Here is a 72,089-nt window from a genome sequence, read left to right on the forward strand (position 1 = left end):
TCTATTTTGTCACAAAGTTTGTTGATTTTTTCTTTTAAAATAACAAGGTTACGTAAATTTAGTCAAACTTTATCTAAATTATTTCTCAAAATAAAATATTTACGTAAAGTTCAAATGTTTTATGTAAAACTCTATTTTTCACAAGGTTTCTGGATTTGTTTCTCCTAAAATAACAAGGTTACGTATATTTAGTCTAAATTTACATAAATTATGTCTAAAGTTCAATTATTTACGTAAAGTTCAAAGGTTTTACGTAAAATTCTATTTTTTACAAGGTTTCTGGAGTTTTTCTTATAAAATAACAAGGTTACGTAAATTTAGTCCAATTTTACATAAATTATATCTAAAAATAAAACATTTGCGTAAAGTTCAAAGGTTTTATGTTAAACTCTTTTTTCCCAAGGTTTATGGATTTTTAGTCCTAAAATAACAAGGTTACATAAATTTTGTCCAATTTTACGTAAATTATGTCTGAAAATAAAAGATTTGCATAAAACTCGTTTTTTCATAAGTTTTGTGGATTTTTTCTCCTAAAATAATAATATTGCATAAATTTAGTCAAACTTTACATAAATTATGTCTAAAAATAAAAGATTTACATAAAATTTAAAAGTTTTATGTAAAACATATTTTTCATAGGTTTCTGGATTTTTTCTTTTAAATAACAAGATTACGTAAATTTAGTCAAACTTTTCGTAAATTATGTCTAAAAATAAAAGATTAACGTAAAGTTCAAAGGTTTTACATAAAACTCTATTTTTCACAAGGTTTCTTGATTTTTTTATCCTAAAATAATAATATTGCATATATTTAGTCAAACTTTACATAAATTATGTCTAAAAATAAAAGATTTACGTAAAATTTAAAAGTTTTATGTAAAACATATTTTTCATAGGTTTCTGGATTTTTTCTTTTAAATAACAAGATTACGTGAATTTAGTCAAACTTTTTGTAAATTATGTCTAAAAATAAAAGATTAACGTAAAGTTCAAAGGTTTTACATAAAACTCTATTTTTCACAAGGTTTCTTGATTTTTTATCCTAAAATAACAAAGTTACGTAAATTTAGTCCAATTTTACGTAAATTATGTCTAATACTAAAATAATTACGTAAAATTCAAAGGTTTTACGTAAAACATTATTTTTCACAAGGTTTGTGGATTTTTTCTTATAAAACAAGAAGGTTACATAAATTAAGTCAAACTTTACGTAAATTATATCTAAAATTACAAGATTTACAAAAAAGTTCAAAGGTTTTATGTAAAACTCTAGTTTTCACAAGGTTTCTTGATTTTTTCTCCTAAAATAACAAGGTTATGTAAATTTGGTCTAAATTTACACAAACTATGTTTAAAGTTTAAAGATTTACGTAAAATTCAAAGGTTTTACGTAAAACTCTATTTTTCATAAGGTTTATGATTTTTTTCTCCTAAAATAACAAAGTTATGTAGATTTACTCAAACTTTACATAAATAATGCCTAAAACTAAAAGATTGACGTAAAATTCAAAGGTTTTACGTAAAACTCTATTTTTCATAAGGTATGTAGATTTTTCTCCTAAAATAACAAAGTTACATAAATTTAGTCCAACTTTACGTAAATTATGTCTAAAACTAAAAGATTCACGTAAAATTCAAAGGTTTTACATAAAACTCTATTTTTCATAAGGTTTGTGGATTTTTTTATTATAAAATAACAAGGTTACGTAAATTTAGTCAAACTTTATGTAAATTATGTCTAAAAATAAAAGATTTACGTAAAGTTCGAAGGTAGTAAAACTCTATTTTTCACAAGGATTCTGGATTTTTTCTTATAAAATGACAATATTCCGTAAATTTAGTCAAACTTTACGTAAAATATATGATGCAGAGCATTTTTCCCTAGGATCGAGTCCGAGCAAGGGAAGCCGGAGGAAGAACCAAGTGCGAGCAACAAGCGATTAAAGAGGCCAAAACAATACAACATATCTGCTCAGACACGCCCCGCGTGTAGATGAACACGCTCCGCGTACTTGAGAACTTGAGCCAAAGAAAAGCCCAGGAGGTCATACACGCGAGGCGTGGGTTAAGCACGCCCCGCGTATAGAGAAAACACGCTCCGCGTGTAAAACAAGGAAGATCTGGAGAAGAGTCATCAGCCAAGACACGCGGGGCGTACTGTTGGACACGTCCTGCGTATTGGAGTGTCTGATCCTGAGAAGAATTCATCAGCCAAGACACGCAGGACGTACTGTTGGACACGCAGGGCGTACTGATGGACACGCAGGGCGTACTGTTGGACACGTCCTACGTATTGGAGTGTCTGATCCTGAGAAGAGTTCATCAGCCGAGACACGCAGGGCGTACTGATGGACACGCAGGGCGTACTGATGGACACGCAGGGCGTACTTCCACTTTTCAGCAACTTGCTCCTTACTTCAGCTTCCTGGTTATTTACACTTTTGGTCCCTCAGCTCCTTTCCCCATCTATAAATCAACCCCCTCCACTTACCTTTACCCCATTTACCCCTTCTCTTATCATTTTAATTAGTTATTTGATTTACCCTTTTATGTAATTTGTTTTAGGGTTTTTGAGATGATATAAATTCATCTCTTTCTCTTGTAATAGGTTAACTTTTTATCAATCAAAATTATATCTTCTTCAAGAAGCTTTTGTTAAGGTTTTCACCTTCAACAATGGGGGATCTTTGATTTCCTATGGATTTAGTCCATAAATTAGGATCCACTCCTTCTAGTTTAGCTAGATAAGTTGTTAGCCTTTGTGAGTTTATGGTTTAAAACTCTCAGTGGATTCCGCGCTGCATCAGTTGGTATCAGAGCCGATCGTTTTCCTTGAACGGAGACTTCTTTCGACAATGATTCAACCGAGTTATTTACAAGCTTTAAAGGAACGTCTTGAAGCCAAGACAATGGAGATGAGGCTCCAATATGCCGAAATGTTAAGAAAGACAAGGGAGAACTTGGAGCAAGAAGAAATGGAAAAACTCCAAAGGGGAACCCGAAATAGCCGGAGACGACAACATCGAGCCCAATGGAAAAAGGATGAAGAAACCTCTCTTTTGCATCCTCAAGGTCCATCCCAAACCTTTCCTCCATTATACAAGAAAGAGGTAAACCCAACATTTTCAAATTCTCATTTGGAAGTTATGGATGAATTTATTTCTAGTGAGGGGTTGGATGTTGGTGATGTTATTTGTGAACTAGATTCTCATTTTGGATTATTTGATAATGATGTTGTGAATGAGAATGTGGATTTATGTATGGATGAGGAGGAAGGAGTGTTGTTAAGGGAGGATGTTGGGGAAAACAATGTAGCAAGTGATGTTCCCCAAGTGTTTGATGAAATGCCTCTTAAGCATAGCTATATATGTATGCTTAGGGACATTGAGGATATTTGTATTGAAGAAGGGGAGAAGGAGTTTGGGCTTAATTATCTCTTTGAGGAGAGTGCTGAAATTGCATTGTGTGTAGAGATTGATGGCTATGGTGATGGGAGAGATGTTGGTGGTTCAACTATAGTTGGGTGTAACATGTCGTTTGGGTCGGGTAGCTATTCAAATGGTGTAGCCGGCTTAAACTATAGGGAGAAGTGGAAGGAAACGAGAGGTCGTGGGAAAAGGCGGATCGTTGATGAAGATGGAAATGAATTTGAATACAACCATGAAGAAGAGGATTTAGAAGAGGAGATTGATGAAGGGGAGAACCAATCCGAGAATGAGCTAGTAAGACATAAGGAGCATGATTATTGTGAAGGCGAATTCGAGGATGAGGTTGAAGAGAGAGAGAGCGCTTCCGTGGCTGAGATATGTGAAGATGGTGAACTTTGTCATAGTGCATATGAGTTTGATTATGATGAAGATGGTAGAGTTTACCATGAGGAGGATGAATGTCAACGGATTGAGTGGAACCAATATGGGACCGCTTATGAAGAAGACGAAGATGGGATCTACTATGATGAGAGTGGGCTTCGGTGTGTTGAGTGGGATCGACACGGGGCTCCTTATGAAGATAATGAAGGTAGATTCTATTGTGATGATGAGTTGGAGGATGTTGACCAGTCCTATAACGAAGATATTTATGAGCATGATGGAGGTAGGGTCCATTATGGCGATGAGTCGAGAAATGAAGAGTGGAGCCGAAATAGAGATGTTTGTGATGATGAAGAAAATCGGTTCCTAGTTGAGGATGAGTTGAGAAGTGTTGAGTGGAGCCAAGATGAAGACACTTATGAAGTTGATGATGATGGCAATGAGCACAATGTGTATTTGGTGACCAGGGTGCCAATGCCTAGTGAGGAGGAGCCTAGCCAACGTCATCGATTATTTAGAACTCGATGCTTAGTTCTTGGGAAGAAGTGTGAGATGGTGATCGACGGAGGAAGCCAAGTGAATATCATTAGTCGGTTCTCCATGAGAAAGTTTGGGTTGGTTCCCGAGCCACATCCTAGACCTTACCGCCTTGGTTGGGTCAACGAGGTGGAGAAGCTTCAAGTTAGTCATTGGTGTAAGGTTCCTTTCACTATTGGAGCTTATGGGGATGAAGCTATGTGTGATGTTGTAGAGATGGGTGCTTGTGATGTGCTACTTGGTAGACCATGGCAATTTGATTGTGATGCCTCACATGCGGGAAGAAGCAACACCTACACCATACGCAAAGGCGGAGTCCGATATGTTCTTATACCTTTGAAGAGTTCTCCTAGTAAGAAAACGGAGACCACTTTGGAAGAATGTCCAACTCGGGAGTTGAATGTGAATGGGTGCATTGGTGGAACGGGTGAGACATTGAGTCACCTTGATTTGGGTTCCATAGGTGAGATAGCTAGTCACTCTCCTAATGAAGTCGAATCCCAAGAGGGGAATGAAGTTGAGAAGGGGAGTAGCAAAGTGGGAAGTGAGGAAGTTGAGCCGATGTCCGAGGGTGACAAGCACATGCCTACCAATGAGCCACTTAGAGGGCTTCCTAACGGACTTCCACCTTTGAGGAAGCTACCACATGACATAGCATGGGATCCGGGAGATAGTGCACCTAGCTCTACATGTAGTGAGCTGATCTCTAGAGAGGAGGAGGAAGGTTGCTCTATGAAGCCTATTGATAGCATCGAGATGCCTAGCACAAGCCACATGCAAAAGAATCGAGTCACTCATTGGGTAAAATCTGAACTTATTCTTTGGTGCTTTGTTGAGATATTTGTGTTGGAGTCTTGGGTGTGTATGTTGAGGGAGAACCTTCCCTATGATGATCCCATGAGAGGGGATATTGTTGTGAGGAATGTGAGCTTTATGTTGAGGGAGAACCTTCCCTATGATGGAACCATGAAGGGTGATCTTGTTGGGGGCTTTGGTGATGGTTTATTGAAGGGGAATGGCTTCCCGTGGAATATAGAAAGGATGGAAGGAGATCAAGACTTGGTAAACTCAGAACTCATTATTTTGCGCTTTATTGCTATATATATGTGGGGGTACATGTGGTGCTTGTTGAAGAAGCATCAACCCTATGAGGAGTCAATGAGAAGCGATCTTGTGATGAAGAGAGTTGGGTTTGTGAAGTCTTTGATGAATGGGGATAGCCGCCCGAGAGATGTTGAGTATGTAGAAGAAGTTCAAGACTTGGGGATTGATGGCCAAGTTAGTAATGTGGCAAGTCTTGAAGTTCCGGGATGGTTGACCCAAGGTGAGGGAGGAGCTACTTTGTGTGAGCTTGGGTTCACTATGATGTGGGTTGACAAGTGTCGCCGGGATATTCCGTTTGATGTGGGCCATAGGCAAGGAGAGATTGAGCATGGTAGCCGGGTTAGTGGAATGAATGAAAGTGAGGGTCGGGCCTATTCAAGTCAAAATCATGTTTGGGTTGTGAAGATTACTCAAGGGATCTCTCCAATTTGGGTTGATTTATGGCGCCGAGGCATGTCATTTGAGGTTGGCTATGTGCGAGTGGAGGTTGAGCCTAGCATCCGGGTTGATGGCATGAGGTACATTAAGGTCCGGGCATATTCGACTCAAGATCATGTTGGAGTTTTGAAGAATACTTGTGAGATGGATTCTAGTTGGGTTGATATGTGTCGTCGGGATATTCCATTCGAGGTAGGCCATGAGCGGAAGAAGGTCGTGTTGATTCCTTAAGTTCGTGATGGGGAGATCAAGAGGGTCCATGGGTGGTCCGTTCAGCGAAACAAGGGGTGTGGGCAGACCATCCAAGCAGTTATGGGGAAGTGGTTTGACAAGCTTCGCCAAGACATACCATTCGATGTTGGTAGAGCATCCGAGATTGGTGGAGATTGGGAGATGAGTGCCATGGAAGATGGATGCCGGGGTGAAGTACTCGTTGAGATATCGGGAAAAGCTCGTGAGGAGAAGGTGAGTCCGACCATATGTGGAGTGGACTCCTTGAATTCATCTCGAACAACACCTTGGTTCGATTTGAGGACTTGGGTTCATTCACAAAAAACTCGTCTCTTCAATGCGTGGCAAGCAACTTGGGGTCAAGTTCTTTTTAAGAGAGAGTGAATGATGCGGAGCATCTTTCCCTAGGATCGAGTCCGAGCAAGGGAAGCCGGAGGAAGAACCAAGTGCGAGCAACAAGCGATTAAAGAGGCCAAAACAATACAACATATCTGCTCAGACACGCCCCGCGTGTAGATGAACACGCTCCGCGTACTTGAGAACTTGAGCCAAAGAAAGGCCCAGGAGGTCATACACGCGAGGCGTGGGTCAAGCACGCCCTGCGTATAGAGAAAACACGCTCCGCGTGTAAAACAAGGAAGATCTGGAGAAGAGTCATCAGCCAAGACACGCGGGGCGTACTGTTGGACACGTCCTGCGTATTGGAGTGTCTGATCCTGAGAAGAATTCATCAGCCAAGACACGCAGGGCGTACTGTTGGACACGCAGGGCGTACTGATGGACACGCAGGGCGTACTGTTGGACACGTCCTGCGTATTGGAGTGTCTGATCCTGAGAAGAGTTCATCAGCCAAGACACGCAGGGCGTACTGATGGACACGCAGGGCGTACTGATGGACACGCAGGGCGTACTTCCACTTTTCAGCAACTTGCTCCTTACTTCAGCTTCATGGTTATTTACACTTTTGGTCCCTCAGCTCCGTTCCCCATCTATAAATCAACCCCCTCCACTTACCTTTACCCCATTTACCCCTTCTCTTATCATTTTAATTAGTTATTTGATTTACCCTTTTATGTAATTTGTTTTAGGGTTTTTGAGATGATATAAATTCATCTCTTTCTCTTGTAATAGGTTAACTTTTTATCAATCAAAATTATATCTTCTTCAAGAAGCTTTTGTTAAGGTTTTCACCTTCAACAATGGGGGATCTTTGATTTCCTATGGATTTAGTCCATAAATTAGGATCCACTCCTTCTAGTTTAGCTAGATAAGTTGTTAGCCTTTGTGAGTTTATGGTTTAAAACTCTCAGTGGATTCCGCGCTGCATCAATATATTTAAAAATAAAAGATTTACGTAAAGTTCAAAGATTTTACATAAAACTCTATTTTTGACAAGGTTTCTAGATTTTTTCTCCTAAAATAACAAGGTTACATAAATTTAGTTATCTTTAAAGTCTAAGATTTATGTAAAATTCAAAACTTTTACGTAAAACTCTATTTTTCAGAAGGTTTATGAATTTTTTTCTCCTAAAATAATAAAGTTTGTAAACTTAGTGCAACTTTATATAAATTATGTCTAAAAATAAAAGATTTACGTAAAGTTCAAAGGTTTTACATAAAACTCTATTTTTCACAGGGTTTATGGATTTTTTTCTGCTAAAATAACAAGGTTACGTAAATTTTTTGCAACTTTACATAAATCGTGTTTAAAAATAAAAGATTTCCGTAAAACTCATTTTTTCTCCTAAAATAACAATATTACGTAAATTTAGTCAAATTTTACGTAAATTATGTCTAAAAATAAAAGATTTACGTAAAGTTTAAAAGTTTTACGTAAAAATCTATTTTTCGGATTTTGCCTCCTAAAATAACAAGATTACGTAAATTTTGTCCAACTTTAAGTAAATTACTAGCATAAACCCCATGCATTGCACGGGATGCCTTATAATATTCCGGTGAACAAAAATTTCAAACAACTTAACATTTGACGCAGATGAAACATGTAGTTTTTTTTTTTTGGAAAATGCTAATGTGTTTTTTTAGTAATTAATTTAAGAAATATTTGGATCAATATCAAAGTTGTAATAAATAAGGCTAAGATCTCATTAAAGCAGTATAGTTGAAGACAAAGCTAAATTACGAATATAAGGACTTTGATGAATCTCCACGGTATGATTTTAATTTGTTTAGATCTAACTGTGGCGTGGTCGTCTGGATCCATATGAACGCAACTGGAATGAATTCCATAAAAAGAGTAATGGCATGTTTTTATTCATAAAATTGATTGATTTATATAATAAATTTCGGATGCTTATATATAACACTAACAAACTCTTTAGTTTAATGAGTCATATTTTTTTCATCAACCTTTAAGATAAAAACAAAACTCATTTTGGGTAATTAGGCTGTTATAAAATAAAGTGTAAGGATATTAGAAAAAGTATTCAAAATGTACCAAATTAAATTCGGAATATAAGTAAATTAAGAAAAATGAAAAAATTGAAGTGAGATCAAAATGTTCAAATCTAAATGACTTGGTGAGCATGCACTTTCGTACTTCTTTGATCATTTTGTCAATTTGTATTTCTTTAGAGATCCAAACCATAGAAAAAAAAAGTGAAATCAACACTCTTATTGTCTTGTAAAATAAATATAAACTAATAGTAAGAAAATACAAAAGGCTTAAGAACATTTAAAACAAAAATTAGGTTTTTATTGGATTCATTATTCTTGCCAAGGATACAATTGTTTTTAATGTCAGTTGTCCAATTCCTCAACCAATTAGAAGGATATAAAAAATTTAGATCATAAAGCCTGTAATTAGAGAACTAATTTGAACTACTTTTGAACTGCAATAATTAACAGCAATGAATCATGAGAATTTTTAAAATGTACATCTGAACTAAAGCCTGTGTTTTAGAAATAAGTTTCACCAGATAATTAAAAAATAAGTAACCAACAAAAAATAATATACCAGACCCCAAATGTTAAAAAAAATCAAAAGATAATCCCTAACCCGAAAACTAAGTCCAATTACCTTATCACACATTCTAAAAGTAAGCTATAAAGTTTACCAAATCAATTCATTACTTTGAAAAGTGATTAGAAAAATCTTCAATACAAACCTGCATATTGATATCAATCTGCAATCCCTTAGCTTGCTCCACAACATCACACACCTTGTTTAGATAAGCATAAAATACATATAAAAAATGTGAAATTGGAAGAATTAAAACATCTAAATATAATGATGTACAGAAATATACTGAATTGCATTAACTTAAATTCATCATAACATTATAATGAATTGCATTAAATCATATGAATATAAGGAATCAAAATTCCCCATATGAAAGAGAACGTGCAGAAAAAAGGACTGGAAATATAGTTACCCTGTCAGAATTAGATTTACATCAGGAAAATTTCAATCAACACTATGAAAATCAGCATAATGAGATTTATCAACCTGCTAGGTTATAACAAAAAAGAATGGAAAAATAAAATAAAATGTCGGAATCAATGCCAAATATAAGAAAAGAGAAGTAGTAGATTTAATCTAATTACAAAATGTCGAAAAGAAAGCACAAAAACAACCAGGAAAAACCAACTTCACATGCAGTGATAATGACAATATGCACTAAAAGATGCAGGAAAACCAAGAGATCAAATAGATTTTTACCTTTTTATCCTTTCAATCAAATGTGAAAAATAATAGGATTTAAATACCCAGTAGAAACAGAAAAATTCCACCAAATGAGATAATTAGCCAAAGTGTAAACTCAAAAAAAACAAATACAACCAAAGAGTGTTAACTGTATACCATCGCCAATAATCACAAGTTTGAAACTGGGATATTGGTAGAGCCTGAAACCCCAAAAGAAAGGGAGAAAAAAAACATTAAGCACAATAAAATCCACAGTTAACCGTAATCTATCAAAACCAAATAAAAGTACCACAAAATTAGGGATATCATATTCAAAATGATATTCCATAAACATGTATTTCAATAGAAAAGAAGCAATGAAGAAAACAGACGAAGAAAAACCTGAAATCCATAATAATAATTATATGAAAAACCAAGATATACTAATTGAGATAAGAGAATTTAGTGAATATATAGCTTACAAAATATAAATTTGATGAAGTGCGACAATCAACAGACATAATAGAAAAACTGCAGATAAAGAGAGAAAAGACAGTATAGATTGAGTGGAGAGGGAGAGGGAAGTTAGGATCGTGATGGAGAAGGACATTTGTAATTTAACCAACCTGAAGCCTACATATTGTATCAGTCGCGGAATTGTTTCTAAAGGCTGAAATAAATCAAGAAAAGTTATTCTTCCAATAGCCAAAACACCCCAAATAGCATAATGGTTACAAAGTTATGAAAGAAGTGTTTTTTCTTCACCTGGAATCTAATTAGTCAATAATTAAATTTAAAAAATGTGATCAATGCCAAGATTAATATGCATTAATCAATTAATAATTAAAAAGTACTTACCCATCTTGGAATAGATAATGGATGGAAGGAGGTATATGAAATAAAATCCCTTCCTCAAATCTCCAGATATGAGAACTTTTCCCCTTGCTCACTACCAGTACAATAATTCCACTGATTAACCTCTAAGAGAGAGGATAGTGGTTCAAGAGAAATGAGGGAACAACGTACATAGTTGGATTCTTTAACAAAAATATAATAATAAATCAATTTTAATCTATTAAAATTAAAGAAATACTGTAAAAAAAAGACACATCAGTAAAAGCTTTATAATGCAGCCAAGTCAGCAGTTTTAATATCCTGCTTTTAATATATATATAAATGTCTAAAAATAAAAGATTTACGTAAAGTTCAAAGGTTTTACGTAAAACTGTATTTTTTATAAGATTTCTGGATTTTTCTCCTAAAATAACAAGATTACGTAAGTACGTAATTATGTCTAAAAATAAAAGATTTATGTAAAGTTCAAAGGTTTTATGTAAAACTGTATTTTTCACAAGGTTTCTGTATTTGTTCTCCTAAAATAACAAGGTTATGTAAATTTAGTCTAAATTTTCATAAATCATGTTTAAAGTTCAAATATTTACGTAAAATTCAAAGGTTTTACGTAAAACTCTATTTTTCATAAGGTTTTATAAATGTAGTAAATAACACTAAATGATTTTCGTAAAAGGTAAATATTTTATGTGAAATACAATTTTTGGGAAATTCAGTAATATTTTAATGAAAATAACAATTTTACGTAAATTCAGTCTTACTTTACATAAACTATGTCTATCAGTACAAGATTTGCAGAAAGTTGAAACACATTACGTAAACCTCATATATTTTTTGAAATTAGATATTTTTTTGTCAAATAACAACTTTACATATATTAAATCTCACTTTACATAAATTGAGACTATTATACGTAAAATGTATAAAACCTTCACAAAATTTCGTAATATTTGTATAATTTTACGCAAAGTAATGATTTTTTTAAAATATTAATAAAAAATAATTTTATTTATTAATTATTTATATTTTATTTGTAAATTAAGTAAATAACACTAAATATGATTTTTATAAAATGTAAATATTTTACGTAAAACTCAATTTTTGGGGAATTCAATAATATTTTAACGAAAAATAACAACTTTACGTAAATTCATTCTTACTTTACATAGACTATATCTATCAATACAAGATTGACTTGAAGTTGAAACAAGTTACGTAAACCACATATTTTTCGTGTAATTAGAGATTTTTATTTTAAATTAACAACTTTATATTATGTCTCATTTTACGTAAATTTAGTCAAACTTTACGTAATTTATGTCTAAAAATAAAAGATTTATGTAAAGTTTAGTAAAGTTATTGATTTTTAGTAAATTTAGTCCAACTTTACGTAAATTATATCTAAAATTAAATGATTTATATAATGTTCAAAGGTTTTATGTAAAACTCAATTTTTGCACAAAGTTTGTGGATTTTTTTCTTATAAAATAACATATTTACGTAAATTTAGTACGATTTTATGTAAATTATATTTAAAAATAAAAAAATTATGTAAACTTCAATGGTTTTATGTAAAACTCGGTTTTTTCAAAGTCATTGATTTTTATTATAAAAATACAACTTTATGTAAATTTAGTCTAACTTTACGTAAATTTAGTCAAACTTTATGCAATTTATATGTAAAATTGAATGATTTACGTAAAGTTCAAAAGTTTTATGTAAAACCCTATTTTTGCATAAAGTTTGTTGATTTTGTCTTATAAAATAACAAGTTAAAGTAAATTTAGTCTAACTTTACGTAAATTATGTCTAAAAATAAAAGATTTACATAAACTTCATAAGGTTTATGTAAAACTCATATTTTTTTGCACTTATTGATTTTTTTATTGTAAAAATACAGCTTTACGTTAATTATGTCTAAAAATAAAAGGGTTTACGTAAAGTTCAAAGGTTTTATGTAAAAATCATTTTTTTTTTGCAAAGTTATTGTTTTTTTTTGTAAAAATACATATTTACGTAAATTAAGTCCTATATTACGTAAATATGTCTAAAAATAGAAGATTTAGGTAAAGTTCAATGATTTTACGTAAAATTCGATTTTTCGCAAAGTAATTATTTTTTTAAGAAAAATATTACTTTATGTAAATTAAGTCTAACTTTACATAAAATATGCCTAAAAATAGAAGATTTACGTAAAGTTTAAAAGTTTTACGTAAAACTCGATTCTTTGCAAAGTTAATGATTTTTTGTAAAAATATAACTTTAGGTAAATTAAGTCCACCTGTACATAAATAATGTCTAAGAACAAAATTTTTTTATGTAAAGTTCAAAGAGTTTTACGTAAGTATTCGCAAAGTTAATATTTTTTTTATAAAAATATAGCTTTACGTAAATTAAGTCTAACTTTACATAGAATTAAGTCTAACTTTACGTAAATTATGTCTAAGAATAGAAAATTTACGTAAAGTTTAAAGGTTTTACGTAAATTTGAATTTTCACTGAATTTACGTAAAACTTATTTTTTTGGGAAGTTACTGATTTTTTTCCTAAAATTACAACTTCATGTAAATCATGTCTAAAAATAGAAGATTTATGTAAAGTTCAAAAGTTTCATGTAAAACTAGATTTTTCGCCAAGTTAAAATAAAACTTTACGTAAATTAAGTCAAACTTTACGTAAATTATGTAAAAAATTTAAGATTTGCATAAAGATCAAAAGTTTTATGTAAAACTCAATTTTTCGCAATGTTAATGATTTAAAAAAGTACAATTTTAAATAAATTAAGTTAAAATTTACGTTAATTTTGTCTAAAAATAAAAAATTTATGTAAAGTTTAAAGATTTTACGTAAATTTGAATTTTCAAAAAATTACTAATTTTTTATTTAAAAGATAGAACTTTATGTAACTCAAATTCAATTTTATATAAAAAAATTGTCAAAACTGAGAAACAAGAAATTTTGGGAGATTAGAAGAAGAAAAAAAGGTTATAAAATGGTGATTAGAAAAAAATAATAATGAAAGAGAGTAAGGTCGAGTTTCAAAAAAAAAAAAGGAGAGTAAGGTGGAAAGAATTTCTAGAAAGAATAAAAAAGTAGGCCTAATACACAAATAACCCCTGAACTTGTTTAAATGTTGCAACTGCCCCCTCCAACTTTCAATTGTAACAACTTACCCCTCAAACTTGTCCAATTGTAACAACTTACCCCTTAAACTTGTCCAATTGTAAAACACAATCTCAAATTGCTGACATGGACTGCAATTGAAGAAACACGTGAAATACAAAATCTGCAATGCTCGTGGAGTATGATAATCAGATCTTTGGCGTGATACGAGTCCGGAGAAACTTTTTTTACGGTTGCTTCAAATACGGGGTAAAAAAATTCCCAATTTGGAGTTATGTTTTACAATTGGACAAGTTTAAGGGCTAAGTTGTTACAATTGAAAGTTGATGGGGGGCAGTTGCAACATTTAAACAAGTTTATTTGTGTATTAGGCCAAAAAAGTATAGCAGATGTTAATTACAAATCAATTTCTAACAGGGAGTTTAAGTACCCGGTTAAAATGAATTAATAACTCAATGATAAGATTTTAATATTTTTTAGATCAAACGGTGTAAAACACAAAGTAACTTTATTTTATTTTCTGACCAAGTAACAGTAGCCAGCACCATAACTTATAATTGGTTTTTCAAAATAGTGAAACTAAATAATATGTTGTTAGGTAAAAAAAGGAAGGACTAGATAGAAATACGACAATATGATATATTAGTCCATGAATAAAGTATCACCCAAAGATAGGCTTCTAGTTGCTTCTCTCTAAAATTTTTCATAATCTTCTGCTTTCCTTTCTTTTCTAAATATCTTATTCTCAGCAGTTTTCCACCATTATCATTGCCATTCAACGTTTTTGATCTTGCTTCTTATCAGGTTTACTTTTTGAGGAGGAAAAGGTAAGCTTGTCTTCCTTCTTCCTCCTCCCATTTAGGTTTAGATTTAGTTTTTAGGTTTAGATCTATTTTTTCTTCTTACTTTGAAATCCATACTCCTTATTGTACTTATTTTTTCGTTAGATCTACACTTGTGAGCTATATTTCTTTCATTTATTCTTTTTTCGGTCTCAGCAAGAGCGGAAAAGGTTCATCTTGTCCATAGATCTATAGTCTACGTGGTTGCAAAAAAAAAAAGAAAGGACTCAGATTCGAACGGCCGAAAGAGCCTAAATGATGAAGTATGGGTTACAACGTTTTTTCAATGGGAATCGACTTATGAGAAGGATATGATTTCTAATTTTATTGTATTTGTACTTTTTGTTGTATTGCTCTTTGTAGTCTTGTATTGCTCTTTGTTCTTTGTAGTCTTCCTTTTGCTCTTTGTAGTCTTCTTTCTTCCCTTTGTGGATCTTGTACTGGCTATAGCTTATATGGGTAGGAAGTCTTATTTGTTGTATCTGTACTTTTTAATCTAATGGAATGAATATGGGATTTTATCCAAAAAAAAAAAAAAAAAAAAAAATTAAATAATTAGTCCCATGCTGCAGATATATTAGTCCATAACATTTTATCTTTTTAAGTTTGTAGTTTCTTTTAGCATCCCTCTCTCTGAAACTGTAAACAAAATGGAGTGGAGCTTTTGTGATTTTCTTGCTTGCTTTGTTTTTCTTTGTTTAATAACTCTGATTCTGAACCGGAGACATTCAAGAACTGCTGCCAAGCACCGACCACCAGGACCACCGGCGTGGCCAATCATCGGCAACATCTTCAATCTCGGAAACCTCCCACACCGGAGTTTATACGAACTTAGGTTCAAGTACGGTCCATTGATTTGGTTGAGACTTGGGTTCACTAACACCCTTGTAATTCAATCCGCCAAAGCAGCTGAACATCTTTTCAAAAATCACGACGTTCCATTTTCCGACAGAAAAGTTCCCGACGCTTTAACTACTCGTAACTACAACAAAGGATCTCTTTCTCTCTGCCGGTACGGCTCCCATTGGCGGATGCTTCGCCGTTTAGTCACACTTGAACTCACCGCCAGCAAGAAAGTCATCGAATCTGTTAATATTCGCAGAAAATGCATCGACAAGATGATAAGATTCATCGAGGAAGATGCAGCAGAAGCTCGTTCTAGAGGAGAATCAGGAGAAATAGTGTTATCTAGGTATGTTTTTGTTATGACATTTAACTTGTTTGGGAATCTTGTTTTTTCGAGGGATCTTGTGGATTCTCATTCTGAAGAAGGTTCTGAGTTCTTTGATGCTATGGATAATTTCATAAAATGGAGTGGGAAGCCTAATCTGGCTGACTTCTTCCCGTTCTTGAAAGTGTTTGATCTACAGTGTATCCGGAAGAACATGGAAATGGCGTTGGAAAAAACTATGAATTTATTGGAGAAGTTTATGATTGAAAGGATAGAAGAAAGAAAATCAACAAAAGGAATAGAGACTACAAAGGACTTTTTGGATTCTCTTTTGGAGTTTGAAGATGAGGATAAGATGTCAACACACAATATGCTCATAACCATAACGGTAATTATTTTAATTTTTTTTAACATATTTGTGTAAAAATCCAAATTAATGGAATGGGAAAGTACTACTCCCTCCATTCCATTATATAGGTCATTCTAACAAATTAGTTTTTTCTCGGAATATAAGTCATTCTAGGATTCCAATGCTTATTGGCCAATAGTGATATGAGAGGGAATTATTTTTTGTATTGATACATGTGTTTTTTAATATTCCAATGCTTATTGCCCAATAGTGACATGAGAGAAAAGTTTTTTTAGTTAACCAATATATTCCTTAATTTCTGTGAAATACCCTAGAATGACTTATATAATGGAATGGATGGAGTAGTATATTCCACTTAGATGATGTCACGTTATCCCAATTTCTGATGTAACATCATCCGAGTGGAAGCACTAATATTGTCTGGTCCAATGAGAAATTAATTTCCCATGTATCTAAGGTGTATAAGTTTTGAAATTATGAAGGATATTTTTTTAATGTTTTATATCTATAATATATATTTCACAATACATATGAGTATACAATATGTGTTTAGATGAAACACTACATTGAATTTTATACAATTTAGCTTGCAGTATCAATTCCAAAACTAACAGGTGAGTTTTGGAATTGTGTAATCCACCGATGTAATTAGTGGATGCACCACCGCTTGTTTGAAAGTTGTTTTAGAAAAAAAATCCAATTCAACATTAAAAATATTATTAAAAAAAATACAAAACGGAAAAAGAGTTTATTGGATGTCCAATGCACCACATAATTGTGTACTGGATCAATAATTTAATGCCGATTCAATTAACCATTAAATTATAACTATAATTTATAACCTTCAACAATAAAATATATAACATGACAAAGTTATTGGACCGGGCACACGAATAATTATAATTTCTATTAAATGAAAACTAGTTTGGATGTTTACCATAAATCTGTCAATATCTCCATAGCTTAACTATTTGCAATTGAATACTAAATGGTCTAAACAAGATTTGTATGTTATGTATCTTCAGGAAATATTTATTGCTGGAACAGAAACTACAAGTGGAACTATTGATTGGATAATGACAGAGTTATTTCGCAATCCATAATCAATGAAAAGAGTTAAAAAAGAGCTTAATCGAGTCATTGGATCCAGAAGGAAAGTTGAAGAGAGTGACTTTGATGAATTGCCATATTTACAGGCAGTGATTAAAGAATCATTGAGATTACATCCAGTAGCTCCATTACTAGTTCCACGAAACACAACAGAAGAAACAAAATTCATGGGATATGTTATACCCAAAGAAACACAAGTCTTTGTAAATGCTTGGGCAATAGGAAGAGATCCAGAAACTTGGGAGGATCCATTGTGTTTCAAGCCTGAAAGATTTTTAGGTTCTAATATTGATTACAAAGGACAAAACTTTGAATTGATTCCATTTGGATCTGGAAGAAGGATATGTGTGGGAACGACATTAGCTCATCACATACTCCACCTCACAGTAGCATCTTTGCTTCATAGTTTTGATTGGAAGTTTCATCTAGAGGCAACAGATATGAAAGAGAAGTTAGGGCTTACTATTAAGAAGCTTATACCTTTGAAAGCTATACCAAAGATGAAGAAAATGGTGGGATAACGATTGTGATTAGAGGAAGGCTTCTACATTTTCATTTAATTTTCTTGTTTTGAGTTATTGCCTTATGTCTCCTTTAATAATGCACATTGAATTGTATGCTATCATATGTTGTTTTTAAAACTATTTTTTTCTTTGTTATGTTCTTAGAGAAATAAAGTTTCATATTGTCAAAAAGCTTATTGTAGTGTCTATTTTGTTCATCTGATCTTCTTACTATTTGTTGTTATTGTTGTAAGTTTGATTCAACTAATTTTATTTGTTATTTGCTATTCTTTTTTCGGTTACATGCTATTTGTTATTCTAATTAATGAGAAAACGAGAAGAGAAATTATGAATAAGTGAATTAATGCTTCATTGAATAAGAATAGAAAATAAAAAGTAAATACACAACTAACTTTCTGCACTTTATATAGGAAAGAGAAAAGACATTTCAAACTAACCTAACTATCAAACTAACATGACTATTTATAGTTAATTAAGTAATTAACAAACTAATTAACAAAGCAAATCTAATTTCACCTATGTAGAGTTACAAATTAAAATATATGAAACTAACTGGAAATCTTGTTCTCTATCCCCCACAAACTTGAGGATATGGAGTGTAAAATCCCAGTTTGGGAACCGTGTCTTGAAATAAAGTTTGGCCAAAGGTTTATTCAAGATATTTGCTAGCTTATTCTTTTTAGAAACTGATAACACATGGAATATGCCAATTTTGATATTGTTCGAGATAAAGTGACAGTCTAATTCTATATGCTTAGTCATCTTATGAAAAGTAGAATTATTAGAAATATAGATAGAAGACTATTTAACACTCAGTTAAGTAGTAATTATGTGTACGGTTAAAATTGAAATAGCTTGTATTATCTTCTACCATATCAAAGTGTTACCTTTTCCGTATTTAATTAAGAAAACTATATACACAATTATGTTACATTTGTTTATAGTTATGCAATTAAAATATGAAAAGGAATACAATTATATTCAAGAAAAATAATTATTTAATACACGTGATTATGTAATAACTATAGGAGTAACATATCGAAAACTTATATCACTTTTAAGAAACAAATAAAATAAAGAGCATATAATATCATCATAGTACCGATTCGTTAAGCGGGGAAGGTGAGACTACGCCACCTTCCTACACATAACATGAATTTGAACCTAAAACTCTACGTATACAACCCCTTATCGAGATTACCTTAAAAGATCCAATCATTCAAATAGATGTGTTCTCCAATCCATTGTTAATTCGATTGGTGGCGACTCGAGTTATACTAGAGAAGAGCCTCCCAAGAAAGGCGTTCTTTAAGCAAGGAAAACTGGCAGAGAGAGGGGGGCCCCTCGAGCACGCCTTGCCCCCCGCACAACACCAACGCATGACACATCATATAGGCATTGATCTAGCTCTTCATCCTAATCATCCCCAGTCTATATGGTGTTCAAACCATCCCCTTAAGGATATTTGTACGTACTTCTAATGTCCCACTCCTAGGTATTATCTTGGTTTCTTCTCAATCCTCTATAGAGCATCTCATAAGTTCTATTTAGGACATCCGTACAAAGATCTCCGTTGAAGAATTTCATCATCGGGTCTTACGCATATCGTTGGTGGCTCCTCTAATTATGTCTAGCTTGTAGGTTATCTTGAAGGCCTATGAGATTATAAATATAATCTGAATATAAACTACACGAGTAATGGAGTTATTTCTTGAAATATAGTCCATTGAGATTATTGCACTGGGACGATATTTTCAATCACATATGACTCCTATGTCGAAGTTGTTCGGGAGGAGAACCGAGAATCTGCGAACTTAGAGCAATACTACTGAGAGAGAGGAAGAGTGGAGGGGACACAATAAAGAGAGAAAGAAAGAGAGGCAACTTTTTACTTTTATATATTATGTTAGGTTAAGTGTGGATTAGCTATATATTTATAGTTAGGCGCGTTTGTTTTAGGTGTTTCATGAAATATAAAGGGAAATATAAGATTTCATTTCTTTTGTCAGTTGTTTTATTAATTTAATCATTCACCTTACCATTTTAAAATTTGAGTTTGCATCTAACTTTTCTAATCTCATTATCCAACCCCTAAAGTTTTTTATTCCAATTCTCACCCTTTACTACCTTGAACCTCTATACTCCATGTAGAATTTTACTCTAGTATCTATTTTACTTTTTACTTTTTTATTTTGCTCTATATATTTATTTGTTTTTACTTTTTTTTGGATCAATTTCATTTTTTATCCTTCTACTTGTATATTTTTAATTTTTTTCCTCAAATTTTTTTAACAAATTGTACATTTTTATTTTCATTTTGATCCTTATACTTATTTAGTTATACTTTTTTATGCCTAGACTAATTTTATTTTTTATCCTTGTACTTATTTATTTTTACTTTTTTTCCCTGAAAAATAATTTTGACCAATTTTTTCTTTATCATATTATTCCGTTTTAGTATTTATTTTTAATTATTTTAAAATGATTATTTTCTTTTTAAAATATAATGTTTATGTATTTTCTTTGATTTCAATGGTTCAAGTAATTGTTTTTAATTTTTATATTTACATCTGATTAATTTATTAATGCAAACACATGTATGCATAAAATTTATTGTTAACAACAATCTGCAACTCTGATTTATTACCTCATTTGAACAAAACGGCTACAAAGAGAATAAAAAATATATAAAAGAATTAAAGACCATTCCATTCTTTTCTTGTTTTTTTTTTCTTGATTTTATTCTGAAATCCATTGGCAAACCAAACACCCCTCAGTGGTTATAGCAAACCCTAATCACCTATCTAATTATAAATCCAGTTTATTCCAATTACAAACAAATATTTATTCAGCCAAAGTGGAATATATATATATATATATATATATATATATATATATATATAAACATAATGTATTTGTTGAGAGAGATTATTCTCTATCCTTCAAAGCTACTATAATAAATTAATAATAACATACATTCTAATAGAATTATGTCACTGTATATGATATATATGATAGGTAGGGTATATCTTGTCACCATTAATATAGCTGGACAAATTTCAATAATGGTGGATGAATTCTTATATATATATTTTTCTTTTTGTAAGGATGATTTAAATGTCAATATGGGCAATAAAAGGAAAAAGACAATATCTGATTTCTCACGTGCCTTTAACATCAGATGAAAAAGGAAGAAAGAGAAAAACCAATGCCTTCACAGCCATTAATTTGGAATATGAACACTTTATTAATTTCATTTCAATAATGATTACTTATAAAATAAACTAAATTTAAAAATATTATTAAAAACACTATTGGTTTCTTAAAATGATTAATTTTTTGAAATAAGTATTTTTCCTACATATTAATGTAAGGAGGTGTTTGTTTTATTTTCAAAATTTTTACTGAAAATATAGTGTTTGGTTCATTTTATAAAACAGTAATTACAGTTAAACCTCGATAAATGAATGTTCGATAAAGTAATAATCTCGTTTATATAATAAATTCTTTCGGTCCCGACTTGGGTCAATGGACTAAAGTAATAACCTCGCTAAATGCATTAAGTAATAAAAGTATTTAAATCCTTAAAGGCTCAATGAAAATATAAAGTAATAATTATTGAATTACATACAAAATATATATATAAAAACCTTTACCCTAAGTCTCTTTACCCTAAACATTTATTTGTATATATCAAACTTTTGCTGCACCCATGCTTGCATATCTTTTTGGCTAATCGTTGGATGCTTCTTCTTATGCTTACAAATTGCACTCCTCATTTTGTTAGTTAAAGTTGATTTTTTAGTCATTTCAAATGATGAGAATCCATTCGAGGAGAAAAGAATGTGTACTCTATCTTTTATAGCTAAATACTAAACCTTTTCATTTGCTATGTACATGAACTTAGTTTTAAATGCATTAAGTTTCACCAAAAAAAATTAAACGTCTCTAGATTCAAGTAATACTTTAATTGATGTCTTTTGATTTTTCTTACCACACACAATATATGCATTTTACAATGAAAAATTATCTATAAAATAATAAATATTGATTTATCGATAAATGAATAATTTATTCATTTATCGATAAATAAATAATCTCGCTTAATGAATATTTTTTTCCGGTCACAAGGATATGCATTTATCGAGGTTTTACTGTATTTGTTGTTTTGATGGAATCATTAGCTTTTTAGATTTTATCAACATTACTATTTGGTTTAAAGGTTAGCTAATAGTTGTTATTGCAGTTTACAATTACTTGTTTGCTGTTGCAGTGAACTGTTTGCAGTTGATGTTGGCATTTATTATTAACTGATTGATTATTAGTGTTACGTAAAATTGTGATTAACTATTGCTGTTAGTATATAAAATATCTAGGAGAAATAATTTATTAGTCACTATATTTTTACCTAATACACTGTTTGGTTCTCATATATTAATAATACACTGCTTAATCATTAATTTTTACTATAGCAATAGTTTAGTCTCTTAAAAATGGACTAAACTGTTTAATAATTCAAATATGTGAAGGGCAGAACTGTTAAATAGAACAAAAATTAAGAACTAAACAATGTCTTATTAAAATACGATGACTAAATAGTGTGTTAGATAAAAATATAGGGACTAATAAATTATTTATCCAAATGTCTAATATGAACATGTTTTAAGTTAATCAACAAACAAATTACAAAAATAAAAATTGTAATACATAAATTAATAAAAATAATATAAATAAAAGTTAAAAATAATTATTTATCGAACGAAGTAAAACATTATTGTTGCGGCAATAATATTATAGAAATAGAAATAAACATTGAAAGAGAAATGTGTTTTGTGGAAAAAAAAATCAATATCAAATAAATGCAAATAGTTGTTTACAAAAAGCTCATTTTTTTAACTCCAAAAAGTTGATGTTTCCATTAAAAAAAATGTTAAATACTGTTGTTTTATAAATCTAATCAAAAGTTATACTTTCTACTGTTTGATATGAAACTCAAAATGCTTATTAGTAAAGTTAAAACAAACACCTCTAAAATGGACTCCACCTTTGATTTTATTCCGATCCAACACAATAACCATGAATTATAGATATGATTGCAACGGTTCACTAAGAGGGTGTTTGTTTTAGCTTTTCGGAGGAGCGTTTAGCGTTTCACTCCAAACCGCATGAAAAATAGCGTTTGGTTAGGTTTATATAACCGCAACGTTTAGTATTTTTTCTAAAATCTGCAGCGTTTTGGAGCGTTTCACGAAAAGCTCCTATTTGGAGCTTTTCATAAACAACTGTTTGTAGTTATTTGTTATTGACAAAATTATCCTTTTTATTTCCACAAAATATGTTTATTCTTTAATATTATTTATATTTCTACAAAATCATTACAAGAACAATGTTTTGTTACGTTTAATAAATTTTTTATTTTTTATATAGATTATTTTTATTAATTTGTGTAACATATTTTTTATTTTATAATGGGTTAAGGTGCAAAAATACCCCTAACGTTTTGGGTCAGGAGCAATTTTACCCCTAACGTCTAAAATGGTGCAATTTTACCCCCAACGTTGATAGCCAGGAGCAATTTTACCCCTAACTTTGATAAATTGGGTTAATTTGAGAAATAATTCATCAAACTGTCTTCTCGGTCAAGAATCTTGTCATCTACATTTCACACGTGTGTCATTTTATCAGTAACAAATCACAAACATACGTTAGGATGTGAAATATATATATATATATATATATATATATATATATATATATATATATATATATATATACTGCCTTTTTGGACGAATTAGACAAAAAAATTCAAAAAATTCGCCGAATTTATAAATATTAATCTCAAATTCTATTATTAAATTATAAAAAACATGAAATCATTTTTTTAAAATGAATTGTTATGCAATTGGTGCAGAATAAGAAACAAAAATATCTGTATTTTATAATAGTGCCTGAAATTGACCCAATTTATCAACGTTATTGGTAAAATTGCTCTTGGCTTCGAATGTTAGGGGTAAAATTGCACCATTTTAGACGTTAGGGGCAAAATTGCTCCTGGTCCAAAACGTTAGAGGTATTTTTGCACCTTAACCCTTTTATAATAGGATAAGATGCAAAAATACCCCTAACATTTATAGCTAGGAGCAATTTTACCTTTAACGTCTAAAATGATGCAATTATACTCCTATTGTTGGCAGCCAAAATCAATTTTACCCCTGACATTGACAAGTTGGGTCAATTTGAGAAATAATTTATCAAACTGCCTTCTTGGTCATGAATATTGTCATCTACACTTCACATACCATTTTATCATCGTTAGTAACAGATCATAAACATATGATTAGACATAAAAAAAATTTAAGAAAATAAAAAAATATTGTCTTTTGTACGAGTTAGACAAAAGAATTCAAATATTTCACTGAATTTATAAATATTAATTTTTAATTTTATTATTAAATCACAAAAAAAAATGAAATCTCTTTTTTAAAACTACTGATATGTGCAATTGCTGTAGAATAAGAAATAAAATATCTATATTTTCTAATAATATTTGAAATCGACCCAACTTGTCAATGTTAGGGGTAAAATTGCTCTTAGCTGCCAGCGTTATGGCTAAAATTGCACCAGTTTAGACGTTAAGAGTAAAATTATTCCTAGTTGTAAACATTATAGGTATTTTTTCACATTTTTCCTTTTATAATTTCATCGTTGATTAATTTAAAACATGTTCATTTTAGACATTTTAAATCCGAACAGCAGCAGTTCAATATAATTTTACCAAACACTAGTAATTAAACAGCTAACAGCTTACTGCAACTGCAAACAGCAAACAACTTACTGCAACTGCAAACCGCTAACAGAAACCGCAACAGCTATTAGCTAACAGCTGAACCAAACAGGCCCTAAATCTTCAATTAATTTGGAAAATCTTACAATTCCTATAAAACAAGGACATGAGAAGTAACTATTGATAAGAGTTTTCATCAAGGTGTCTCTCTTTTAGTTGTCTTCTTAATTAATATAAAACTCTTAAAGTTTTTTTATTTAAAAAAAATTGAGAAAAAATAATTTTTTCCTTCCTTTTCTATCTCTTAAAGTCAGTTTTTGGTTACTTTTAATAATATTTCTATTGAATTTTATGCTAATTATTTTATTATTAAGGATTTGGCGATAAAGAAAAATACTCTTCACAAGATGGGTAAATATTGGTTCTATTGTCTTTCATATATCATCCTTCACTCTATTATCTAGTTATTAGAAAATAATTAGTTTTCTTTGTGAACATTTTCATTACCTAAAACCCATAAGTTTTCTTTAATTCTAACCTTGTATCCAGGGACGGATCTACAGTAGGAATAATGAGGATACTTGTTCCCACTGAGATCTAGAAATATATAAACCTTCATGTATTTCATTTTTTATTTTTAGAGTTTACCCAAACTCTATTGTTGCTAACAAAGAGATATTTGAACTTTCATATAGATGCGGCCCAAAATGGAAGAAGGTTAGATGTAGGTTTCAATTTTTCTTTTGATATTTGTAATACAAAACGAAATCGTCCCACTAGCGTCATTTTGGTAGCAGAAATCAAATTCAAAATCAAAATTTATGTGTAATCTCTATAAATAATATAAATAAGGGTAAAGTTCAAATAAAACCCCTGGGGTTTCACTAATTTTGGATTCTGTTTTGGAGTTTGAAGGTGATGGAAAAGGAGGAACAGCTCATAAGATGTCAACTCACAATATGCTCATAATCATAATGGTAATTAATTCATTTTGAGAAATAGTAACACTTTTTTTTTGTTGTTAAAATTCAAACTATTTTTCAATTTGTGTTTGGTTTTAAAATATTCTCAAAGCTCTACCATTTTTGGGTTGTCTAAAAGAAATTCTACACTGAGTACTGATTCTTCGGTTCAGATATCAACATTTGAGTTGATCTGCATTATGTGAGTTGACATGACCAGTACAAGTTCCAACCCGGTGTAAAAAAATTCTATACAAAATGCTTATTTAACATGTAGAGGAGTGCGTGCATATGTGGTTATATTGACGGATTGCACAATTTTGAAACGCATATATCTATCATATGAGTTGTGGAATTGGTGAAACCTTAAATGATTTTCCACCTAAACTTGTTTTAATATTTTATATTTATAATATATATTTCAATATATATATTATTTTAGAGCATGTCTAGTGGTGGTAACACTCAAATGGTGCCACCTAGAAACAAATTACATCCAAAAGTAACATTCCATTAGCTCTTGTTACTTTCTAATTTTTAGGAGTCAAAAGAAAAATTTAATAACAAAAAAGTGGGCCCACTTGGTTGTTACTAAATTTGATAACAAACTAATATTAGACACGAGCTCTCTAATGGTTGGTAACAACCTTTGAGCCTAAAGTAATAACCAAGTAACATCCACTAGGCAAGCTCTTAGGGTTGTTTTAGATGAAATAGATGAAGTTGAATTAAAGTTTGGCTTGTCGGTATAAAATAGAAAATAATTTGATTTTTTTTTTTACAAAATGTGTCTATTAATAATTAACTTAACTACCTACAATTGATTGTTGAATGGCTTAATATAGATTTTATGTACTTAATGAGGATCATTATAAGATTTTTTTATATATGTTATGTATCTTTAGGAAATATTTTTTGCTGGAACGGAAACTACGAGTGGAACTATTGATTGGATGATGGTAGAACTGTTCCGCAACCCACAATCAATGGAGAGAGTTAAAGAAGAGCTTAATCAAGTTATTGGACCCAAAAGAAAAGTTGAAGAGAGTGATATAGATGAATTGCCATATTTACGGGCAGTGATTAAAGAATCAATGCGACTACATCCCGTAGTTCCATTTTTAGTTCCACGGAATACAACAGAAGAAACATAATTCATGGGATATGTTATACCAAAAGATACACAAGTTTTTGTAAATGCTTGGGCAATAGGAAGAGACGCAGAAGTTTGGGAAGATCCATTGAGTTTTAATCCTGAGAGATTTTTAGGATCTACTATTGATTATAGGGGTCAAAACTTTGAGTTGATTCCATTTGGATCTGGAAGAAGGATATGTGTGGGAATGTCATTAGCTCATCGTATACTTCATCTTATAATTGGCTCATTGCTTCATAGTTTTGACTGGGAGTTTGATCAAGAGGCAATAGATATGAAAGAAAAGTTGGGGATCACTATTAAGAAGCTTGTACCTTTGAAAGCTATACCCAAGATTAAGAAAATGGTGGAATGATGATTGTTATTTGAGGAAGATTGTGCATTTTCATTTGTTATTAATTGTTGTCTTCTTTTCCTCTAATACTCACTTGTTTCTTTTAAGGTTAATGCACATTAGTTAAGAAAGCAAATAATTTTAAGTAAAATCCTTTGTTATCCTTGTATTAATTGCATCCAAACTAGTAATTTTATTTATTCCCAAAGCAAAAAGTTAACTAAAATAAGGATTGGTAAAAGTAAATTAATGTGCATAGATTGAAGCAAAATGCCATGTATTTTGGAACAAAAAAAACTCTCTAGAAAGACATCTATCTATTGTAGAATAAAGAGAGTATTACATTGAATTATTATGTGATTTGGTTTGTTGTTGTTTAAAACTTTTTTTTTCTTTTCCTTTTTCCCTCATGTTCTCTATATATTATATAGAGAAATAATGTTTTGTATTATTGGGAGTTTTGTTTGAATACTTTTTTTCCAAAAAAAAACAATATTTATTAAGAAAAGGCATAGAAATAGACTGTGCTGCATACAAAAATTGGTTATAAACCAATTAGTACAAAGTAAAAGGAATTCTAACATCCAACCTGGTTGGGATGTCCGTTGTACTAGGTCCGTATTTCAATAAAATAATGGTTTCTTCACATTAGTTTTCCAATTAAAACTAGTGGTAGGTCCGTACAATGCACGGAATGTTCGTTAATTTTATATATTAATACATGAAAAAATTATATTAGCATTCTAATTTAAGAGAAATAATATTTACATATTTCTCAATATATTTATTTAAAATAAATAATAAAATGTTATATTTTAGTTGTAATGCTTGAAAAAAATCAGGGTAAATTTCATCGATGGTGTACAACTTTTACCTCATTTCACACTTTGGTGTACAACCTTCATTTTGTCTCACTAATATGCAATGTTATCAAGCTCGGACCGGACCGGCCGGTTCGACCGATTGAACCGGGAATCGGCCAGACAACCGGTCCGAACCTCTCCGGTTTGTTGAATGCTCAACAAACCGGAGTGACCCGGGATTAAACCGGAACCCGGCGGTTCGACCGGGAACCGGTGTGACCCCGAGTCTATAATATTTTTTTTAATTTTTTTTTTCAAATTTTAAATAAGAGGGCGAGCATTTATTCTTCAATGAAAGGTGAAAGAATAACCTGCTTTGGGCTCACCAAGGCTGTGTGCTCTCTCAAGCCTTTCACTTTCTTTTATACTCACTTGTTGGCTTGCTCAGATTCATCTTATTCGATGTGGGATTCCACTATTTTTTCTCTTTGTGGCTTTCAAGAGTTTTTTTTTTCTCTGACTTAAGTCCATTTCACGCCATCAATTTCATCTCCACATAGTTTGAGTGCTTTGAATAATTCAACAATTAGGAGATTGTATTCAAATAATTTTAAATTAATATATATATATATATTTAATATATAAATTTGATTTATTTATTTATTATCATCTGGTTCGACCAATCCGAGCCATCCGATCCGACCAAATGACCCGTGACCCAGTTATCAATCCGGTTTGATGTCCGGTCCGGTTCTGATAACATTGCTAATATGTACGAACTTATAGGTGACCTCCCACTTTGGTGTATAGCCGGTTAAAATGACCGGTCAACGCCAGTTAACACGCCACCTCATGCTACCTATTTAAAAAAGTGGGACCCACTCCTAATACAATATCTAAAGTACTCTTTATCTCTATATAATTACTAAATTACCCTCGTCCCCATCCTTAGAACTCCTCCCTCTATCTTTCCCTGCATCTCTCTAAATCCTCTCTCTCCCACTTCACTCCCTAAAAAGCTTCCAATTGAATCTAAGGATTCCATCATTTTTCTATTCTAATAATTAGTTTTGTCTTTCTCACTTTGCATTGCATCAACCTCCACCTTTCATCAAAGGATAGCCGTCTTTAATAAATTATATTTAAAAACTGCAGATCCATCCTCCTTCAATTCATAACAGGTAACCTTCATGTTTGTGTTAACGGCGCCGACAGTAACCAGCAAACCTTCAGTGTCATCACTGCCACTCTTTCCTCTGCCCTAGTCCACTACTATCCACTTTCCGGAACTCTCTACTGTCGGAACACTGCCAACCGCCTTGAGGTATTATGCTTTGGAGATGAAGGCATGCCTCTCGTTAATGGAACTGTTAACTGTACCCTTGAATCCCTCAGGAGCTTCTTCTTCTCAGTGGCACGGTCTTCATTTCTGAAAACCATTCTTGAATTGATTTGGTGAATTTTGATGATTGATACACCATTGATAATGGGTTGTTGGAGATTTATCACTATTGTATTAATAATGGTTGATTTTCTCAATTTCCCTAACCATAATCCAATTCTTATTATTGTTCTCTTGTTTCTTTTCCTTTCCTCTTTTCCAACATACAATTTTTGAGTTCAATCCTTGAATTGGATTCACTTGCAGACAATAAGATATAAGAAGAAAAATACCCACACGAGAGAGCTTTCATTGCCATTGGAAGAGATGAGATAAGAAAGAAGATAGATACATCAACTAACAATAAAATACCCATGTGCTTTATTTGGAGCTTCCATTAGGATGCTTTGTAATTTAAAAATGAAAAACCTTTTGCAGCAAAGCCAATAGAGCTTAGTTAAAAATGAAAATAAATGAGAGAGAGAGGAGTTGGAGAGAAAGAGAAAAGATTTACAGAAAAGGGAAAGATGGAGAGCTGAAAGGGGAAAATAGAGAAATGGATAATCAATAGGGTTAATTTAGTAATTGTATAAGAAGTGGGTCCCATGTTTTTAATGGGAGAGATGAAAAATGGATGAGGTGGCGCGTTGACTGGAGTTGACCGGTCATTTTAACCGGCTATGCACCAAAGTGGAAGGTCACGTATAAGTTCGTACATATTAGTGAGTTAAAATGAAGTTTGTACACCAAAGCGTGAAATGAGATAAAAGTGTACACCATGGATGAAATTTACCCAAAAAAATCAGTATTTCTATTTATAAATTGTCATAAAAATATTTTATCAATTCTATTAATCTAATTTTTATAAACTATTAAAACCTTTTTCTTTCAATAACTTCCTTCAAATACAAATGATATACAGTAAAACCTCTATATAGGAATACACTTGGGACCAGACTATTTGTATAACAATTGGGAGGTTATTACTAAATAGAGTTTGGTATAATAAAATTTCGCAACACATAAAATTTTAAATTTTTTATCATAGGCATATGCCAGTCTTGATCACATGCATGGTTTATATATAATGTATAACAATAGACATTAATGGAACAAATTAAATATTTAGAATTCAATTTAGAATTTATGTTTTCAATATATAGATAATTGGAAGAGTGGGAAAAATGTAAACATCAATGAAAGTACTAAATATTTATAATTTCAAACTGTAGTTTGTGTTTCCAACTCATAGATAATTTCAATAGTTTTTTTAATATTTTATAATTTAGTTTGAATTCTTAATATATATGTATATATATATATATATATATATATACATATAAATATATAATTATTACTATATAGAGACATAGTTTCTAAAGGTGAGACTTGAAAAGTGTATAACAAATAACGTTTGGGAGGTTATTCCTATTTATAACTGGCCCAAGTTGGGACCGAGTTTTTTTATAACAAAATAGAGGTTATTCTTATATAGAGTATTCCTATATAGAGGTTTTACTCTATAACATATAACTAATATGTTTTGACTATAAATTTACATTAAACCGAAAACATCAAGTTCGCTAGTTCATTTTTTTATTGATAGCACAAGAGCACCTCCTGGTCTTATCTCTCACCCATTTTTATACTCTCTTCTAGATCATTTTTACCATCTACATTTTTTTTATAATTTCCTATATATCAACAACACAAAATTAATCCGTCTAGCAGCCCCACTACACACCTTGTTGAACTTGAGGCAGCTTTGCACGCAATTATAGTGGCACATTCTCATGGTTGGACATCTCTTTGGCTGGAGAGTGATTCAACCTATGTCGTCTCCCTGTTGAAATCGCGCACTAGTGACATCCCTTGGCAGCAGCAAAATAAATAGCGACAATATCTCTCAATTACAGCTTCAATGGACTTTGTGGTATCCCACGTCTTTCGGAAGGGAAACATGGTGGCAGATGTGCTGGAAAACATTGGCCGACTAAGTACCAACGCTCGTTGGTGGAACACATATCCGCACTCTTGTGACGAGGTAGTTAGGGATAATTCTTTAGGACGAGCTATGTTTCGATTTTGCTAATTCTTCCATATTCTTTGTATTCTTTCATTCTTTAATAATATTCGAGCTCAGGTTTTGTGGTAGCTGATGGGGTGTCAACCTAGTTAGGATGTCCCGGTGCCGCTTTCCCTCACTCCACTTTTAATTAAAAAAACAACCACTACAAGAAAATCGTTTTTTAGCAACAAGATTTGACAACGACAATAAAAAGTGTTGCCTAGCAAATAACATTAGTAACGAAAATACTTTGGTCGTTGCCAAAGGTTGATGCGGTAAAAGTTTCCACACTTTCCTTTAAAAGAATTCGCGAGGCAGGAAATTTGTAAAATAGGTAGCATGTTTTGCAACAAGACGTTCATTGTGATATATTATTTCATTTACAGCTACAAATAATAGTCGTTGCTGTAAATGCGACTATATACTGCAACGACACTATGTGGTTGCGGTAAATGGAAGAAGTTATAGTAACGACCTCATGTTGTTGTAGTAAAATTTTATTAGATTAATTAAAAACTAGATTTATACACAGAATTAATTGGTGTAGATATGTTGTCCTTCTTGATACTATCAACAATAAATTGAAATATAAATGTTTTCTTGTTTAACCTCAAACACATAAATATAAATCAATCAATTGAACAGCTCATTTAGATTCATAATGTCACGTTTCTTAAATAAATTATGGTAAATTATGAAAACACTATCGACATGAGTTAAAAATGTTTCATTTGGACATAAAGGCAGGCCCGTCCCTGAGCATGGGCAGGAGGGGCGCATGCCCACGGCCCAAGTATGAGAAGGGTCCCAATTATAGTAATGTATTAGTACCTATTAAATTATACTTCATTAAATTTTTAAAAAAAATTATAGTTGATTAAAAATGTTGACATTAGATTCTTTCCAAATTAGTTTTTCCAAATAAAAACCGTTGGCATCAGTTATTAAATAGTTTTTCTAAATTCCCTAATTTATCTCGGATTCTTTCCGAATTTCCTAATAAAAAATTTGGGCATCAATTCCCTAATTTATCTCAAAGTATTTCTATAATTATCTTTCCCACCTATCAATCCCAACAAAAATTTATAATTTATCTCTCCATTTTTTAATCACACTCCAATCCCAAAGAATATTAAATAGTAATATTATCCTACATCCTCAGTTCATCTTCTCAATTCATCAGCTATATAATCAATTTTGTTTTCTAATCACATTACTGTGACACTTTCAATTACTGATAGCCTTTTTTATTGTCTTTGAGAAACTCTATCAAATTCTGATTTACTCGGTCTTCAAAAGAAGTTTGGGAAAAACGTATCAAAATCTTCTAATTTCAAGAACTTAGGCGATAAATCTCGTTAAATGATGTGATTTTCAAATTTGGTTTTCATTTTTATGTTATCATGCTTTGTATCGTAAAGAGCATAAAATCTATTAGAACTATTTCATAATTTATTAAATTTAAGAAATTTACTTCTAGAAATGCTCATAGATATCATTTTGTATGAGAAATTGGGTACTTAAAGCAATATAAAATATTTTTATTAGATATTTTGTTAAATGTAACAAGAAAAAATGTCATTTTTAAGTAATCTTCTTTTATACAATTTACTTTTCTACTTATTTTTTTTATTTCCAATTATTTATTAGGATCCATTTGGTAATTCGTCCCCGGACCTCTAAAATCTCAGGATCGGCCCTGCATAAAGGTTGGACTTTATATATCTTCTAGCTTCCTAGAGAGCCATTTAACTATAGAGTGCAAATAGTTTTATTAACAAGTTTAATTTTTTTTTTTAAAATTACACATAATAATCTTTCTAAAAAAAGTACATTGGTGAGAAGTTTGTTAGCTAAGATTCTCTTATAGAAAAAACTGATTCCAGCAGGATTGATCTACTGCGATAGTACTGTAACTATTGCTAAGATTCAGAACCGATATTATAACGATAAGAAACGACAGATACGTCGTAAGCACAACACTGTTAGAGAGCTACTCTCTAAAGGAGTTCTTAGAGTGGATCACATACGCTCAGAAGAGAATTTAGCTGATCCTTTGACGAAAAGATTGGCTAGAGAGAAAGTCCAAAATACTGCAAAGAAGAGTATGAGACTATGCCCCTATAGTGATGAGTTACACATAATGGTAACCCAACCTGTAGATTTGAGATTCCAAGAAATAGGTTCAATGGGTAACAACAAGTTATGATGTAATATGAGTTAGATCATGTATTAGTAAGTATGAATTCTGTGAGCGATGTTAGGTTGAGATAATAGAAACTCTTAATGAAGTCTATACTTCACTTGGAGTGAAGTACATAGCTACACACAAGTGTCGCTTTCTATAAGTTTAGGGCAAAACTCTTGAGCATTTATTATACAGGGATAGACGTGTATGGCCATAAACTCAGAGACTACTAGAACTACACTCTGAACAGGTTATGTGGTGATAAAATATCAGAGATAGAGTTCAAGGCTATGATTCACTGTAGTAAAATCTGAATTATGCTCACTATGCAAAGGTTGAAATTGAAAGATACATCTGTTTATGTTTGACCTTATGTAACTGTTCAGTATATGTTTTTAAAAGCTATACTAAGCGATTGTTGGGCTTTAAGTCTAATTTGATTTTTTTTAAAAGCCCAATGTTTTGTCTTCAAAGAGAGTTAGAAGAGTAAGTGTTTCCCACATTGCTTAGAAAAGTACTTTATAGTGTTATTCATAAAGGAGGTCCTCACACCATTGATTGTGCCTTAAGGGGTACTCCACTTTTGTGAAAAGTGAGGACCTACTTGATGACCACCACGTGCCCACCGTCCGAGTCAGGTCAGATTGGGTTGGGTTGGATTGGGTGTGGTGTAAACTCCTTATTTTTTATTGGAAAAAATAATAATATTTTTTATTATTATTCTAATAAATTCGGAATAAATATATGTAAATATTTTTTTAATTAATTAAATATTTTTTTTCTCTAATGTTTTTTTTCATCTGGTCTTTCTGAACCAGATATACAAAGTATAAACGGAACCATTGACTTTATTAATTTCACTTTATTGTTAGAATCGAAATTGAGAAACACAAAAAATCACCGAACAGAATAATAGGCAGAATCGCCACTAAATCGCTTAACGTTCGTGGAACTGCCACAAAAGTACAAACAGATTAAATTACAATCACCCCCAGATAAAACAGTCCACTCCTAATACGAATTCGTATTGTACGAACATATAATAAAATGGGTTGGATATGGTTTGAGACTCCAAAGAGGTCTCATCATCTTCAGTACAATCGAGCTAAATTTTCTCAAATATAACATACAATGTAAATAATAAAAAATGAAAACAGTGTCAAAAACACTGTATAAGATATATATGATCAACCAGCAGGACACATTTTTTAATGCGATATGTAGGGTATGTCTTGTCGCCATTAATATAGCAGGAAAAATTTCAATTAGTGGATGATTTTTTTTATCTTTTTACTTCTTTTTCTAAGGATGACTTAAACGTCAATATCGACAATATAAGGAAAAAAAAACATGTTTTACACAATTAGGAAAAGAAAAAGAAAAAACTAACTACAAAGAACTATTATTGACTTCATTTGATGTCATATACAGAACTATTATTGCATTTTGCCTAAGAGCATGTCTAATAGTGGCACCACCAGTGGTGCCACCTAGATATAAATTGAGTCCAGAAGTAACAAGCCAGTAGAGGCAATGTAATTTTAGTATTTTTGTGGGCCAAAATAAATTTAAAAATAAATAAAGAATGATTAAATTAGTATTTAATTATTAAAAGCAAGGTAGTGGAGGTTTGGTCTTGTTCCTTAGTACACTCTTAAGAAGAAAAAAAGTATTAAAAAATTTATGTTAGCACATAAAGTTCACATGGTTCAAGATTTCAAAGTTACTATAATATGTAACTTACATAAATTAACAACAATGATGTAACCTACACTCTAATGGTTGGATGTTGCAAGCAACAAGCTTGCAACACCCATTAGAGTTGTTCTAAGTGACATGGTGACTAATAATCTCAACTTTTCTAAAAAAAAAATAAAAAAATTTGCTCTTCTAAACTTTCAAAGTGTTCGGATAGTCTCTTGAATATGTATAAAATATTCAGTTAACCCTCTTAATTTACGTAAAATGTAATCAATTGATCACTCGGTCGCAAAAAAAAAGTACGTAAAATGCAAAAAATGTATTTCACGCATCTTAGAATATTATTACATAATTAAAAAATAGATTAAAAATAAAGTTATTGCTTGCTCTTAATTTACGTAAAATGTAATTAATTGATTATTCGGTCGCAAAAAAGTAAGTTAAATGCGGAAAATGTATTCCACGCATCTTAAAATGTTATTACATAATTCAAAAATAGATTAAAAATGAAGTTATTGTTTTTTTTTGAATGAGAAATGAAGTTATTATTTGCTCAACTATACAACTTGTCTTCTCTAATATTAAAATCGTATACTCTGATTTTGATCGGTTTACTTTTTTTAAGACTCGTGCAATATATCTTCCGCATTTAACTTACTTTTTTTATAACTGAGTGATTGATTACATTTTCCGCAAGTTCAGAGGGCTAACTGAAAATTTTATGCAAGTTGAGGGGCTATCAGAACACTTTGAAGGTTCAGGGAGCGAATCAAGTTTTTTGGACAAGTTAAGAGACAAATCATAAATGATGTATTAGATCATCTCCAACAGCCTCTTAAATTGGTTCTTAAATTAAAATTTGAGGAGGGAGAATAAAAAATCAGCTCCAACAGTCTCTTAGTGACTCCTCAAATGACTAAGAGTCTCTCCATCCTCTATAGAGAGCCCCTGCCTCCTAACTTCATTTTTATTAATAATTTATTATTGATGAGTCTATCTCCTCACACTATTGGTAATGTAACAATAAATAATAATCTTAATAATAAAATAATAAATAAGGAGTGAATATAATGAGCATTGTTGGAGATGATATATCTTAACCACTCTTAAATCACTAAGAGTCAATTATTTATATTATTCTTAGAGAGCTCACTAAGGTTGGAGATGCTCTTAAGCCATAATTTTATTTTATTTTTATTATGAAATTGTGTACTTTATTTTGTTTTAAATAGTCTCTCTCCCTCTCAAATAGAAGAGGAAAAAAAAAAACCATAAGAGAAAGAAAATGGAGTGGAGCTTTAGTGTTTTTCTTGCTTGCTTTGCTTTTCTATGTTTAATAACTCTGATTCTGAATCAGAGACAATCAATAACTGGTGGCAAGCACCGACCACCAGGACCACCGGGGTGGCCAATCATCGGCAACATCTTCGATCTCGGAAACCTCCCACATCAGATTTTATACGAACTCAAGTTCAAGTATGGTCCCGTAATTTGGTTGAGACTTGGGTTCACTAACACCCTTGTAATTCAATCCGCCAAAGCAGCTGAATATCTTTTCAAAAATCACGACGTTGCATTTTCCGACAGAAAAGCTCCTGATGCTTTAAATGCTCGTAACTACAACAAAGGATCTCTTGCTCTATGCCGGTACGGCTCCGGTTGGCGAATGCTACGCCGTTTAGTCACACTTGAGCTCACCACTGGCAAGAAAGTCATCGAATCTGTTAACATTCGGCGAAATTGCGTCGACAAGATGATAAGATTCATCGAGGAAGATGCAGCAGCAGCTCGTTCTAGAGGAGAATCAGGGGAAATAGTATTATCTAGGTATGTTTTTGTTATGACATTTAACTTGATCGGAAACCTTGTTTTTTCCAGGGATTTAATAGATCCTCGTTCTGAAGAAGGTTCTGTGTTCTCTGATGCATTGGATGATGTTATAAAATGGAGTGGGAAGCCTAATCTGGCTGACTTCTTCCCGTTCTTGAAAGTGTTTGATCCGCAGAGGATGAGGAAGAACATGGAAATGGCGTTGGAAAGAAGTATGAATATAGTGGAGAAGTTTATGAATGAAAGGATTGAAGAAGGAAAATCAAGAAAAGAAAGAGAGACTAAGGACTTTTTGGATTCTGTTTTGGAGTTTGAAGGTGATGGAAAAGGTGGAGGAGATGATAAAATGTCAACTCACAATATGATCATAATCATAATGGTAATTATTTTCCAATTTGTTTGCTTTTAAAAAATTTCAGGAGTTTTAACATTTTTGTGTTGTACAAAAGAAATTCGGTAGTGAATCGGGACTAGTAACGTATTTGTCAGATATTAATATAAGATATATGATTGGACTTTAACTAAAAGCTCGAGCTTTTAATTCAATCGGTTCCATGACATGTTATTCTTCTAGCCTCTAGGACCAAATGGTCGCTGGTTGGAGTCCTGAAAACCTCATTAATGTGTGGAATTAAAAACACATGGCTTAATTCTGGATTTTATGCTTAATGAGTATCATTATAAGACTCTTATATATGTTATGTATCTCTAGGAAATATTTTTTGCTGGAACAGAAACTACAAGTGGAACTATTGATTGGATAATGGTAGAACTATTCCGCAACCCACAATCAATGGAGAGAGTTAAAGAAGAGCTTAATCGAGTTATCGGACCCAAAAGAAACATTGAAGAGAGTGATATAGATCAATTGCCATATTTACGGGCAGTGATTAAAGAATCAATGCGATTACATCCCGTAATTCCATTTTTACTTCCACGGAATACAACAGAAGAAACAAAATTCATGGGATATGTTATACCTAAAGATACACAAGTCTTTATAAATGCTTGGGCAATAGGAAGAGATGCAGAAGTTTGGGAAGATCCATTGAGTTTTAATCCTGAGAGATTTTTAGGATCTAATATTGATTATAGAGGTCAAAACTTTGAGTTGATTCCATTTGGATCCGGAAGAAGGATATGTGTGGGAATGGGGTTGGCTCATCGTGTACTTCATCTTATAGTTGGCTCATTGCTTCATTGTTTTGATTGGGAGTTTCATCCAGATGCAATAATAGATATGAAAGAAAAGTTGGGGATCACTGTTAAGAAGCTTATACCTTTGAAAGCTATACCCAAGATTAAGAAAATGGTGGAAGGATGATTGTTATTTGAGGAAGATTTGCATTTTCATATTTGTTGTTATTAGTTATGGTCTTTTTTTCGTCTAATGTAATATTAACTATTATGTGATTTGGTTTGTTTTGTTTGAAACTATTTTTTTTCTCTCTTTTTTTTTCCTTTTGTGTTCTCTATATATTATTTACAGAAATAATGTTTTGTATTATTGGGAGCTTTGCTTGAATTCTTTTTTTTCCAACAAAAAAATGATATTTATTAAGAAAAGGTGCAGAGATGGACTTTATTACATAAAAAAATGGTTATAAACCAATTAGTACAAAGAAATTTATCTAAGTAAATTGAATTCAATGTAATGGCTTCTTTGCATTAGCTTCTGAATTACAATTTCTTCCAACTAAAACCAAGGAACAATTGGAATACAATCAAATAGTCAGGAGATATCCTCTAGTAGAATCCGCACTACGCCATTTTCTCTTTCATATGACATAATATAGATGACAGATATTTGTTTTTGTGCTGTCTTAATGTTTTTCGCGATACTATATTAAATTTATGTCATCTAAATGCTTATGTGAAAAGAACCTCAAAGCACATGTGGCCTTAAGATGACACATGTTTGTCATCTAAAGCAAACACGATTTTCATTGAAAAGTTAACTAACCATCAGATGACACTTGTTATATACGATTGTCATGGTTGTCTAAAAAAAAAAATTGGCAAATGAAATTAAGTTACGCAGCCAACCAAAACAAATCTCAAATTTAAGGCACTCAAAACGTATGACTAATATTTCAGCTCATATGTAAACCCAAACCTAGAGGGTAAATTAGATTTCTTCTCCAGCTCGATGATTCTGGCTTCAGATCTCCTATTCCTCTCTTTGGTTATCTCCATGGTAGCTTTCTACATACAAATCTCTATTTTTGATTGATCGAAACACGGAAATAGTAAGCCATATTTACTATGTTCCTCGATGTATTAGGGTTTCATTGTTCCTTAATCTATATTTTCCTCATTAAACCTGTAATAATCATCATATTTACTTTTGCGGATCTGGATTTCAACTGTTGGAATAAGGATATATTAATTGTCATACTTACCAATGAAAATGTTAGATCTTTCTCTTAGATACATTGATTTCTTTGTATTAATTGTAAGATTCACTAATAAAAAGGGTGGGTCTTTATCTTACCTACACTGATTTTGCCATTTCAATTCATGTTACACGTGGGCAATATGCTCCGTGATGCTATTGTGGGTGATGTTGAGATAGGTAGATCTTGCTCTTTTTATTTGCAAATATTATTAACATTGGGGATTATGAACTAATTCCAGTCTCTTTTTATTTGAAAATAATATTTGCAGGGATATTAAAAATTCTTATGTACATGGGAAGATTGATTGAAGAGTATAATATGAGAAGATTTTTTTAACTTATTGAGTATATGTGATTGATTGATTGTTATCTTATTCAAGAAACCTGTTCTGTTTATGGTTATGAAGCATGATATGTATGATCTTATACTTTAGATGTTTAGTGAGTATGTTGTATTGAAATTATGGCTAGTTGTTGTTAGTCTATTGCTTGTGGGTAGCATAATATGCCAAACAGTGCATATATGTTCAATAGTTGTAATAGAATCCCTATTAGCATGCTCTTATTTATTGAAGTGAAACCTGTTGGTCCCTTGTGAGATAGAATCTAGTCCCAAAGAGGGGGTGAATGGAACTATAAATAAATTTAAGTCTTTATAAAAAAAAATCACAATTAATTCAATAACACAAGGCTGCTCGAAATCAGAGACAAACTTTGTTTGCTGTATTCAACAGGAACAAAGCTTGATTATGCTTCTTAACGCTAAACACTAGGCTACACAACTGGGTGTAGCCTCTGTGTGACTTGATTGGATATACTATTGAGTACAATTGTCATAAGTGCAAGTTATACAATTTTAAGCACAGAAGTAAGCAATATAAATATATCATAAGGAAAGGGTTAGAGAAATTGTTACGCAGTGATACTGGTTCGGCCTCCTGCCTACATCCAGTCCCAGAGTACCTTTCTCTGAGTTTTCATCCACTAATGAACTCTTTCCAACATATAGAGCACAAACCCTTACAATAGATACAGAGGCTCTGTAAAGTACCTTCCTTTATACTCAACACTCAGCTATCTATCTTCCTCTCTTACTGTCTACTTATACTTATAACAGAAGCAAACAGAAGAGCTTCTAAACTTTTTCTAAGCTATTGATGGTTTTTGTTCTTGCTCAGAACATAGTGAAAGAACTAAGACCTATTACACAGATGAATACAATAAGGGTGTATAGATTTTTGCTTTGCTTTTGGAACTTCAATAATGATTCTCTCTTGAAGTCAGCGTTGATGATCAAGTCCAAATGAAGCAATTGATAGGGCTTTTATATTGACACTTTGGGGCTGATTATTTCGAATTTCAAAATAACCGTTGGAGGGAACATCTCTTCTGTCTCTTTCATCCTTAGTAGCCAGTGTCCTTAACCAATGGTTGTTCTTCTCTTTTCCGTTCTGTCTTCGAGATGCCACGCTTCTGAATCTTGACAGAGGCAGACTGATTGTCTAACCAAATGAGGCAAAAATTCCAAGTTGACCAGGAGACAAGTCGTCTACAGCTTCTGCTTCTTTCCTTATTTGGTGATGTATATTGTTAGTTGAACATAGTCAACGTTTGATCTTGTCTCTTGTGCCTTGATCTTCTGTCTTCTAGAATGATTATTCATTTAGGCATGGCTTTGTTCTTCTGGATCCTTCCAGCTATTAGGCTAAAGTTGATCCTTGGGCCTTTGATCCATTCTTAAGGCCTTTGATTATTTCTTTCATAATTGAACATACACTTGAACAAACAAATTAGTCCAAATAAATCAACATTTAATTTTAATGTGTTATTAATTATGAGAATATTAATTCCTTTAAATATTTTTGTCATAATCAAAATTAGTGTGGAAATTATGTTTCAACAAAACTCTTGGCTACTTGAAGTGAAACAATTGCATAAATGTTCAATACTTTACGAAATGGATCATATGGAACTATTTACAAGCTATTTAAGTCATTCTATGACTTAAAACAAACATAGCAAATTTATAAACTGTGGCTTTATCTACCTTATAGTCTTACATCCCAGTTGCATAGCAATTTCTAATGTTGATTGAATGGCTAAGTACTTTCCTGGGATGGACTACACAAGGTCAAAATCAATAATGTTCAACAGTTGTTTTGAACATGCTCTAACTTATTGTTGTTGGTCTATTAGCATGCTCTTATTGATTGATTTACAGTTGAAACAATTGCCTTGTTGATTGATTTATTTAAATTTTAAAATGTTGTATAGTTGTCATATGGAAGAAATCCTTTAGGTCTCATGTTTCAATTTCCATGTTCAATACTTAGACGTGGAAGAAGTTCACACATATCAATTTGATGGATAATCTGATTAGGGTGGGGGATTGAATGAAATAGCAAAGCTTAAGGGCAGTATGCTCAAGAGTTTATGTGGGTTGTTTCAGAAGTAGATCAATTTCTATTTCAAAACATAACAAATTATACATTAAACAAAATCTACAAAAAAAAACCTCTTTCCAAGTTAAACAAACAAGTTAGACCTAGAAGACTTGTATGTTGTCTTCAATTTTCTAGTTGGTGGACTAACATTCTCAAAAACTAATGGGAACTTAATCTTCGAGTTCTGCTTGGCCTTCTTGCACATCATGCCTCCCTTGCATGCTCTTCACTCCATCTTCTGGCAGTTGAATTAAATACTTCCCTGTTGCTCATGTATTGCTTAGCAATATGTTATTTCCCTGTAAATGGCTCCTCACTGAAGGGCTCTAAGCATCCTATATACATGCCACGTTAGCTAAAAAAATGCATAGATAAGTTAGATCAGTGACATGGATAGTTGTGTAGCAACGAAATAGATAAAAACCATTGGGAAATCTAACCATGGCAACGGGATAGGAAGGGAAAACAAGGATCTCGGGAAGAGATATCATCCCCAAAGAACAAATATTAGGATGATAAATCATAGCCCTGAAGTGAAACTGAGAATATGAATAATTTGATCAGTTTATATGCATAGTATTATATGTAACATTACAATGTATTAATAAGCTTTATGTTATTACAATATGAGGTGTGCGGGGGAACCCGAGAGGGAAGCACATTTTGATTTGGTATACACCTCCTTCATAAGGGGTGTATTGAGGGCCATTTATCATGAAAGACCATCTTAGCTGGTCTCCATTTAGAGCACTTGCGTAGCATCAAAGCAAGAATTACTTGAAGAACAAGAAGAAGAATAATTCACAACTTGTTGGGTGAAAGAAAAGTGAGATACCTCGACAACTGAGGAGCCACCAGGGTTTCTCCTGCCGGAGTTGGTCCAACTCCAACTTCACGCACATGTGGAGGAGTTCATTTTCGGACTGTATTTTACTCTTAGGGTATAATAGTTTTATGGACTTCTTTGAGTTTAGGCTATACCCAAATTAAAGAAGTCGTTCTATTTATAATGGTTATATGGTGGAAAGTGAAAGGTCAATGAGAAGGGGAAAGAGCGGAGTCTGCTGCTGCGTTAATTGCATTGGAATTGTGGCTAATTAATGATTTGTTTTGGCATTGCAGGTAACAAGACAATTGTGTAATACTTTTTGGGGAATGGAGATGAATCATTTGTATTTCACATCGAGTTAATTGCTATTTATTTTATTGTTCACTATATTCAACAATTGAATTGAACTCTTCTATATACAGATTATGAGTATTTTCTGCAATTAAATTGAAATCTTTGATATATATATATATATATATCTATATCCACACACACACACATTTTGATGTTATAATTGAGTACTATTATTTCATTATTCAGGTACATACATGAATTGACTTCTAAATGAAACCCAAACATTTACAAATGAAAAATAAGGCAAAGAAGAACAGAAGCCAATTCGGATTAAAAAAATGTCATATAAAGAAATATAGGAAGACAAATAAATGAAATTAATTTGTCATCTGGAAAAAAATTCACATGACATAATTGATTAGGCCCTATGTCATTTGTAAACGGCTACAACGACAGAAATCATTACGCAAACTATCATCACAGTTATCAATATGCCAATTTTCCATAAATTTCTTGATATTTTTAATTATTAGGCTGTCATTCCAGGGCAATATAGGTGACAGTAATAATAAATAAGCTGTCATCGAAATACACATAAGATGAAAGCCTACCAATAGGCTGATGTCATGTGAGGTTGATTCAAAAGACAAAACGCAACCGTCATCTGAAGGGCCATCAGAAGACATCGAGCCTTGTGACAGTTTTATTTTCATCCGAATGATGGTTTCAAATCGTCATCTGACGGGCTTATCAGCGTAGTGCCAGATGGAGTTCGGTTTGTTAGCAATGCGGTTGTTAAGTGAGTTAATTGTTGGAATATTCCCTAATCCCGAGACTTCATATCTAGACAATGCCCTTAATTGTAAGGCAATAATATATTCTGTTATTTCACTTGTGCGAACTAATTTAATAGAGTATCATTGATTAGTGATTTGTACATATTTGGAGGGTACATTACCAGTAAGATTGAAACGATGAGGCAATAACTACAAGAAATATGACATTTTATGACTTAACCATGACGAATTTAAATTTTTGTCATTGTTTTTAAAATTTTCATGACAATACTTAAGTTTGTCTCCACTAGTTTACAATTCGTCACCATATAATATATTTTATGACTATAAGTAAAAAATTGTAACATATAATTTTAGAGGAAAAATTTTGGAAGGAAAACCTTTTCATGACAAAATACTGATAATTGGTGATAAATTTATCGTCATGGTAAGAAATACCTTTTTGTGACATATATGTGGAACTTAATTCATACGAATAGTAACAAATTAAATTGTCATTTATTATGATTTTTTGTGATATTATTTAAAATTCATAATATATTTATGAAAGATTATCACCAATTACTATAAGAGAAATTTTAGTAATTCAAAATCTACAAAAAAAAAAAAAAAAAAAAACAATTTATTGACGAAAAATAATTCTTTATTCATAACAAAAAAAAATACATTAATGATGATTCTAATGCATAAGTGGGAAAATATGACAAATATATTTATCATTTTATTATTAATTTTGTTGTGACAAAATTTACATATTGTCATCTATATGTGAACGTTTTTATGGCAATAAAATAAATTCTCATAAAATAATGCTAAATGATGGTTTTTTTTTTTTGTCACCATAGAAAATTGTAATTTTTTTTTAGAGATGAGGTATCAAAATAGGTCTAGGTTTTTGGAAAGTACCAATTTAGGTTCCACGTTCAAAATGACACTAATATAAGCTTAACATTTACAACATAACATAAATTTAGGCTTAACATTTACAGCATAGCATCAATTTAGAAATTACTAACAAAACGTGACACGTCATCCGTTAAGTCTGCCAACTCAGCGTCACGTCACATAAGGTACCAAAATAGGACTAAGGTTTGTAGAAAGTATCAATTTAGGCTTCACGTACAAAATAACACCAATATAGGCTTAATGTTTACAAAATAATACGAATTTAAACTTAACGCTTACAAAATATATCCAATTTAACCTAAACGTCATAATTAATCATATTATATTCCTTCCCTATTAACTTTATATTCCTTTCCTATTAATGTCAGAAAATGTCACCAAGCTTTAAGGTAAATAGATAACTACTTTTCTAAACCATGAAAAAATGGAATTGGTACAATTTAACACATTAGTAGAGTGGCTGATTCGTACATATGAGCATGCAAAGGCAAGCCCTGTAAAAAAAGTGAATGCCTCTCAGAGTTAATATATACACTAGTGGAAAATGATTATTTGCATCCACGTATTTACATTAGCCCTTAAAAAATACGATGCAAAAAGTCCATTTGCATTGATCCTTTGTTTGGGACCGACGCAAATATCATAGCATTTATTATTTGCATCGGTCCCTTTAACAGCACTGATGCAAATAAATGTATTATTGCATCAACCATTTTAATAGACCAATGCAAATATCAATTTAATTATTTGCATCATCCCGTTAATAGGGATCGATACAAATAACTGTATTATTTGCACCCGTCTTTTTAAAAGTGTCGATGCAAATATCAATTAAATTATTTGTATGGGTTCTTAACCGATACAAATACTGTTAGTATAAATTTTAAAAATCAACAAAAAAAAAAGAGGTGGGTATCTGTAATTAATTGGGATCAATTTATAATATAGTATTTAAATATAAATTTGGATTTTAGAGTTAATTTCTCATTTGCAGCTGCCTCCCCCATCTCCCTCTTCTACTTCTCACAAGACCCCCTCTTCTACTTCTCACAAGACCTAAACCCAGCTTCTTTCCATGGCTGCATTTTGCACCTCCGACTATTTCATTCTCTTCTCAATTCTCCTTCTCGTATTTCGATGTTGAGTCTCAAATCCCTGTCTCCAATTCGAAACCTATGAAGCTTATACAATGGGGGCAACCTTCATTGTCTTTGTTCGCACTATACAGGGTCGGCTCGGGACTACTTGAGGCCCTAGGCGAAATATAAAATATGAGCCCTTATATACAAACAAAACTATAAAAATAAATAGATGTGTAAGTCGTTGTTTTCTATCACTTGCTGATGATGCTGAGTCAACAAGTCAGCATTGTAAGTCGTCGTTGTTTTCTATTATAAGAATGATGCTGGGTAATCAAGAATGGTGCTGAGTTATCAAGTCAGCATAATTGTATGTAATCAAGTCAGCATGGCTGTGGGTAGCATGGTACTGAGGTGTTAATACAGGTCAACATGTACATGATGTATTCAGGACAACATGGTCTTGCTGTGTTACCACTGGTCAGTAGGTCTTGCTGAGTTAGTACATTTTGAGTAAGGATATTTTGGGTATTTTCACAACCTTGTAAAGGCTATAAAAGGTCTGGATTGGGAAGTAGTTTCATACGAGAGATTATTCTTAGACTAAGTCATTAGTGTATACTGTGATATTATGAGTTGGGGATTGGGAAAACACGAGAGTTTCTAGAGAGGAAACTGTTTCAATCTTGTTGTAATCTCCATTGATTAGTGAAGTTGCTGGATGTAGGCAGTTAAGCCGAACCAGGGTAAATTCTGTGTGTATTCTTTTGATTGCTGTTTCAAGATCCAATCTGTGATCTTTGTGAACTTTGTTTATCTGTGTGGTTGATTGATCGTTCGAAGTATAGTTCAACAAGATGTATTTAAGTATAATATCATCATCCCTTTTGGCGGAGGAATACCTTACAACTTTTACAAATACATGAAATTACAAATTTAATATTCATCTAAAAATTGCTCTAGCACGTTGAGATACAAAATCACTAATTAAACTTTTATATTCAATATCCTTTAATGTCTCATTTTCAATCGACAATAAAGCTAATCCATTTAATTTTTCTTGTGACATAGTAGAACGTAAATAATTTTTAATTAAGTTTAATTTTGAAAAACTTCTTTTTCTGCAGAGAACAAACAAAATATGGAAACTATAAAAATTATAGCAAAGTCACCTAAAGAAAAATCAAAGGAAGTATTAAATGGGGAACACTAATTTTATACCTGATAAGATGAATCGGTGAACAAAAATCAATCCAGATTAGAATAGTTGAGCAAAATTGTAAGTGAGTGTGAAGAAGAACTTGTAGAGAACCAGATTAGAATAATTGTAGTTGAGCACAATTGTAAGTGAATATAAAGAAGAACTTATAGTAGAGAAATTTAATTGTAAAGAACTCAATTTGTAAGAACTGATGCATATAAACATCTTGTCTTTTCAATTTTTTGAACGTTAGAAAACTGATATCAATTGAATATGTTTTCTTTTCCAAGTCTGTGATCAAACACAAAAAGAGGAGATTATGATCTACTTACTAGCATTTAGTCAATTAAGTGGGGTATTTTTCTCCGTCCAAATAATAAAATATGACAATATTTTGTACTTTCCAATCTCCACATTAAATGAAATTGACAATTTTTTTAAACTTAAAATCATATATATATATATAGCATATTTACCCCACCTCTCTTTTTTACCAAGTAACCAAACTAATCAATATATTACTATAATAATATATATATGAGGCCCTAATTTTTAGGGGGCCCTAGGCAATTGCCTAGGTTGCCTAGAAGCCCAGCCGGTCCTGGCACTATATATCTTCTTATTTAGTTATTGTATACTTTAGTTATTATATACTTTAGTTTTTGAACATTGAACCAATTGTTGTTGTCTACTTGATTAGCTTTAACTTTCTTGTCATGACTTATTTGGGTTAATAAAATCGCTTGTCTCATTTGAACACTCAAAAGCAGTACTCTGCTGGATTAATTAGACCTTTTGAGAGGTTGATTATCAAGTTGTCTTGCATCAATTGGTTCTAAAAGTACCCGTTAATTCATTTGTAGTTTGTTTGTTGGATCCTGTGTTAGCTTATTTTTTAATTAATCTTTTTTTTTTATTTTTTATTAAAGATTGGGTAGCGAGGAAGGGTAAGAGGCGGACATCCCAGCTATGCTGGTACCCCCACCACAGACCCAAAAAAGCCCCGAACCAAATTTATTAAAAGAGTAAATAAAAGTCATAATATAAAAAGAAAAAAGAATAAAATGAAGCTAAAGAATTAGGAAAAGCGATAAACGCAACGTCCTACACGATCATGAAAAAAGACCGATCCACAAAAATCTGGGACAACATCCCACCAAGTCGAAGCTGTTGCCGTCCGTCCATAATTTGCAAGCGAATCGGCAACATGATTTCCTTCACGAAAAATATGAGACACCACAAAAGCCACAGAATCGATCTGATTTAAACAATTGAACCATTTTTGTCTAAGCAACCAAGGGACCGAACAAGATTTAGATTTGAAAATCTGCACAACATACATTGAGTCGCTTTCAAGCCAAATTTTCCGCCAACCTTTGCTGATAGCCATGTCAATGGCGTAAATAGCAGCAGATAGTTCAGCAAGATAAGCAAAGGAACTTTCAATCGGAAAGGCAAACGCACCAAGGCACATGCCAGTATGCGAGCGATAAATACCTCCGCAACCCGCAGGACCAGGAGCACCCATGACAGACGCATCAATATTGATCTTAATCCAATCCCTCGGAGGTGGTTGCCAAAAAATCGGAGTAATGTGCGGAGCCTTAGCAAGACGCTTTTCAATCCCGAGCTCACCTAAGATTTGAAGTTCAACTAGCGAATTCCAAACGGAGCCCCGTCCAGTGTGAGCAGATTCACGAACAGCTCCCCAAATCCGTCTCAGCGTGATGGAAGTATCAACCCTCTCATCCTAAAAAATGGACCTATTACGAGCAAGCCATAGAGCCCAAATTGTATTAACAATTGCAGCCGCCCATAAATCAGCGATTTGAGTACTGAAACGTTGAATAACAGCATGATCAACTAGATTCTTAAGAGTCGAGTCTGTGTTAATTCGTCTTCCAAACAATGAGCTAACACCATGCCAAATAAATTTGGAAAACCGACAGGAGACAAAAAGGTGGTCCAACGTTTCAGAATCTAACAAGCACAAACTGCAACCAGAAACAACTTGACAGCCACGCAACTGAAGCTGATCATGTGTTGGCAAATACCCAAGATAAGCCCGCCATCCAATAAGCGAGTGTGCAGGAGGAACACTCTGACACCTTAAAAAACGACTCCAAGGCTGTTGAGTATGAGGAGATCTAAGCCAAGCGTACAAGAGCTTAACAGTTAAAACCCCACTCGTAGCAGGCTTCCAAACACAAATATCAACATCGTCCCTACCCCGCCTAATATTCCGCAATCTATTCTCCACATCCGCAGGTAACACGGGCAGATTGTGCCAATTATTACCATCCAAATAATCCTCCACCAAATCAAAACAATGACGTTGTTGACTAGCAGATAGGCCAACCTGTGCAGCCAGTGAAGGACGCATCCAGGCCCCATTCCAAAAATTAAGTTCAGAGTGCTGACCAATCCACCAAAAACAGTGATGCTCAACTTCAGAATAAATGGATTTTATCGAGCCCCAAATAGAAGAATTCATGATATAATGTCGTGACTGTCCCGCTTTATTGAGAAAACGAGTTCTAAGTAAGTTAAACAGAGAGACTTTTCTTAAAGAAGACCCCAAGCCATCTTTCCATTCAACGCTTTGTTTAGAATAGATAAATTCTTGATTCCAAGACCTCCATCCTTGAAGTTTTGACAACAAATTTTCCAAGGGACAGTGAAAAGCTTCTTGCAATTAATGGACCCAGACCAAATAAAATTCCTCATATGCCTAGTCATACGTGTAAGCAATGCAGAGGGCCACTTATAAATGCTAAAAGAGTGAATGAAGCTACCAGTAATTACAGAATTTACCAGAGCCACTCTCCCAGCCATAGACAAACAATGCCCTTTCCATTTAGCAAAGTGAGCAAGCACCCTATCCATCAAACTAGTCAGATGTCGTGTCTTTGGTAAACCAAAAAACAAAGGGACTCCAAGATAGCGAAATGGAACAGACCCTTGACGAATACCAATAATATCAGCAAGACGATTACCACGTCTAGAAGAAACAAAGGAGCCCAGAAATAATTCAGATTTGTTCCAACTAACACACTGAACTGAGATAGATCCATACAACTCAAATACACCTTTAATAACAGCTAGATTACCCGAAGAGTCTCTGCAGAAGAGAAGAATGTCATCAGCATAAAATAAATGAGTCGGAAACACCTTTGTAGAAGTATATTGCATTGGAGCAAGTCGCCCAGTATCCACGAGGTGAAGCAACCAACGACTAAGAAAGTCCTCGGCAATACCAAACAATATAGGAGACAGCGGATCGCCTTGTCGAACCCCTCTTGAACATCTGAAATATCCACTAATGGCTCCATTGTTCAAAATTGAAATCCGAGATGCAGATAAAACATTCAGAATCCAGTCTCTGAATTGAATAGAGAAACCAAAAGCGTCCATCACGGCAAGTAAAAAATTCCAATTTAAAGTGTCAAAAGCTTTCCTGATGTCAACCTTCAAGGCTAAGTTCCCTCCAAAACACTTTTTACGAAGCATATTAGTGCCTTCAGAAGCAAGCGAAATGCATTGGTGAATACTTCGTCCAGGAATAAATCCAAATTGATTCTGAGAAACAATGCGAGATGCAATAGAAGCGAGTCTATCAGCCAAAATTTTTGCAATTATTTTATAACTAAAGTTGCTCATTGCAATAGGCCTATACTGATCAAGAGATATCGCACTCTCCACCTTCGGGATAAGGACCATAATACTGGAGCACAGGCCAGGATATATCATGCCACTCATAAAGAAGCTTTTGACAACAGCAAACACATCATCACCAACAATATCCCAAAAAGACTAAAAAAAGACCCCAGAAAACCCATCAGGTCCAGGAGAACTACTGCTATCCATTGCAAAGACTGCCATACGAACTTCATTCATATCCGGACAACGAGTAAGCAAATCATTATCCAAGTCAGAGACAAGATGTGGAACAACCTCATAAACTAGATCATAATTCTGCGGTAAGACCTCGTCATTTTTAAAAAACTTGAATAAAATTCAGCAATATGTGTCCCAATTTGATTCGGATTAAAGACCAGCTCATCCTCAATTTGAAGCACCGAAATCCCAGAGGCAGCAGCTCGAATAGATGCCATACGATGGAAGAAGCTGGTATTTCGATCTCCCTCCTTAAGCCATCTAACTCTGCTCTTGTCACGCAAAAAAGCCTCCTTTCTATGCAAAATATTATCCAAGTGTGCATGAGCATCCATCTCCTCATGATGTAGTTTAGGAGTAAACCCATTCTCAGAGATTTCTGCCTGCACACGGGCCAAATCTGTCTCAGCATCAGTGAGACACATATCAATGTTACCAAAAACCACTTTATTCCAGTGACGGAGCACCGGCCGAAGTCGCCTGAGTTTATCGCATAAAGCTTGCATAGGAGGTAAGCTAGGATGCATTCCATTCCAAAAATCAGCAATCACCTCCCTAATCCCCGGATGCAGAATCCACATAGACTGAAATCTGAATCTAGAGATAGGGCGATTCCCCTTGGAGCAGCTAAACATCAAAGGGCAATGGTCAGAGTGATGTCGTGGCAAAGCCAAACTACAAATCGATTCCCAGAAGTCCGAGAATAAAGCAGATAATAAAACTCTATCCAGCCGACATTCAACCCGCGCAGAGCCAGACCTACCATTAGACCAAGTAAAGAAGGCCCCATGAGTAGGACCATCAACAAAAGAACCAGAATCAATAAAATCACGAAACTCCCTACAAGGACGCAAAGCAGGAGCCCGTCCCGATTTCTCATGAGATCCAAGGACAGAATTAAAATCTCCAAGAAGCACCAAATGCCCATTCAACCTATTTTGATGAGCCAAAATATCATCAAACATAGTAACACGTCTATTTGCCCAAATGCTCCCGTAAACAAAGCAGACAAAAGTATTTAAATTAGACAAACTCAGAATAACAGATTGTTCATGTCTGAAACAAATATTGGTAACCATGGAAGAATTAATCTTTGCAAAACCCCATAGAGTTGGAAGCTCCTTATTGTTCATAGCAATTAAAGACAAACCAAGCCTTCTCCAGAAGGCCTCATTAACAGAACTGAACTCCACCATAGGCTCAGCTAAACAAAGAAAATCCGGTTTATGAAGAGAACACAAATGATGCAAGTAACCCTGAGTATCCCTATTAAGAATACCCCTACAATTCCAGTAAAGAAAGATCATTTAAAACAGACCGGAGGTTTACTGGCTCGTTTATTTCGAGCTGGCAAATTCTCCGTTGTTGTCATAATTTTTTCCCTCCGCCTTACTTTCTTAGTGCTAACTGTGTTCCAGCTATTGTCATCCTCCTCTGCCATATCAGCCCAGGATTTAGTACGGGATGATGATTCAGATGCTGAATCAGCTCCCTCATATCTAGTGAGAATATTGTCCATTCTAGGTGAATCCGGCCTATCAGTTTTATCACAACTGAATTCATCCTCCTTCCTAAGTTGCGGGCTGCCAGGTAGAACAACCTCCACCACACAACCAGTATCAGCAGGAGGCCTAAGCTCAGAAACAATCCGTGAAGTGGCATGTTGAACAGGCACCTCGGTCTGAATTGCATTAGGCTTTTTCATAAACTTCCTCTCCTGTGAAACCATTGTACGTTTTTTTCAATAACCGGAGCCTCTAGAACCTTTTCCAATGGTTTTTTATTTTTCCTGCAGTCATAAGCCATGTGGCCAATGTTTGAATAAACTTTACAGAAGCTTGGTAATCTCTCATACGCCACATCAATCCAAATTTGTTTTCTTTCTCTCTCAATACCCATTTTAATAGGAAGCTCATTCATCAAATCCACATCAATTAACATTCTAGCATAATGACCAAACTCACCTTCAAGAGTGGTATTATCAAATCGTATAAGCCCTCCAATACCCTTTGAAATATCTGAAAGAATTTGAGGATCCCAATACTCCCATGGAAGAGAATATAATCTAACCCAAACCTGAGCATTTGTAGACTTCTCAGCATAGGGGTCAAAGTCCGGAACCCATGGTTGCAAACGGAAAGTACCTGGCTTAGTATTGATAATGCCTCACGCTAGCAACTGATTCTTGATCTCCTGGGATCCCAAAACCACATGAAAAAAGTCTCTCCCGATAGATATCAGTCGCCAAGAATCCTTCAAACCCCAAAGCTTTCTTAAAGTTTCCTTAAGAGAAAGAACCTTCCATGGGGCATCTCCTTTGTTTAAGATTAACCTGCCAATCAGAGATGAGGAGCAAAGGGCCGCACGCCTATCATAGGCAGATTGATAAATTCTAACTGACCGAAGACCGCCAATATCAGAAATCACAGCAGACGAGCAAGGAGTCGGATCCAGATTCCCAGCAAGGACCTTCGCAAATGACCTGCCCTGCACCGCCAAATTAGGCTTTCTCAAAGGATCCTGTGAAATCGAAGCAATCTGTGGTTGCGGGATACGCGATTGCGAATTATGAAAAGGGGCCTTTGGATTAAAGAGAACCTCTATACCGAGGTAGTTATCTTTTGTATCTTCTTGCAAAATTTTGATTAGAAATTCAGAATCTCTCGCAGGTCATGTGTACTTTCATCTAAATGAATATAAATATTCTTTTCTTATTTTCTTCATATTATTGGTATTCTATAGAGCCCCATTCAATCCAAATTAATTTTTTAATTTTTTTTAAATGAAAAGGTATCATTTGGGTTGTCCATTTGAAAGGCCCGATGCAAACAACTCTTTTATCAATGGAAAATATGTCGGAAAAAGAGTCATTTGCATCAGACCTTTTAAAGGGACAAGGCAAATGAAACTGCATTTCATCGATCTTATTAAAAGGGCCGATGCAAATACAACTCATTTGCATTGGCCATTTTAAAGGGCTGACACAAATGCTTCAAACCAATTGCATCAGTCGACGACCGATTCAAATACATTAGCGTCGAGGGCTTTTGCATCGGTTAATGGCCGACGCAAATAGCATTAAATGGGCGATGCAAATGGTATTTTTTCCACTAGTGATATAAATAGGTCTACTCTATTTTTGTATTGAAATTCAATTAGTAAAAAGTTAACCAAGAACTAAACTTTAATTGGTAATGTTTAAAGTTATCTTTTTGCCTGTTACCTTAATGAAAACAACAAGACCTGGATCTAATACAAATCCTTGACTAATACATGGTGAAATTTTTTCAACTGCTGAACTTTTTTCAAGTTGTTAATGTTGGATCAAATAAATAAACTTTCACAGGTAACAGAGGATGAGTATAATTGCTGGAAGAAAATTCTCTTGTCTTACTACTTGTATTGATAGGTATTTATAGATTACAGACATGACTCTTTAGTAAACAACATTAACTCTCTATAAATACAGATACAGATACAGAAATTACTGTTGGACAATACACTGAACCAAATTAAAGACTATTAATTATAAGTTTATTATTTCAACACACCCCCTTAAACTTATAATTTTCTCTTTTTAACTTCCTTGATTTCTTTTTCAGATGATTTTGATGACAATCCTTCTTTGAAAAATATCTCATTGAGTTCCTTGCTTAGCTTAGCCTCACGTTTGTTCTCATGGACTTGCTTGATTTTACTAGAGGCTTTCTTAATACCTTCTTTTGTTGTCCTTTGCTTCTTCTTCCACATGCTTGATTTGCTTCTCGCTTGATGATTTGACTTCATTTTCAATCATCTTTCTCTTTTTAGATACTTTGGAATTTTGCACCTTTTGCTTTTCACTAATTTTATTCTTTGGTTTTACTTCATCTTTATCTTCGTCGTCCTCAACAATATCTCTGTCTGAGACTCCGAATTCTCATCAGCCCATAGCAATACGTAATCTAAATGATCGCTTATATATAATTTCTTGTATGGATCAAGTGCAAATTTATCAAACCCAATATCTTCCTCTAAAATTCGACAAAGACAGACCATTGTAACTTCCTCATAATTGGCTTTAATATAGGAAGCTCTTTTTATCATGGTCTTGCTAATGCTGCTCTTACTTGGAACTTCTTTCTTCTTACTAACTGGATCAGTTTCTGGCAAAAGACCCATCACAGGAGAATCTTCCATTTTCTCCTCATCGTCAGATACATGTTCTTGTACATTAATTTCTCCTAAATCCTCATAATTCTCATCATCATCATTTTCTATGGATTCCACCAGACATTGCATGACAAATTTCTTATGTACATCCAAAGTATATTTCTCCAATCCCAAATCATTTTCCAACAACCTCCTGATCCCTTCAAAGGTCAAAGAATCTACTTGTTCTTTGATGTCATTGATGCAACAACACATAGCTTTCCAAATCTGCGACTTGATCTCCCACGAATCAATGGTGATTTCTCTTTTCACCATGATTCTCAATTTTCAGGAGAATTTTTGTCTGGCTCTGATACCATCTGATACCAATTTGTTGGATCAAATAAATAAACTTTCACATGTGGTAACAGAGGAAGAGTATAACTGCTGGAAGAAAATTCTCTTGTCTTACTACTTGTATATTATTGATACATTAACTCTCTATAAATACAGATACAGAAATGACTCTTGGACAATACACTGAACCAAATTAAAGACTATTAATTATAAGTTTATTATTTCAACAGTTAATCTAATATAGGCCTTTTTTCTATACATCTCAACTTTTACCTACATCAATATTCATTAGACACATAATGGAGCAAGCAAATCTAGAAAATGGAGAAGCCCCCTGGAAGAGATTCAGATCACACTTATAATAACTATGCACAAGTTCAAATTAAAAGATGATCAATTTAAGCATCTTGTGAATTATACAAAATTAGATACCTAGAGAAATGCATGCCCCAACCACTTTATTTACATATGCCTGCACAAATATTTCTGTGTCCATTTCAGTAATATCAGTAATGTCATCTTCGAGGCGTGCCACACTACCTTTGATAATCGAGCTAACCAGTGAAAATAGGAAAAGGATTCGACAACGGTAGATGAGAGAAAATGAGTAAAGAGGATTAGAGTTAGAGAGAGAGGATGAAATGTCGGATATAAAGAAAGAAGAGATTCCAGTGTTGACTTGCATGGGACAATTTCTAATAGGTTTTAGAGACCATGTAGTCTCTAAAGAGATATAGTTGACTTTTGACCTCTTTTCTATAGAAAATGCACGTTGGAATGACCGATATTCTTCACCTTCTTAGGTAGAAATTCTACTATGGTCCCGGTCCATTGAACCTTACCAATAGAAACGTGATAATTGTGCACTTTCTTTTCTTACAACAATCATCTTAGCATGATTCTCTTTTTTCATTGGTTGGATCCATTGCACCCGGTCCACTGTAGAAGTTCTCCCTTCTTAGGTTCTCCAGACAGGGTAGATTGTCTATCAACATTCACCGGACAATATGAATGATCTTTAATGGTAATCGGGGCTTCAATATCTAACGCTAATAAGAGCAAGAGTTAGTTGACGACGAGGCTCCATTTCCTAATTCTTGACTAGACGCAATGACAATCCAGTAGCCTGATTTTATTATATGTTCTCCCATCTTCCTATTCCTCTAGAAAGTGGAGTTAATGATACTTTCTTTACTCAGAATGACATTCTTTATCGGGTTAAGATGATTGACTACAAACTATGTTTAACACCTATGGCTACAACACCAACTATTTCCATGGACACAAATGTTCGGTTGTGAAGTCAATTCGACTTGATCTTGATCTTGAATTTCCAGTCAACAAGTGATGTCAATTCCTTTAGCGTCTCACGGACGAAAAATGGATTAATGAATCTAGTCAGACTGGAAAAAAGAAAAGCATAAAAAATTATAGTTTTTCCCTTGAAAATAAAAGTAGACTTTTTTCATTAATAAAATACACTTAATGATAGAAAATTCGGTACTTAAGGTTCACTATGTTGTCGCAAAACATATTGTAGGGAGTTAATGACTACCAATGATGTTAATGACCAATTTTGGTTATTAATTATAGACTAATGTAGGTTTAGTTTTTAAAATCGGTTAACTCCTTTTTTTTTTTCTTACAGTGTATATATATATATATAAATATATGTTGTTTGAAATTTCATTTGTATACAAATGACCTAAAATTCATATATATTGCATAGTAGGGCCGTCTTAATCATTTTTTGGGTGCTGTGCTAAATGAAAAATTGGTCCTATTCATAAAAAAATTATTATTATTATATAACAATAATGTTTAAATATCATAAAAATAATTTAATTAGATATCGTATAATAATAATAATAAAATTGTGGCTGTTAAGGCTCTTAAATCGTTAGATCTGGATAAATTAACATTTATTTAATTTAAGATATGATATGATAAATAATAAAAATAATTTAATTAGATATTATATAATAAAAAAATTTGGCTTTTTATATTTGGGGCCTGTACGGGATTTTATACTCCCTCATTCTACTCCCCTGCTGCCTAGAATATCAATCTAATTAGTTAAGGGTAAATTACGCCCATGGCCACTAAACTTTACCCATTTTAACATTTTGATCATTGAACTTCAATTTTTAACGGTATGGTCATTGAACTTTACGCTTTTTAATATCGGTGACCACTCAAATTCAACTAACTCCTCAAAATGACCGTTAACAACCTCAAATTGAAAATATTCAAGAATTAAAGTTGTTCAGAACGACATTTACCACGAAATCACATTTTTTATTTTTTAAAATGACATTTTTAGGAGCTTTCTCTCTCTAAAAAACCACACCCTCTCTCCTAACCAAACTACACCTAAATAACCCCAAAACGAAAATTTTCAAGAATTAAAGTTTCTTAACATATCATTAACTCTTCAATTTTTTTTTTATTTTGATACCGTCAATGGTTGTTTTGAGGCTTTGAATGGCCACCGGTGTAAAAAAATGTAAAGTTCAGTGACCATAGTGTTAATAAGCGAAATGTTAAAATGGTAAAGTTGAGTGGCCATATTCAATAAATTGGTGGAAGATTTTTTTTTGGTAAGAATAATTTAAATGTCAATATTGACATAAAAGGAAAAAAAGACACATCTCTTCAATAATAACTGATCTGTCACATCCCTTCAATATCAGAACATGGAACAAGCTTGCAACAGTAGAAAATCCAATAATACTTTTCAGTGCGCCTCATTAAAGCTCAATTGTTATCATATATGTAAGTTTCTCTCCATCTTTTTTTATAAAAGGGTCTCTCTTAAAATTATGATATATGAAATAGAATAATAATAATAATAATAATAATAATAATAAATCATTAACTCAATTATATAACTATTTTGCTAAAATATCTCTAAAATAATTAAAAATATGAATATTAATTTTATTTTAATCATTATTAAAGGTAAATATAAAAATTTATTAAATATTTTCTTAATTTCTTAAAATGATTAATATTTTGAAATAAAAATATTTTTCTAAGACGATATCTTCAAGGAAATGATTGTTTCCGCTAATATTTCGGCTATCTAATTAGAAGTTTGATTTTCTACTTTTTAGTCCACCATCGACACCAATCATGGACACAAACCATACATATCGGATTTCGAACCGGTTAGTTTTGATTTTAAACTAACAAAAAGGTTCTTTTCAAGCTAAACTTGAAATAGTTAATCCCGGGTTTTACGGACTAAACTGTAGCAATAATGAAATCCCTATTATTGAAGCTTAAAACCTTAATAAAAAGCTTCATAAAGAAGACAATAAAAATTTGATTAATAAAAGTTACTCATCCTTACAAGTAAGAGGTTTTATATAGCTCTCTCTAAATAAAAAAAAAGACATAAATATCCTAATTAGGGTTACAACTAATTAAGAGTAACAGGGGTAAAGTAGGAAGGAATGTCAAAATGGCATTTAAAGAATTAAAACTTAAAGGACAAAACAATAAATAAGAGAGCATAATGATAAATAAGAGAATTAAAAAAAAATAGGACAACACTTGTCTCCTTGTCCTCTTGCACCCAATGTTGACAAAATTGGAGTCGTGTTGCTGAAATCAGCTTTTTTCGTCATCAAAAGAAGGGCCACACAGCGTGTGCAGGGTGCCACAGGCCTGTGGGGAAGTAAAGGGCCTCCACACACCCGTGCGCTGCAAAATCAGCTGGACAGACACTTTGAGTCACAGCCCACACGCGCCGTGTGCAGTGGCGGATCCAGGATTTCAGAATTGGGGGGGCTAATTTTAGCCCAAGGTTTAAAAAAAAATCTTGCATATATAAAAAAAGTAAAATCAAATTATACAAATTCCATAAACTATAAAAACCCTAAACTAAAATTCCTAAATCAAAACCCTAAATTAATTCACCAAATTAAACTATCAAAACCCTACAAATTCCCTAAACTAACAAAACCCTAAATTAATTCAACAAATTAAACTATCAAAACCCTACAAATTCCCTAAACTAACAAAACCCTAAATTAATTCAACAAATTAAACTATCAAAACCCTACAAATTCCCTAAACTAACAAAAACCTAAATTAATTCAACAAATTAAACTATCAAAACCCTACAAATTCCCTAAACTATCAAAACCCTAAAATAATTCAACAAATCACTAAATTAATTCAACAAATTATAAATTAAAAACCATAAATGAAAATTAGCCTAATTTTATGGAAGAAATTACATACCTTAGAAAATTTGGAGGCTAGCGGGAGTAATTAGAAGAAGGAATGGAGGAAAATGAAAAGAAAAGGAAAGGGAAGGATGAATTAGAAAATTTGTGGAGGAAAGAGGAGAGCAGAAGAATTGTGGAGATGGAGGGGAGAGCAACGAAGTAGAAGAAGCTGCTGAAGCAAAGTGGCTTTTAAAAGCCACTTTGTGCAGGGATTGGGGATTTCCCCCCCAATCCCTGTTTTTTTTTTTTTAAATTTGGCCCCAACCAAAACGACGTCGTTTTGGGGGACCAAATTATTAAAAAAAATACAGCCCAGCCCAATGGGCTGGGCTGTTTCTTCTTCGCTACATCTCCTGAGAAGGAGATGTAGCAGGCGCCGCTGCGCCTAAATCCCTAAATCGGGAAGGCATAGCAGCGGCGCCGGGGGGGCTAATCTTTAGCCCTCCCTAAACTCTCCACGGCAGCTCCGGCGCCGTAGGGGCTGGAGCCCCCACGGGCGCCGGGCTGCCTCCGCCTCTGGCCGTGTGGGCTGTATTTGCAGCAACTCTTCTCCGTGTTGTAGCGTGCGTCGTCGACGACAGCAAAATTTAACCCAATACATTTATTTATTTTATTTTATCTTCTATTAATGATTTTTTATTATTATTATTTTGCTTTGACAAACAAATCAGACATAGTATAGAAGGATAACTGTATTATAATGCAGAGAGGGTCTCATTATCTCCACCAGGCTATAATTGTGTAAAAAAAATTCAACAATAAACGTTGATGTGGTGTAAATTATTCAAACCAGAAAGCAACGCTAAAAAAAAAGTGGTCTTTCCCAACACTTTAGTAGCAGCACTTTATTTAAATGTGAGTTCTGGTTAAAAATATCCGTCACAAAATATTCGTCCCTACATAAACTTACCCCAACGCCGTGTAAAATTCGTCGCTAGGATAGCAATGCTTGTTGTATGGACGGAATTGCGATGGTTGTGAAAACCTTGGTAGAAAATGTAGCGACAGTATAAACCGTCTGTAAAGTATATACATTCCGTCGGTAAAAGTTCTTTTTTTTTTTGTAGTGCAACCAACAAAAAAAAAAGATATAAAAGATATTATTCATTCTATCCTTCAAAACTAGTATAATAAATTAATAATAACATAAATTCTCTAAAATGAAAGATAGAATTATTTCACTGTATATGATATATATGATCAACTAGCAGGACAATTTTGTATGTGATATATATGATCAATATAGCAGGACAAATTTCAATATTGGTGGATGATATTTTTATATTTTTATTTCTTTTTGTAAGTATGATTTAAATGTCAATATGGACAATGAATGAAAAAGACACTACCTCATTTCTCACATGTCTCCGTTATCAGATGAAAATGGAAGAAACAGAAAATCCAATGACTTCACAGCCACTAATTTGGAATATGAACACTTTATTAATTTCATTTCAATAATTATTACTTATAAAAGAAAGGCTTATTCCAGCATTTGCCCCTGAATTTCTCAAATAAATTTGATTGGTTTCCTCAAGTTTTAAAATATATAAATAGCCTCTCAACTTGTATAAATATTTAGTTAGTTAAAATTTAGTTAGTTAAAATGTAATCAATTACTCACTTAATTGTGAAAAAATAAGTTAAATGCAGAAGATGTGTTGCAGGAGTCTTAAAAAAAAAAGTAAAATGACCAAGGTTGAGGTATGCGGTTCTAATATTAGAGAATACAAGTTTTATAGTTAAACAAGTAAAAACTTCATTTTTAATCTAGTATTTGAATTATGTTGTAATATTCTAAGACACGTGCAATAAATGTTGTGCATTTAACTTATATTTTTGCATCAGAGTGATCGATTAATTTTATTTTACATGAGTTCAGTAGACTAACTGAACATTTTATGAAGTTGAAGGACTATAATTTTTTTTAAAAGTTTAAGACTGATCAATCTTTTTATATAAGCTCACGAGCCAAATGATATATTAAGCCTAAAATAACTAAATTTAAAAATATTTTTTAAAAAATACTCTTAATTCTCATCTCAAAAAAAAAATTACTTTTAATTCTTAAAATGATTAATATTTTGAAATAAGTATTTTTCCTAAATATTAATTTTAGAAGATATTTGTTTTCTTTTCGAAACTGGTTTAATAAACCGAATAATAGAAAATACCAGTCTTGGACCCGTTAAACAGGTTCAACTAGGAATCGACCATGTTTCTGATCCGATTATCCTACTTATGGGTCAATTGACTCCATTAGAATCAATCCGGTAAACCAATTTCATTCCGTATTTTATTAAAAAAAAAAATAAATAGCCTGCTTTAACCATTTTCTGAGACCATGATTGACACCTCTTTCTCATTTCCTCAATGCCATTATATAGGAGGAAAAACTTCTTGAAATCATAGTTTTCATCCCATGTGGGATTATTAATTATGTTTCACTATCACTTCCTTCTCTTCTTTTCTTCTTTATTCATTTAATTATATATATTTATATTAGTATTTCATACCTTCCTCCCACATCTATGCACTCAATAAATCATAAATATTTATAATAAAATAGTTTCCAAAGAAACTAACAACTTACATGGTAAGTATTATTTAATAACCATGAAATAAAAATAATTTTTTTTGGTAGAAGAAATAAAAATAATTTTAATACTACAACATAATATTATTTACTATACAAAATGGGATTAATTAAAGAAAAAAAATACAATACTAATAATAATTAGCACAATTTTTTAGGAAAACACAAATCTTAATACTAAACCTAATAAAAACTAATACTAACAAAAAAATTATATTATTATTATATATATATATATTATATATATCTATAGGTATATATTATTATTTATTATATCATCCAGTTCAACCAATATGAGTTAACTGATTGAATCCATTGGCTCGTAATTCAATTGGTAATCCGATTTGACTTCTAATCCAATTTTTAAAAGGTTGAAAATATAATGTTTGGTTCATTTTATAAAATAGTAATTATTAGCTGTTTTGATGGAACCATTAGCTTTTTAGAGTTTATCAACATTATTATATTAAAGTGACCTCCAACTTTGATTTTATCCCCATCCAACACAATAACCACGAGTTATAGATATGATTGCAACGCTTCACTAAACCTTCAATTAATTTGGAAAATCTTGCAATTCACTATAAAACAAGGACCCGAGAAGTAACAATGCATAGGAGTTATAAACTCCCAATTCATTAAGTTGACTCTTTTAAATTGTCTTCTTATGGAATAATTGTCTCTATTACAATTCTTAATTAAAAAAGTTTAATCAACGCTGAAATTCAAATATCTCTGACATCAATTAAATAATCAACATCACTGGAATTAGAGTTGTCACTATTACTCCATGGGTGTGTTTATATGTATCATATAGAATGGTGTCTTCCCTTATATTGGTATTTTCAAAAAGACTGAAACGATCCATTGATTTACTTAGCCTACACCTATATCCTAATTCCACATTGAATAAGATCCAAATGAACCACCATAATTAATATAAAACTCTTAACTTTTGTACTTGTTATGAATTTGTATTTTTTCTTTTTTTATTATTATGAATTTGTGTACTTTTTTTTTTTTTTTAAATAGAAGGAAAAGAAAAACCATAACAGAAAGAAAATGGAGTGGAGCTTTAGTGATTTTCTTGTTTTCTTTGCTCTTCTATGTTTAACAACTCTGATTTTCAACCGGAGACATTCAAGAACTGGTGGCAACCACCGACCACCAGGGCCACTGGCGTGGCCAATCGTCGGCAACATCTTCGATCTCGGAAACCTCCCACATCAGATTTTATACGAACTTAAGTTCAAGTATGGTCCCGTAATTTGGTTGAGACTTGGGTTCACTAACACCCTTGTAATTCAATCCGCCAAAGCAGCTGAACATCTTTTCAAGAATCACGACGTTCCATTTTCCGACAGAAAAGTTTCTGACGCATTTACTGCTCGTAGCTACAGCGAAGGATCTCTTGCTGTATGCCGGTACGGCTCCAATTGGCGAATGCTACGCCGTTTAGTCACACTTGAGCTCACCGCCGGCAAGAAAGTCATCGAATCCGTTAATATTAGGCGAAAATGCATCGACAAGATGATAAGATTCATCGAGGAAGATGCAGCAGAAGCTCGTACTAGAGGAGAATCAGGAGAAATAATGTTATCTAGGTATGTTTTTGTTATGACATTTAACTTGATCGGAAACCTTGTTTTTTCCAGGGATTTACTGGATTCTCATTCTGAAGAAGGTTCTGTGTTCCTTGAGGCAATGAATAATTTCATAAAATGGAGCGGAAAACCTAATCTGGCTGACTTCTTCCCGTTCTTGAAAGTGTTTGATCCGCAGAGGATCAGGAAGAACATGGAAATGGCGTTGGAAAGAACTATGAATATAGTGGAGAAATTTATGAAAGAAAGGATTGAAGAAAGAAAAGAAAGAGAAACTAAGGACTTTTTGGATTCTGTTTTGGAGTTTGAAGGTGATAATAAGATGTCAACTCGCAATATGATCATAATCATAATGGTAATTATTTTTAAATTTTTTCTAATATTTTATATTTATAATATATATTTTACAAGACATGTGAGTACATATATGTGTTCATATGAAACAACACTACATTGAATTTTATACAATTTAGCTTCCAATGTCAATTCCAAAACTAACTAGTGAGTTCTGGAATTGTGTAATCCACCGATGTAATTAGTGGATACACCACCAATTTTTGGAAAGTTGCTTAAAAAAATGGTTTAATATTTTCACAGCCTCCTCATGTTGTTTCATTACTGCAACTGACCCCGAATTTAGATTTGTGACAACTAACCCCCTCAACGTGCTTATTTGGAACAAATAACCTTTTAAATTGCTCAATTGGAATAAATAACTCCTAAACCCAAAAAAAACATTCAACATAATATTACATCAGAACTTAAATATTTCAAAATATGGGTTGCTACATCTAATTAATCTACTGATACATTAGCTAAAGGGCAAAAAAAAAAAACTCACGAAATAACCAATTTAAGGGATTATTTGTTTCAAATAAACAAGTTGGGGTCAGTTGTCACAAGTCTAAGTTCGGGGGTACATATTGGGACAACTTGAAGGAGCTTGAAAGGTATTAAGCCAAAAAAAAAATGCTTCAATTCTAAATATATTTTCAAAAGAAATACAAAAAGGAAAGAGTTTATTGTATGTCTGATGCACCACGTAATTGTGCATTGGGTCAATAATTTATTGTCACATTCAAATTAATCATTAAATTCTAACTATAATCCTCAAAATTAAAATATATAACATGTCATCAAATTATTGGGGAGCACGAATGACGTGGCGCGCCAAATGTATAATACAATTTCTCTTAAATGAAAAATTGTTTGGATGTTTATCATAAATGTGTCAATACCTCAGTAACTAAACTATTTTCAACTAATTAATAAATGGCCTAAACAAGATTTGTATGTTATGTAACTTCAGGAAATATTTTTCGGTGGAACAGAAACTACGAGTGGAACTATTGATTGGATAATGGCAGAGCTATTCCGCAACCCACACTCAATGGAGAGAGTTAAAGAAGAGCTTAATCGAGTTATTGGTCCCAAAAGAAAAGTTGAAGAGAGTGATATAGATGAATTGCCATATTTACAGGCAGTGATTAAGGAATCAATGAGATTACATCCAGTAATTCCATTTTTAATTCCACGAAAAACAACAGAAGAAACAAAATTCATGGAATATGTTATACCAAAAGATACGCAAGTCTTTGTAAATGCTTGGGCAATAGGAAGAGACCCAGAAGACTGGGAGGATCCATTAAGTTTTAATCCTGAGAGATTTTTAGGATCTAATATTGATTATAGAGGCCAAAACTTTGAGTTGATTCCATTTGGATCTGGAAGAAGGATATGTATGGGAATGGCATTGGCTCATCGTATACTTCATCTCACAGTTGGCTCATTGCTTCATAGTTTTGATTGGGAGTTTCATCCAGAGGCAACCGATATGAAAGAGAAGTTGGGGTTTACTATTAAGAAGCTTGTACCTTTAAAAGCTATACCTAAGATTAAGGAAATTGTGGAATGATGATTGTGATTAGATGAAGACGTCTGCATTTTTATTTGTTGTTACTAGTTGTTGTTTTAATGTTACATTGAATTATTACGTGCTTTAGTTTGTTGTTGTTTAAGACTATTTTTTTCGTTATGTTCTCTATATATATTAGTTGAAGCTTTGTTTGAGAGAAATAATGTTTTGTATTGTTGGAAGCTTTATTTGATTTTTTTTCAAGCAAACGATATTTATTAAGAAAAGGGGAAAAAATGGACTCCACTACATAAAAAAAATTGGTTATGAACCAATCATTACAAAAAAAATCATCTAAGTAAAAGGGATCGAAGATAATGGTTTCTTTAGCTACTATATGAGCTGTCCAATTACAATTTCTTCCCATTAAAACCAAGAAACAACTGGGAATACAATTAGATAATGGGAAGATATCCTCTAGTGAAACCTGAATGAAGTTCGATGTGTTAGTGATGTGGTTATTGACTGAGTTAATGAGTCCAGCCGAACCCCGCTCAAGTAGAAATAATCAATGTAAGAAACAATTAGCTTCTCAAATTTCTAAGGCCTCTCCCATTAACGGGCATTTGTTATTCTATGATCTACGACCACTAAAAGCAATAATGAAACCATAATGGTGCCTTGCCTCGGAACATGCACTCCACATTTTCAATCTCACATTAGCACCTCCATCAAAATTGATTTTCACCCTACCGAAGGGAGGTAAGGACCAATAGAGAATTTGATGTTGTGAATTGATAGCCTCGTACAAGTTTTGTTTGATTCAATTGTTCTTATTTATTATTTGTTATTAACGTTACATATTCAATGTTTAATGATATTAGCTGATAGATACTAGGGGGCATTTGGTTTCCACATAGTAACCGAATGGAATCCAAAAAAGATACAAGGAGAAAGAAAATGAATAACCATGAATTCTTCTGTCTGTTTGTGTCTGTTTTAGAAAATGATTTATTTTATACCTCGTGATTCCTTTTCAATGTTTGGTTCAAATGAGAGAATCAAACAGAGTTGTGAATTTATTTTTAAAAAAATTATATTTAATAAATTAATCATTTGTAACTAATAGAACATAATCTATTGATTATTTCTTAAGCCTAACACGACATGTATACAAATATACAAGAGTAATTTTAGGAGCTAATCTAGGAAACAAGAGTAATTTTAGGAGCTAATCTAGGAAACAAATCAACCTACTAATTACAAATAACTCTACAACAATATTTCCTAAAACAGAATAATAACCATTCGGTTATTCTAACACTCCCCCTCAGTCGAAGCAGGAGAAGGACGAATGCATAGACTGTTTCGAAATTCCTCAAACAGAACTTGGGGAAGGCCTTTGGTAAAGATGTCAGCTATTTGATAATGTGAAGGAACATGCAAAACACGTACCTCGCCCTTAGCAACCTTTTCACGAACAAAATGTATATCCATCTCAATGTGCTTAGTTCGCTGATGTTGAACAGGATTGCCCGACAGGTAAATCGCACTGACGTTATCACAATATACCAACATGACCTTTTGGATAGGACAATGAAGCTCAAGTAAAAGATTACGTAGCCAACATGACTCAGAAACAACATTAGCAACCCTTCTATATTCGGCCTCGGCACTGGACCGGGAAAGAGTTGCTTGGCGTTTAGCAGACCAAGAGATAAGATTGTTCCCAAGAAATACGCAATAACCCGAGGTTGACTGTCTAGTGTCCGGACAGCCGCCCCAATCAGCGTCGGTATAGGCTAAAAGAGTGGATGTGGAGCTCGGAAAAAGATGAAGACCATGAGAATTAGAACCCTGAACATACCGAATAATACGCTTGAGAGCGTGCATATGGACCTCCCTCGGATCATGTATGAACAAACATACATGCTGAACAACATAAGTGATATCGGGTCGAGTAAAAGTCAGATACTGAAGAGCTCTAGCAAGACTCCGGTATTGGGAAGGATCGACATATGTTGGACTGTCAGTAGCAGAAAGCTTAGACTTAGTATCCACAGGCGTGAAGGAAGGGTTACAAGACGACATTCCCGCACGCTCAATAATTTCTTTGGCATATTTCTTTTGAGATAAAAACAAACCACCGGAATTACGAGTAACCGCAATACCAAGAAAATAGCTCAAGGGACCCAAATCCTTCATAGCAAATTCGGAGCTAAGAGTAGAAATAATGTGCTTACGAAGAGCATCCGAGGAAGCTGTGAGGATGATGTCATCGACATATAACAACATATAAGAAATATGTGACCGATGATGATAAATGAAGAGGGAGTGATCCGAAGTACTATGAATAAATCCAAGAGTACACACAAAATCTGCAAATCGCTTGTGCCAAGCACAAGGGGCTTGTTTGAGGCCATACAAGGATTTCTTCAACAGACATACATGATTCGGCTTGTCAGGATCCCGATAACCAACCGGTTGATGCATATATGATAGGGGTATTTTACTCCTATCTTTTAGCGTGATTTACGGGTTGATTTTGGATAAAATAAATAAGTTTAATTACAAAAATAAAGTGTTTTTGATAAAATAAAGAAATAAAAATAAATCTCGTACTTTCAGTTTATTTTCCTCGTTTTTTATTAGTTTAGGAAATAAAAATGTCAAGCTAACCCGGCTCTCAAGATTTGTATTTCAGGTACGAGAAAGGAGCAAAAAAATCCACTCCATACGCGGGGCGTATAATCCCCTACGCGGGGCGTGAAACATGGTGTCGGTAATGATTGCCTTATCCGCAGAAGCCATGTGGAACTGACTCAGCATACGCGGGGCGTATGCCACTCTACGCGGGGCGTATGACACATGTCGGCAATAATTGGCCTAATCCTGAAAGTCAGACTGCATTGTCTCCCAGAGTCAACTCTCCATACGCGGGGCGTATCACCATATACGCGGGGCGTAAAAGGCAGTTCTTCAACGTAAAAAGATCAAAGACTCTTTTACGTGGGGCGTACTTCAGTTACGCACGGCGTAAAAGCACCAATTCAAGCAATAAAACTTTAGATACTCAAACACGCGGGGCGTACTTCAGCTACGCAGGGCGTGTTTGAGACAACTAGACACGGAATTGGTCCACATGCAGGAGATTTCTGATGGAATGGGCACTTACGCGGGGCGTAGACCATTTTACGCGGGGCGTATCATGGGATTTCTGCACTCAATGATGTTGCTCCATACTTGTACTTTATGAAATTACAAGCTTGCCCTTGCTTGATGTCTATAAATAGGAAGCTCTTGAACTTCATTTGACACTTTTATGAACTAAGAAATAATTATACACTAGAGAGCAAACTATACTTGTTTTGTTACTTGTTGTAGTATAGATTCAATTTTTGTAGCTAAACTCTCCACCTCGAGAGCTTGTTCGGTTGTTCCGGCATTCCATCGAAGTTCCGCTCCACCATTCGTCACCAAGCTTGAGAGTTCCACCTCCACGACCTAGGAGACGGCTTTGAGTCCGGTTAGCTAGTTTCAAGGGCAGATTCTCCCCTTTTACGTGCTAATTATCTTGTACTCTTCCTATGTACTAGGCTTGGTTGTATTCCATTTATATACATTTCATATTTATAATTTCATGATTTATAATCTCTATTTCCCTTTACGTATTAGTGCTTGCTACTTGTTTTGATATTGATAATTGACTATTGTGTAGGAGAACGCGATTTCCGACGCCATTCGGGCTATCCTTAAGGAGTTATATAGGTGTTGCCCTACCGGAAGTGACAAACCGGAAACCGTAGGAATTGACAAGCCACGGAACTTACGGGCCCTAGGAATCACGTAGTCTAAGTGCTTCACGGGTCGGTCCTACTTCACTTAGTCGTCTTTGCAAGATCGATTTACTATCCGTATACATTTAGAGTCATTATTTGTTGTGGTTATAACTTATCATATTCATCCCACTTCATAGAGTTTTAGCTACATAAATCTGTGTCGCCAATAGTTAGTAGTTGTGTCTTACTTTACCCCAAAGTAATCACCGCCTAAATAACATACGAAACCGAGTCGTCTAATACTTATAATTATAAATCCCGTGGATTCGATACCCGGTCTTAACCGGATTATTACTTGATACGACGGGGTACACTTGCCCCTAAGTAGTCGTAGCGTCTAAGTAGAGTCAAGAGCAATTTATAAAGACCACATCCATAAACATAGCACATTCACCGCAACATACATTAATTCGTCGTAAGAAACTCTACCACTAGGCGTCGCGCTATCAAGTTTTTGGCGCCGTTGCCGGGGATTTATAATCTCCTACAATATTAGACAAAAACGTTTCATTATTAGTTTAAGCATTCTTTTTGTATAAATTGTTTATATACTCTTTGACTAACATTATTCTTTCTTGTTGATAACCTTTTATACTTCTTTTTACTTTATGCACACCCGATCAAAAAGTGATTCTCTTATTCCTATTGATCTCGAAATTGAACGTGCTCTTTGTAGGATTCGAAAAGAGAGAATGGCAAATCTCAACGTTGAAGCTAACCAGCCCGAGATCAACCAAAGGGTGCCGGAACAACCCGTGAATAATGACCGTAATGGTGAAGGCAACGACACGCGTTCGATGTTGGAGATTCTTGCTCCACATCGTCCTCAAACCCGCCACGGAATCGTTGCCCCCACCATTCCGGCCGACACATTTGAAATAAAGACTAGCATGATCCAATTAATTCAACAATTCGGTCAATTCGGAGGGGAACCCCATGAAAACCCTAACGAACACCTTGATAAATTTCTTATGTGTGCCAAAACGTCACGGTAGAATAATGTACCAGTTGAGGTCGTCCAACTAAAACTATTTCCTTTTTCTTTGACAGGACAGGCGTTGGAATGGTTGCACTCGTTAGAGGCGGGATCGATCACATCATGGAACGAACTCGAGAAGGAATTCCTATCTTACTACTTCCCGCCCTCTAAAACGGTTAAATTGAGAAAAGATATCACTTCCTTTCGGCAACTCAGATACGAGGCCCTCCACTCAGCTTGGGCTAGGTTCCGAAAGCTGCTCCGAAGCTGTCCCCATCACGACATCCCTAAGCATGATTTAGTAAGTACTTTTTATCATGGTCTAACACCGACTAATCATGCAACCGTTGATTCCGCCGCAGGTGGGGATTTGTTTCGCAAATCGTCAAGCGAGGCATATGAGCTCATTCACGAATTGGCTAGGAAAAGCGTCCAATGGCAAGAAGATCGGCTTGCCGGACCCTCACAACATCAAACCTTTGCCGTAGAAGACGAGGCTCCCACAATCTTCATGATCGAAATGAACAAGAAACTGGACGCCTTAATGGCGCAAATGAGCCTCCAAAATTCAGCACAAGTCCTAATGTGCTCTCACTGTGGTGGTGGCCACCAAGGTAAGGATTGTCAAGCCGGAAGCCCTTTTGCCGGTGACACCGAAAGCGTAAGTCATGTAGGGGGACAACAAAGTTATAATTCTCATTATAACTCCTATCCTAACACGCATGCTTATCACCACCATAACAATAATAATAACGGAAGGAGGCTTCAACACATTCCATCTTATGATAACGAGTGGAATGTATTGAAGCCCTGTCCGAACCCCATGGTAAATTTGTGGAACAAGGGTTGGGCCAATCCCCTCATGACCAAGAAGGGCAAAAATCACAACCTCCTAGCAATGCGCAAGACGCAATGGTAATTGATATGCTTAAAGAAATATCTTCCCGTCTTGCTAACAACGAAGCATTTTGCAGGGACTTGGGACAACAAGTGGCCCAATTAAGTCACCAACAACAAGGGAGACAACATGGGTCTCCCCCGACTAACACCGAACAAAACCCGAGACCAAAAGATTGGGAGACCGCGCAAGCAATAACTCTCCGTAGTGGTAAGGGTTTGGAACCACCGGTTCTAAAGGCGACTCCACCCACTCCACAGGTAAGCAATGAACCAGAAGTGGTAAGCAACCCCGGCTCGGATCCAAAACCCTCAACTTCTTTGGATAAAAATAAAAATGTGTGTGACCCAATTGGAGATTACGTGCCGAAGCTCCCTTTTCCACAACGACTTAAAAAGGAAAAATTGGACCACCAATACGGCAAGTTTTTGGAAATTTTTAAGAAACTTCACATTAACATCCCACTTGCGGAAGCATTAGAGCAAATGCCCACATATGCGAAGTTTCTTAAAGAAATCCTTGCCAAAAAGAGGAAGTTGGATTATAATGAGACGGTAGCGCTCACGGAGGAATGCTCCACGATTATAACAAACAAACTCCCACCTAAACTCAAGGATTTATGTAGTTTTTCTATCCCTTGCACGATTGGTAATGTTGAGTTTATGAGAGCTTTATGTGATTTAGGTACTAGCATCAATCTAATGCCTTTATCTGTATTCAGGAAGCTCGGCTTGGGAGAACCTAAGCCTACCAATATGACGCTTCAGCTGGCCGATAGATCCATTGC

The 72,089-nt window shown here is 33.4% G+C and overlaps 2 protein-coding genes and 1 pseudogene across 2 annotated transcripts; all 3 read left to right on the forward strand.

Annotated features, from left to right (window-relative positions):
• The first annotated feature begins 15,115 nt into the window (after positions 1–15,115).
• Positions 15,116–27,154, forward strand: LOC136209966 (iridoid oxidase-like; annotated as a pseudogene).
• Positions 27,155–36,372: 9,218 nt separating this feature from the next.
• Positions 36,373–38,473, forward strand: LOC136208260 (iridoid oxidase-like). The gene is made up of 2 exons (XM_065999071.1): positions 36,373–37,339; positions 37,673–38,473. Exons 1-2 carry the CDS (start codon positions 36,416–36,418, stop codon positions 38,282–38,284), a joined length of 1,536 nt encoding a protein of 511 aa, XP_065855143.1. The 5' UTR covers positions 36,373–36,415; the 3' UTR covers positions 38,285–38,473.
• A 24,517-nt stretch (positions 38,474–62,990) lies between these two features.
• On the forward strand, positions 62,991–65,785 carry LOC136209271 (iridoid oxidase-like). Its single transcript, XM_066000699.1, has 2 exons — positions 62,991–64,086; positions 65,041–65,785. Exons 1-2 carry the CDS (start codon positions 63,190–63,192, stop codon positions 65,644–65,646), a joined length of 1,503 nt encoding a protein of 500 aa, XP_065856771.1. The 5' UTR covers positions 62,991–63,189; the 3' UTR covers positions 65,647–65,785.
• The last annotated feature ends 6,304 nt before the right edge of the window (positions 65,786–72,089 follow it).

This window comes from Euphorbia lathyris, chromosome 10 (assembly GCF_963576675.1).
Source record: "Euphorbia lathyris chromosome 10, ddEupLath1.1, whole genome shotgun sequence".
NCBI classification, from domain to species: domain Eukaryota; kingdom Viridiplantae; phylum Streptophyta; class Magnoliopsida; order Malpighiales; family Euphorbiaceae; genus Euphorbia; species Euphorbia lathyris.

What these genes read in the sequence shown, in the direction of transcription:
- LOC136208260 (XM_065999071.1), top strand. Translation starts at nt 36,416, where the DNA reads ATGGAGTGGAGCTTTAGTGTTTTTCTTGCTTGCTTTGCTTTTCTATGT. An exon ending in ATATGATCATAATCATAATG is followed by an intron (nt 37,340 to 37,672) that starts GTAATTATTTTC and finishes ATGTATCTCTAG; the next exon opens with GAAATATTTTTTGCTGGAAC.
- LOC136209271 (XM_066000699.1), top strand. Translation starts at nt 63,190, where the DNA reads ATGGAGTGGAGCTTTAGTGATTTTCTTGTTTTCTTTGCTCTTCTATGT. An exon ending in ATATGATCATAATCATAATG is followed by an intron (nt 64,087 to 65,040) that starts GTAATTATTTTT and finishes ATGTAACTTCAG; the next exon opens with GAAATATTTTTCGGTGGAAC.